This window comes from Tachyglossus aculeatus, chromosome X5 (genome assembly GCF_015852505.1).
Source record: "Tachyglossus aculeatus isolate mTacAcu1 chromosome X5, mTacAcu1.pri, whole genome shotgun sequence".
NCBI classification, from domain to species: domain Eukaryota; kingdom Metazoa; phylum Chordata; class Mammalia; order Monotremata; family Tachyglossidae; genus Tachyglossus; species Tachyglossus aculeatus.
The window spans coordinates 15,040,782-15,112,870 of NC_052097.1; the positions used below are offsets into that span (position 1 = coordinate 15,040,782).

At 45.0% G+C, this 72,089-nt stretch overlaps 2 protein-coding genes, 3 non-coding genes and 2 pseudogenes across 5 annotated transcripts; 3 read left to right on the forward strand and 4 right to left on the reverse strand.

Moving 5' to 3' along the window:
* Nucleotides 1-23,567: 23,567 nt before the first annotated feature.
* LOC119947623 lies at nucleotides 23,568-24,436 on the forward strand (annotated as a pseudogene).
* A 2,879-nt stretch (nucleotides 24,437-27,315) lies between these two features.
* LOC119947624 (olfactory receptor 6J1-like) lies at nucleotides 27,316-28,203 on the reverse strand. Its single transcript, XM_038769204.1, has one exon. It carries the CDS (start codon nucleotides 28,201-28,203, stop codon nucleotides 27,316-27,318), a length of 888 nt encoding a protein of 295 aa, XP_038625132.1.
* Nucleotides 28,204-28,429: 226 nt separating this feature from the next.
* LOC119947784 lies at nucleotides 28,430-28,567 on the forward strand. Its single transcript, XR_005456580.1, has one exon. It is a non-coding gene; the product is annotated as a small nucleolar RNA SNORA7 (small nucleolar RNA).
* Nucleotides 28,568-28,743: 176 nt separating this feature from the next.
* TRNAS-UGA lies at nucleotides 28,744-28,825 on the forward strand. The gene has a single exon. It is a non-coding gene; the product is annotated as a tRNA-Ser (tRNA).
* Nucleotides 28,826-34,134: 5,309 nt separating this feature from the next.
* On the reverse strand, nucleotides 34,135-34,272 carry LOC119947755. Its single transcript, XR_005456552.1, has one exon. It is a non-coding gene; the product is annotated as a small nucleolar RNA SNORA7 (small nucleolar RNA).
* Nucleotides 34,273-38,990: 4,718 nt separating this feature from the next.
* LOC119947625 (olfactory receptor 5V1-like) lies at nucleotides 38,991-39,849 on the reverse strand. The gene is made up of 2 exons (XM_038769205.1): nucleotides 39,672-39,849; nucleotides 38,991-39,562 (listed from the first exon to the last, which is right to left on the reverse strand). The coding sequence occupies exons 1-2, from the start codon at nucleotides 39,847-39,849 to the stop codon at nucleotides 38,991-38,993; spliced, it is 750 nt and encodes a 249-aa protein (XP_038625133.1).
* A 4,550-nt stretch (nucleotides 39,850-44,399) lies between these two features.
* Nucleotides 44,400-49,996, reverse strand: LOC119947626 (annotated as a pseudogene).
* Between the last annotated feature and the right edge of the window lie 22,093 nt (nucleotides 49,997-72,089).

The following is a 72,089-nucleotide window of genomic DNA, read 5'->3' on the forward strand; positions in this document are numbered from 1 at the left end:
CTCTCGGTAATAAGGAAATAAATGAAAAATGAAAATTTAAGGTTAGAATTTGCTGATAGGAAATGTGGTCTATCCATCGGTGGCCTCACACGATCAGTCAATCCATCAAATTTATTGGATGCTTACTATGTGCAGAGCAGAGTACTATGTGTTTAAGAGAGCACCATACAACAAAATTAGCAGAAACATTCCCTGCCCCACACAAGAGGGGGAAACGGACATTAATAGGAACAAATAAGTAATTTATGAAATAAAATTTAAATCTATATGCATAAGTGCTGTGGGGTTGGGGGTATGACTAGATGGATTGTGGACGCTACCTGGAAGAAACCACCTGGATAAGATGAACACCTAAGCTGATCAATAAATACCATTGGTTGAGTGATGATGTCACTGATGATATCACCCCAAATTTCTTCTACCATTCCTTGCAACACTCCTTGAGCCAGTTGTCTACACCCACTTCTCAAATTCCTCTTCTGCAATTCTCTCCTTTACCTCCTCTAATCTGGCTTCCATCCCCTTAACTCCATAGAACCCGCACTCTCATAGGTCACTGATGATCTCCTTCTTGACAAATCCAATGGCCTCTACTCTATCCTAATCCTCCTCAACCACTCAACTGTTTTGACACTGAGGACGACCCCCTTTTCCTGGAAACGTCATCGAAACCTGCTTCACTAATACTGTCCTTTTCTGGTTCTCCTCATCGCTCTGGCCGTTCATTCTCAGTCTGTTCTGCAGGCTCCTCCTCTTCCTCCCACCCCCTAATAGTGGGGGTCCCTCGAGGTTCAGTTCTGGGTCCCCTCTGTTCTCCATCTACAGCCACTCCCCTTGGAGTACTCATTCACTCCATGGCTTCAACTATCACCTCTAATTTGGATGATATTCAAATCTACATCTCTAGGCATGATCTTTCTCCCTTTTTGCAGCCTCATATTTCCTCTTGCCTTCAAAACATCTCTACTTGGTTGTCCTCCCATCCCCTTAAACTTAAAATGTCCAAAACAGAACTCCTTATCTTCCCACCCAAATCCTGTCCTCCCTGTTATTTTCCCATCACTGTAGATGGCACCACCATCCTTCCTGTCTCACGAGTCCATAACCTTGGCATTATCCTTGACTCTTCTCTCTCATTCGACCCACATATTCAATCCATCACTAAATCCTGTCAGTCACTCCTTCACAGCATCATTAAAAACTGCCCGTTCCAATCCCATCTCTGCCACATATCTGCTGTGTGACCTTGGGCAAGTCCCTTCACTTCTCTGTACCTCAGTGACCTCATCTGTAAAATGTGGATTAAGACTGTGGGCCCCATGTAGGACAGGGACTTTATCCGACTTGATTAGCTTGTATCTACCCAAGTGCTTAGAACAGTTCTTGGCACATAGTGTTTAACAAGTATCATGATTATCATTTAAGAGAGATGTTGGTATTGGGGGCACCAAGATAGAGATGAAGTTGCTGTCTCCCCCCTTCAAGACTGTGAGCCCATTGTGGGCAGGGATTGTCTCTCTTTGTTGCTGAATTGTACTTTTCAAGTGCTTAGTACAGTGCTCTGCACAATGTAAGCTCTTATTAAATATGATTGAATGAATTAATGAATTAATGAAATGGGTGTGTTCTCCTCAGAAGCTTCTCAGCACTCAGGCAACTGAGGCTACTCTGCTCTCAATCAATCAATCAATCAATGGCATTTGTTGAGTGCTTACTATGTACAGAGCACTTTAGTAAGTGCTTGGGAGAGAACAATACAATAAAGCTGGGTCTGTTAATTACTTTCCCAAGTATGATTGAATGAATGAACAAATAAAGTTGGTAGACACATTCCCTGCCCATAGAGAACTTACAGTCTAGAGGAATTAGTCAGTCAATCCATGGTCTGAATTGAGCACTTGTCGTTTGTTCAATCGTATTTCCTTCAATCATATTTATTGAACATTTATTGTGTGCAAAGCGCTGTAGTAAGTGCTCGAGAGAGTACAATATAACATTAAACAGACACATTCCCTGCTCACAGCAAACTTACAGTCTAGGGATTGTGTGCAGTATAGACAGTGTAGACTGTCTGGAGACTACAGCCTGCATGCAGAGCACTGTACCAAATGCTTAGGAGAACCAACACACCAGAGCGGGCCGACATCTTTGCTGCCCACAAGGAGCTCACGCTCCAGAAACAGAGTGGCCTAGTGGACAGAGCCTGGGCCTGGGAGTCAGAAGGACCTGGGTTCTAATCCTGGCTCCACCACTTGTCTGCTGGATGACATTGACCAAGTCACTTCACTTCTCTCTACTTTAGTTCCCTCATCTGGAAAATGGGATTAAGACTGTGAGCCCTATGTGGGACAGGGTCTGTGTCCAATCCAACCACCTTGTATCTACGGTGCATAGAACAGTGCCTGGCACATAGTAAGTGCATAACAAATAAGATCATTATTATTCATTAATATCTAGAGCGTTCCCAAGCTGGGATCAGTTCTTGCTCGAGCCTCATTCCAAGCTGAGGTGGTTCCTCTTTGTACTTCAGGGTGCAGATGAGGGAGTTGAGGAGAAGAGTCACGATGTTGTAGAAGACCGTCAGGAACTTGTTCTGGTCCTGAAACCCACCACGGCTGGGCTGCATGTAGATGTAGATGACTTTCCAGAAAAGAGGGACACCATTGTCAGGTGGGACCCACAGGTGTGGGCTGCCTTTTGCTGCTCGGTGATCGATCAGATGCCCACACAGTGGTGGGCGATGGTGCCATAGGAGATGAGGATGAAGACAAAGAGAGTGAGCACTTCTCCTACGGCTAGGAGGAAGATGATCCCCTCAATAGCGGAAGTGTCCATGCAGGCCAGATGGTTCAGCGGGGGCAGCTTACACAGGAAATGGTCCACTTCGTGGCACCCATACCTTGTGGCGCCCTCTAGGAGTTGGTCAATCCACCAACCCATGCCATGGACACTAGGCCCAGGCAAAGGCACGGGTACATGATGGTCAGGTAGTACGAGGTGGCACATTGTGGCAAAGTGATCGTATGCCATGATGGCCAAGAGGAATCAGTCCACCCCGCAATTAATAAGGACCAGGAAGACCTGAAGGGCACAGTCCCAGTAGCTGATGGTCTTGTCCGGATCCCGCAGGTTGAAGAGCAGCTGAGGAATGGAACTGGTGTTGAAGCAGAGGTCCAGGAAGGAAAGGTTGGTCAGGAAGAAGTCCATGGTGGGGTGGAGCAGGGGGTCCATCCAGGACAGCAGGATAATGGCCGTATTGCCCACCAGGGTCAGGATATAAGCCACCAGTATGACAACGAAGAGGACCCTCTTGAGCCGGGGCTGGTCAGAGGAGCCCAGCTACTGCTATTAGGGGTGACCATCACCTTCGCATCATCCGGAGAGCTAGGGAACCGGCAACCAAGAGTAAGTTTTCCCTTCTTTGGATGCTCCTGGGTTTGGGTCCTGGAAGTAGGTGGGGGGTAGAACAGAGAAAATGTGCATGTTGGAACTTACTATTAGCCCCACGTGGGACAGGGACTGTGTCCAACCCAATTAACCTGTAACCACCCCAACACTTAAGACTATGTTGGATGAATAATAATAATAATAATAAGAGTAATAATAATGATAATAATAATAGCATTTGTTAAGCACTTACTATGTGCCCAACACTGTTCTAAGCGCTGGGGTAGATACAAGGTAATTAGGTTGTCCCACGTGGGACTCACAGTCGTAATCCCCATTTTACAGATGAGGTAACTGAGGCACAGAGAAGTGAACTGACTTGTTCTAAGTCACACAGCTGATAGCGAGCCCTTAACCAATACCATGAAAATAATGATATTAGTACCAATCAAACTCCAGGGGTACATCTCAGTCTAGTAATAACAATAATTGTAATTGTGGTACTTGTTAAGTGCTCAGTATTTGCCAAGCATTGTTCTAGGCACTGGGGTAGATACAAGTTAATCAGGGTGGACATAGTCCCTATCCCACACAGGGCTCACACTCTTAATCCCCATTTTACAGATGAGTTAACTGAGGCACAGCGAAGTGAAGTGACTTACCCAAGGTCACACAGCAGATATGTGGCAGAGCCAGGTTTAGAACCCAGGTCCTTCTGACTCCCAGGCTCATGCTCTTATCCACTAAGCCACGCTGCTGCATTTGCACCCGACGCATAGTGAATGCTTAATATATGCATAAAAGTAATGATAAAAATGCCAATCAAACTCCAGGGGTGCATATCTGCACATCCCTATAGGGGAAAGAGGGAGGGGATTATGCCTACTAGCTCTGTTAGACTCTCCCAAGTGCTTAGTATATTGCTCTGCATACAGTAGTCTGTTAGTTCCTTGAGGGTAGGGATTGTGTCTATTATCAGACCCCCCCATGTGCTTAGCTTGGTACTCATTATTCTTCTAAGCATGATTATGTGTGTGTGTGTGTGTGTGTGTGTGTGTGTGTGTAGTTGCATTAATGGTTGATATTTCTCTATTTGTCCCCCCCAGTTAAAGTGTAAGCTCCATATGAGCAGTGAATACATCACACCTATGTGTTGTAGGTTTTCAAAAGCGTGATATGGAAGTTCAGAGAAATTAAGGAATTTGTCCAAGGTGGCACTCCAGACAAGTGGCAGAGCTGGGATTAGAAATCAGATCGACTGACTCGCAGTTCCTGGGCTCTTTCTACTAGGTCACGGTACTTCTCAAACATATTTTGTCTTGTCTCATTCAGTAGAGTTGTTTCTGACCCATAGTGACACCATGGACTCTCCCACAACGCCTCACTCTCCATCTGCAATTGTTCTGGTAGTGTATCCAAGAAATATAAGAGATAAATCATGTTCCAAGTAATTCCTTCAATCGTATTTATTGAGTGCTTACTGTGTGCAGAGCTCTGTACTAAGCACTTGGGAAGTACAAGTCGGCAACATATAGAAACAGTCCCTACCCAACATTGGGTTCACGGTCTAGAAGGGGGAATAAAGTAATAAAGTAGTAAAAAATGATGTCTGGATAGTAGCATTTTCAGTAATAAAATGATCATATGTCAGTCAGATGACCTGGGTCAGCAAAAAACTGGTTCTTTCAAAGGTAAAATGGTAATCCCTCTGCTTAATCACAGGCCATAGAACATGGTCGTTTTCTCCTCTTTAAACTCTCCCATGGTGTATCAATTTTGCCAGCTAAACAGAGAGCCTGGTCAATACTGAACAAATTCATTTTAACAAAATTTTGATTATTTGACATTTCCAATCAATGTTTATTTGAGACACGAGGCAGGGATTAGATGTTAGCAATCTAATTCTCAATTGTTTCTCAAATAGGCAATCAAAAATTATTTGTTGTAAACAAATTTTTAGAGAAGGTCATAAGGCCTTCTTGCTCAGGGGTAATTACCTTTAAATTGCCGGTTGAGTTTTAGGTATATATGTTGGAGAACAACTGCATCTGTTTATTGTTGTTTTGTTGTTACTTTGTTTTAGTGAAGTTTTGAATTGTTTTTTAAGTCACCAGCACACTTAAATGAGTCTCTATGTCACCATTGCATATGCCTCCTTCATCACGTAATAGAACATATGTCTGTTGGCCACATCACCTTTAAGTTAACTGGACAATATTGAAGTGTAAGACTTGCACTTTAATGAAAGTCTTACACTTCAATATTGTCCAGTTAAATTAAAGGTGATGTTGCCAACAGACATATGTTCAGTTACATACGTAATGAAGGTAGCATATGTAATAGTGACATAGGGACCCACCGAAATATTAAATCCACAGGACCTAGAGCATCTTAGTGGGAAGAGCACAGGTTTGGGAGTCAGGGAACGTGGGTTCTAATCCCACCTCCAGCTCATGTCTACTGTGTGACCTTGGGCAGGTCACTTCAGTCACCTTATCTGCAAAATGGGGATTAATACTTTGAGCCCCACGTGGGACAACTTGATTATCTGGTATCTATCACAGCGCTTAGAAAAGTGCTTAGCATATAGGAAGTGCTTAACAGATACCATCATCATCATCATCATCACAGAGTTTTCTTGGTAAAAATCTGCAAGTGGTTTACCATTGCCTCCTTCCACGCACTCAACTTGAGTCTCTGCCCTCGACTGTCTCCCATGCTGCTGCTGCCCAGCACGGGTGAATTTTGACTTGTATCTATTGCCTTTCACTCGCTAGCTACTGCCCAAGCTAGGAATGGAATCGATATGCCTCTGCTTGTCTCTCCCTCCCATAGCCGGGACAGGTAGAGTACTGGAAAACTCTTTAGGTGCAACCCTGAGAGGGTTCTCAAACACATAGTAAACGCTTAAGATATTCCATGAATAAATATACATTATCAAAACAAAAATAAAAAAGGGGGAAGCAGCATGGCTTAGTGGATACAGCATGGGCCTGGGAGTCAGAAGATCCTGGTTTCTAATGCCAGCCCTGCCATTTGTCTGTTCTGAGACCTCGGGCAAGTCACTTCACTTCTCTGTAACTCAGTTACCTCAACTGTAAAACGGGGATTAAGCCTGTAAATCACATGTGAGATGTGGACTGTTTCAAGTGCTTAGTACAGTGTTCTGCGCATACTAACAGCTCAATAAATACAACTGAATGAACCTATCTTAGATCTCCTACAGTGCCTGGCACATAGTAGGTGCTTAACAAATACCATAAAAAGGAAATTATGTTATAAATTATTTATTTCTATTCATGTATGTCTCCCCCTCTAGATTGTAAGGTCCCTCTGGGCAGCGACATGGCTACCAACACAATTATATTATCCTCTGCCAAGTGCTTTTACAGTGTTCTGCATGCAGTAAGTGCTCAATAAATACCACGGATGATGATGATCTTTTCTAAATGGTATTTGTTAAGTGCTTATTGTATGCCAGATACTGTACTAAGACTGGGGATGACACAAGATAATCAGGTTGGACACAATCCATGTCCGACATGGAAGCTCACAGAATTAACCTCCATTTCACAGATGAGGTAACTGAAGCACAGAGAAGTGAAGTGATTACCCAAGGTCACTCAGGAGACAAGTGGCAGAACTGAGATAAGAGCCCCAGTCCTTTCAACTCCCAGGCCCAGGCTCTATCCACTAGGCCACACTGCTTCTCCTTTTGATTTTCTAATCAAAAGGAAAGCACATGGCTAATGGCTCAGTTTAATAGTGGTGCATAAAAATAATTATGGCATTTGCTAAGCGCTTAGTATGTGCCAAGCACTGCTCTAAGCACTGGGATAGATACAAGGGAATTAAGTTGTCCCACATGGGGCTCACAGGCTTCATCCCAATTTTGCAGATGAGGTAACTGAGACGCAGAGAAGCTAAGTGATTTCCCCAAGGACACATAGCAGACAAGTGGCGGGGTCAGGATTAGAACCCATGACCTTCTGACTTCCAGGTCCGTGCTCTATCCCCTACACCATGCTCCTTCTCAATCCCACCGCTCCCAAGCCCCTCCAGGAGCTGAAGTAATTATTTTCTTTATCACACCTTATTTGAAAATTTATGAAAGAAGCTTGCCCTTCCTCTATCATGCATGCATAGGGAGCAGCTGATCTTGGGAGGTGGAAATGCAGCAGGAGGGATTTAAGAAAAAGAAGCCATGTGACCTAGTCGATGGAGTCTGGACCTGGGAGTCAGTGGATCTGGGTTCTCATCCCAGTCCTGCCACTTGCCTCCTGTGTGGATCGATGATATATATTGAGAGCCTACTGTTTGCAGAGCACTGTATCAATCAATCATTGGTATTTATTGAGTGCTTACTGTGAACACAGCAGTGTACTAAGCACTTGAGAAAGTACAATAGAGTTAGAAGCTATGTTCCCTGGCCATAGTGAGGACCTTTAGATTCTTGGGAAAACTAATTGGGAACAGCAAAGAAGAGATCACTACATCATCCCTTCCCCCCATGCCTCCCAAACACACACACACACATACACACATCTTCCCCTGTGCCACGCAGCGTGGCCTAGTGGAACATCCAGAAGCCTGGAAGTCAATCACCCTGGGTTCCAATCCCCACTGTGCTCTTTGTCAGCTGTGTGACCTTGGACAAGTCACTTAACTTCGCTATGGCTCACTTTCCTTATCTATATAATGAGGATTTAATAACGGTTCTCCATCATCCCTGTGAGCCCCAGGTGGGAAAGGGATTGAGTCTGACATTTACCTTGTATTTACCTCAGCACTTGGCACACAGGAAGTGTGTAACAAATACTATAATCATTATTAATTATAATAAAATACCAATGAGTGACAAGGCTATAAAGCATTCTGCTAATGGTAGAAATATCAGCAACAGTCAGGTTGGTTCCTTTAAACCTCTTATCAACTAATCAATCAATCAATCCTATTTAGTGAGCTCGTAATGTGTACTAAGCCCTTGAGTTAGGGCTGGGGTTAGGGTTAGGGTTTGGATTAGGGTTAGAGTGTACAGCTCTCACTGTTGCAAGTACTTGGGAGAGTCCAATGCAACAGAGTTTGTAGAGATGTTCCCTGCCCACAACAAGCTCACAGTCGCTTTCTTACAACAAATCAATCAATTCATCAATCAATGATACTTATTGAATGCTTCTGTGTGCAGAACACTGTACTGAGCACTGGGGAGAGTATAATACAATAGAGTTGCTACATGTCTTCCCTGCCCACATCAAGCTTATAGTCTAAGTTCTTTCTGACAACATGAGAAAGAAATCTTGAAACTTCAGAATCTAGTGTAGGAATGAGGTGGAATCATATTGTTTCATTTTTTTCTTCAGCTCCATTCCTCTGAACTCTCCACCACAACCTTAAAGGAAAAAGGGAATCAGGGACCTAGAGGAGAACTCTCTTGGGAACCCTTAAATGCTGGAGAATTATCCCAGTGGGAACCCCCTTATCCCTCTTCTCCTGGTTCCTAAGGAAGAATCTCCACCTCACCCCACCTGGTGGAATCCCTGGAATTAGTCAATCAATGGTATCTATTCAGCACTTATTGTGTGCATAACACTGAACTAAGAACCTGAAAGAATAATAAGCCGGATAAGTCTTTATTAAGCACCTATGAGGTGAATAATACCATTAAAGGTCATGTAAAAAATCCATCAAGCTTAGTATTAGCATGGTGTTTGTTGAGTGCTTACTTCGTGTCAAGCACCACTATAAGCACTGGAATGAGTTCATCAGGTTGGACACAGTCCCTGTCCCACATGGGGCTCATAATTTAAGTAGGAGGGAGAACGGGTATAGAATCCCTGTTTTACAGATGGGGAAGCTGAGGCACAGAAAGGTTCACTTACTTTCCCAAGGCCACACAACAGACTAATGATGGAACTGAATTGGAACCCAGGTCCTCTGACTATCAGAACTGTGTACTTTCCACCAGGCCTCGCTGCTCCTCTAGGCCTACCCTCAGGGATCTTACAATGCAATAGAGGAAACCAATTAGCCACACATTCAGTTTACAAAGAACTATGCACGTCTAGGTGTACAGGTGTGTTTGTATGTAAATACTACTACAAATATGAATCTAGGAGTGAAGCACATACTGGGCTAGTGGGTGGGATGAATCAGTAGAGCGTCCTGGAAAAAATGATCTGTCAAGAATGATTTGTCAGGAATGATGTAAAGGCAGAGAGGAAGACTGGTTCATTGGAGAAGAGAAACTGTCGCATAAAATTCAAAATGGAGACCAGGATTTCCTGACTTGATGCCTTTGTACCATTCAGGTGTTAAGAAACCCTCTGGCCCTCGAGCAAGAGAAACAGGAGATAAAGCCTAGGGGAGGAGAAGGGGCTTATGCCCCCTGGGTAATTTTTTCAGGGAAGTATGGTCTTTTGCTAAGCAGCATGACTTAGTGGAAAGCACAGGCTTGGGAGTAGAAGGTCATGGGTTCTAATCCCACCTCTACCATTTATCGGCTGTGTGACTTTGGGCAAGTCACTTAACTTCTCTGCGCCTCAATTGCCTAATCTGTAAAGTAGAGATTACAATTGTGAGACCTACGTGGGACTACCTGATTACCCTGTAGCTACCCCAGCGCTTAGAACAGTGCTAGGCACATAGTAAGCACTTAACAAATGCTATCATTATCATCATTATTATTATTAAGTTTGAGGAGGACCTGAATTGCTGAGGAGAAACAGAATTGTTTTGCAGAGGAGTTTGAGGAGAAACTAAATTTCTCTTCTGGGCAGGAGAAAGACTGCCTCATAGGGATAAGCCCACAGGTTGAACGTACGGAAGAGGGGCAGATATTCCCCCAGCTTCACTCGCTAATAAACTGATGCCAGCAGGCAATCCTGAGCAGCAATTGAGGACCCCTGCTGCAACCCCCCCCCTCGAAACAACTGATGAAAGGGGGAAAGAACTGGTCCCCTGGGCCGTGGCACAAATCACCTAAGCCACGCACTGCGATGTCTGCCTCAGCCTCGGTTAGAGCACCTAAGACTTGAACGAGGAGTTGTGCTGCGGGAGGCCGAATTCCTTGAACTCCTCTGACATGGGACCATCTTCAAGAAATTTGGGGAAAACCATTTGGATTGGTAGCTATACTGTGTCTGTGCGTTTGTGTATATATGTGTGCATGTATGTTTCTACCCCCCCCCCCTTTAGTTAGATTAAGCATGGAATAAAGTTTTCTGCTGTTTGCAGTGATATTTTGGTTTCACTTTGAACTTGTCAGTGAGTGCCCGACCCAGTAAGAGCTCCCGTTTAATTAGGGCTGCCCAGTGCAGGGAGGTGAATCTATGGATCTCCCCCCAGGGTATCAGGAATTTGAGGGAGGAGTGTCCAAGGATCTCATCCCAGGGGAGCAGAAATTTGGGGTATATGAATCTATAGCAACCTGGGGAAGACCAGGCAGGGCAAAGATCTCAGGTGGGGCTCAGGATAATAGCAATAAACAAATTCCCTTGCCACAGTGAGCTTACAGGCTAGAGAGGGCACATGGCAACCACTTAACAAATGTCATTATTATTACTATCATTATTAATATTATTATCATTATTATTTATGGCCATCAAAAAACCCCAGTTCAATCCTGCACTGACCAGCTAAGGACATAGAATCCTCCTTTTTCCTCTGCTCCTCCTTCCCTCCCCATCACCCTGACTCCCTCCCTCTGCTCTACCCCACTCCCCTCCCCACAGCACTTGTGTATATATGTGCATATTTAATATTCTATTTATTTCATTAATGATGTGCATATATATATATAATTCCATTTATTTATATTGATGCTATTGATGTCTGTCTACTTGTTTTGTTTCATTTTGTTGTCTGTCTCCCTACTTCTAGTCTGTGAGCCCATTGTTGGGTAGAGATTGTCTCTGTTACTGAATTGTACTTTCTAGGCACTTAGTACAGTGCTCTGCACACAGTTAGTGCTCAATAAATACAACTGAATGAATGAAGGAAGAAACATAATAATAATAATAATAATAATAATAACAACAATAATAATAAAACAACTGCGGTATTAGCTAAGCACTTACTGTGTGCCAGGTAGTGTTCTAAGCACTGGGATAGTTGCGAGGTAATCACGTTGGACTCAGTCCCTGTCCCACATAGGGCTCCCAGGCACAATCCCCATTTTACAGATGAAGTAACTGAGGTATAGAGAAGTGAAGTGACTTGTCCAAGGTCACACAGCTGACAAGTGGTAGAGCCGGAATTAGAAGTCAGTTCCTTCTGACTCCCTGGCCCATACCCTATCCACTAATCCATGCTGCTTCTCTATCAGACATTAGGAGAAAGGGCTGAGCTGCCAGTCTCCATCACCATGGGTGACAGAGCTGCAGTGGAAGACCTTTCTATTTGACCTCAATCCCTTCCAAGCAGGGGTGGCCTAATTATCTCCAGAAACCGCCAGGGGAAGGGTCAGGATAGCTGGGTCACGCACAGAGAAGTAAGGTCTGAGGGGACCAGAGAAGTATTGGGTGAAGGCGTAGACGTGGGATCCGGTGGTGACGTTGTAGAAGGAGATCTCTCCAGCTTTGTCGTCGAGGAAAAATGCCCATCCTTTTGGGATGCTGTTCTGGGATGATGGGTACCGAGGAAGAGGACAGAACCATATATTCATTCCCCTTCAACAGCCACACGGCTCAGACACCATTTTCAGAAGAAGGGGATGTCTCCCCGTTCCAGGGGGCTGATTCCTGGCAGACCCCAAACCCCACTCGGTCTTGCCTCCCTTCCCCACCTCCCAGTAGTGTCTCCCAGAATTGAAGCCTCCTATTCCCAGGACGCAGGGCCAGGAATCGAATCTTTCAGCCGTGTCTGGCACTTCTTTACACAGGTTTCCATACCTCACACTCCTCAGGTCGTCTGTCAGGATGAGGGTGGAGCGCACCATGGCTGGGTCCAAGGTCACGTCCACTGAAGAGAGAAAGTGAGACCGGAATGGAGAGTCAAAGGTTATTCCCAGACCCTTAGCCTGGGGAGAGAAAAGTCCTCAATTAATCAATCAGTCAGTCGACCAGTGGTCTCATAGCCCAGGGTTGTAGCATGTGGATTGTCAAATCCATGGGGATGGCTTTGGGGGGGTACACTCCACTTCTAGAGGAAGTGGAAGCCCAGGGCGTCTGCTCTGCCTCCCCACAAGTCAGCCCGGATCTCTCCACCTTCTACTACTCTGCTTTTCTCTATCTCTAGTTTATTTTCATGCCTGTCTTCCCCACTGCATTGTAAGACCTCGAGGACAGAGATGGTGTCTATTGTATTGTACTTTGCTAAGTGCTCAGTTTAGTGGCTCTGTATACAGTGAAACCTCATCCAATACCATTGATTGGCTGATTGGTTGATAGGGACTAGATCAGAACAGCAGTAGTATGATCGTTGTGGGTAGGGAGCATATCTACCAACTCTGCTATAGTGGACTCTCCCAAGTGCTTAGTATAGAGTTCTCTATGTTACAGAGAAAACTGAGGCACAGAGAAATTAAGTGACTTGCCCTTAGTCACACAGCAGGCAAGTGGTGGAGTCAGGTTTGGAACTCGGGTCTGCAGCCTCGTGCTCTTGCCACTGGGTCTCACTGCTCTGCTAACCGAGGCCATAGAGAGGGATGAACCCAAAGAGAATCTAAATCACTTCCTTTCCGAAATGGTAATTTGACCTGATGCTGATTTTGAACTGTAGCCCTGTATTTCTGACATGGCCTGTTGGAGGGAAAAGTAGAATTCTAGTAAAACAATACAGTGAGTAATGTCATCCTCTAGCAGAGGGTTCCAGATGTCAGTAACACACATACACACACGTATCCTCAATATATATATTTGTTCTTCTCAAGAAGATGCCATTAGCCATAAGTTAATAATAATAGTAATTGTGTGTATTTGTTAAGCACTTATTATGTACTAGACACTGTTCCAAGTGCTGGAGTAGATAGAAGATAATCAGGTTGAACACAGGCCCTGTCCCACATAGGGATCGCAGTCTTAAACCCCATTTTATAGATTAGGGAACTGAGGCCCAGAGAAGTGAAGGAACCTGCCCAAGGTCACACAGCAGACAAGTGGCAGAGTTGAGATTAGAACCCAGGTCCTTCTGACTCCCAGGCCCAGGCACTGTCCACTAGGCCAAACTGCGGCTTGATGAGTTCACTTATAAATGTGTGTGTGTGTGTGTGTGTGTGTGTGTGTGTGTGTGTGTGTGAAAAGGCAGATGTGGGGTCCACAATCCCTGCCACGTTGGACACACAAAAATATTGTCCCTTACTGTGTTGACAGGCTTAATGTTTGCAGGACCTGACTCTGTTTTCTGCCTCCTTATCTCTCATTCCTTAGTCAGTCAACAGTATTTATTGAGTGCTTACTGTGTGCAGAGTACTGTAGTAAGCGCTGGCAATTAATTTTTCTGACTTCTACTCCTCTCCGATGTGCAACTTACTTGAAAGTTTGTGAAAGTGAACTCCTTTCCTTTAATTACCCTCCCAGGGACTTATTAAAATGCTCACTATTTAACATGAGTGCCTCCATTTAGATTTCTAGGAAATGAGTTTTTTCACGTTGGTATTATTTTGTGGCCTCGTGGAATGAGCACTGGGCTCAGAATCACTATTGTCATAACTTCTTCCTTGATAACAGTGGGTAATAATAATAGCAGTAGTATTCATTAAGCATTTAATAAGTTCCAAGTGCTGAGGTAGATACATGATAATCAGGCCCCACATGGGACTCACAGGCTACGTAGGAGGGAGAACAATTACTGGAGCCCCATTTTTCAGACGTGGGAACTGAGCATAGAGAAGTGAGATGGCTTGCCCAAGGTCACACAGCAGACAAGTGTTAGGGCCAAGATTAGAACTCGGGTCCTCTGACTTCCAGGTTGGTGCTCTTTCTCTTAGGCCATGCTGCTTCTTGATTTTCACTGTAGATATTTTGCTTAGCCATGGGACCCTAGTTTCTCTTTCTGTGAAATGGGGAGAACAAAGCCCAACCACTAGCACCTAACAGTCAGGGATAGAGGATATTAGATCATGGATGTGGGAGTGCTTGGAGAACCTAGAAAGACTGAAATCATTGATTCCCTAGGGATAATTATTACTATGATAATATATTATATATTATTGTATACTATTATTTCCCCAATTAAGTCCTATTTCCTCAGCTACATCTCCCTTCTTCATCATCTATGTACTTGGATCTGTTACCACTGGACATCTGATATTTGTTCCACCCTAACCCCCATGGCACTTATGTCGATATCTACAGATTATATATTATAAATTATTAACTTATATTAATGTCTGTTCCCCTATCTAGACTGTATGCTCATTGTGGGCAGGGAATATGTTTACCAATTCTGCTGTATTGGAGTCTCCCAAGAACTTAGTACAGTGCTCTGCACATGGTAAGCACTCAATGAATACCATTGATTGATTGATTGATTGATGAATGTGTGTCTCCCCCTCTAGACTTTGACCTTGTTGTGAGCAGGGAACTTGTCTACCAACTCTGTTGTATGTACTCAACGAAGTGGTTAGTACAGTGCTCTGTGCAGTGTGGTGTAGTGGATAGAGCATGAATCTGGGTCCTAATCCTGTCTCCGCCACTTGTCTGCTGTATAACCTTGGTCAAGTCTGTGTGCCTCATCTGTAACATGGGGATCAAGACTGCGAGGTCCATGTGGGACATGGACTGTATCCAACCTTATTTCTTTGTATCTACCTGAGTGCTTAGAACAGTGCCTGTCACTTAACAAATGCCATGAAAAAGCAGTCAATAAATACCCACTGATGATGACTGTAACAGGTAGATGATTATATTTCTGTTAGTCTAAAAGAAGGAGTAAACCTCTGGAAATCAGGAGATCAAAGTTCCATTTGGAACTTTGGAGAATTTCCAGGAGGCCCGGGACAATTCTGGCAAAACAGCTGGCTAACGACGATGGGGAAGACCCAAGTGCCTATGAAAACAACAGCCTGCTGGGATACAATGCAAGAGCACAACATCCATCAGCACTATGTTGTGGTCACTTGGACCAAAAATGTGCAGAACACTGTACTACGCGCTGGGGAGAGTACAATTCAACATAATTCGCTGGCCCGTTTCCATTCCATAACAAGCTTACAGTCTAAAGTCATTGTGCTCTGCATGTAAACGTTGGCTTGTACTTGGGGATAATAAGTAATGATGATATTTGCTAAACGCTTATTGTGTGTCTAGCACTGTTCTAAGCATTGGGGTAGAATCAGGTTGGATACGATCACTGTCCCACATGGGGCTTACAGTCTTAATCCTCCTTTTATGGATGAGGTAACTGAGGCCCAGAGAAGTGAAGTGACTTGCCCAAGTTAATCTAGCAAGGTCTGTTCCCCTATCTAGAGGCTAAGCTCATTGTGGGCAGGGAATATGTTTACCAACTCTGCTGTATTGGAGTCTCCCAAGAACTTAGTACAGTGCACATGGTAAGCACTCAATGAATACCACTGATTGATTGACTGATGAATGTGTCGCCCTCTCTAGACTGTAACTTTGTGAGCAGGGAATTTGTGGTGGAGCCAGAATTAGTACCCAGGTCCTTCTGACTCCCAGGCCCGTGTTCTACCCACTAGGCCATGCTGCCTCTCATATGTGCTTCATCCATGCCTGCTTACTGATTAGTTGCAACCAGTATCTCAGCAGAAACCCAACAGGCAGAGAAGAGAGAGGGTGAGGGTACTGGGAAAACCAATCAATGGCTAGGCGAAATACCCACAGAGAAACAGGAGGCACTGTGGCCTAGTGGAAAGCGTAGAGGCCTGGGAGCCAGAAGACCTGGGTTCTAATAATGCTCCACCATTTGCCTGCATGTTTAATCTCGGGCAAGTCACTTTAATAATAATAATAATAATAATAATAATAATAATAATAATAATAATAATAATAATAATAATATTGGTTAAGCACTTGCTGTGTGCCAAGCACTGTTCTAAGCGCCGGGGTAGATACAATCAATCAATCAATCAATCAATCGTATTTATTGAGCGCTTACTATGTGCAGAGCACTGTACTAAGCGCTTGGGAAGTACAAATTGGCATCACATAGAGACAGTCCCTACCCAACAGTGGGCTCACAGTCTACAAGGCAATCAGGTTGTCCCACATGGGACTCACAATCTTAATGCCCATTTTACAGATGAGGCAACTGAGGCACAGAGAGGTTAAGTGACTTTCCCAAGGTCACACAGCAAACAGGTGGTGGAGCTGCTATTAGAACCCATGACCTCTGACCCCCAAGCCCAGGCTCGTTCCACTAAGCCATGCTGCTTCTACAATAATAATAATGGCATTTGTTAAGCTTTTACCATGTGTCAAGCACTGTTCTAAGTGCTGAGGGGGATACAAGGGAATCAGATTGTCCCATAAGTGGCTCACACTCTTAATCCTCATTTGACAGATGAGGTAACTGAGGCCAAGAGAAGTTAGGTGACTTGCCCAAAGTTACAAAGATAACAAGTGGTGGAGCCAGGATTAGAACCCATGACCTCTGACTCCCAAGCCCGTGCTCTTTCCACTGAGCCACGTTGCTTCTCTTCATTCTGTCTGTTCCTCAACTACAAAATGGGGATTCAATGCCTTTTCTCCTTTCTACTTAACTGAGCCACATGTAAGACAGGGCTGAATAATTCGCATCTACTCCAGCGCTTTAAACATTGCTTGATACACACTAAGCTTTTAACGAATATGATTTTTAAAAAACCCAGATCCTGACATCTAACATGAGACTTCCCCTCCTTCTGGCAGAATAATAAACCATCCTTGGGCTACCACAAATGTTTTCTTCATGATCTTGTGATATAGGATTGCCTAGTTATTGGAGAATAGGGATATTAACCAGGAGCCAGGACACCAGAGACATATTATATCATTGCAAGGTTGACTCCCAACCCATGATCAGCATCATGGGATGGTTATATCAGCTTTCTCTTTCCCTAAAGGCATTCGAGTCGTGGCTGGAACATTTGAAATAGAGGTCTCTCCCTATGACTTTCCAAATCAGACTCCACTATTCTGTGAATCTCCAGGACGGGAGCCATGTTCAGAGTAGGAAACTGTAGGGGAGGACAGAAACCGACAGTTAAGAGGTCTGAGGTCCAATGGGCGTGGGTGTGGTTGAGGGGATGGAGAGATCGTGGTTTAAGGGGGGATTAGCAGTGTTTCTCAGTGTTTGAAGATAATCTTGGGCCCTACATGTCTCTCCCAGGAGATCAATCAATCAATTGTATTTATTAAGGGTTTACTGTGAGCAAAGCACTGTACTAAGGGTTTGGGAGAGTACACTATACCAGAGTTGGTAGCCACACACCACTTGCCAGCTGTGGGTGAACATGGACAAGTCGCTTCACTTCTCTGTGCCTCAGTTCCTTCATCTGTAAAATGGGGATAAAATACCCATTTCCTCCACATTTTAGACCATGAGCGCTGCAAATCTACCTCGGTGGCAAAATAATTTGCCAGATGTGTGAACTTGGACAAGTCACATTAATTATCTGTGTCTCACCTGTAAAATGGGGATAAAGTACCTGTTTTTCTCACGCCGTTGACTGTGAGTTCCATGTGGAGCAGCGGCGGTATCTGATCTGCTTCTCTTATAATAAAAATAATAATGGCATTTATTGAGCGCTTACTATGTGCAAAGCACTGTTCTAAGCGCTGGGGAGGTTACAAAGTGACCAGGTTGTTCTACGGGGGGCTCACAGTCTTCAGCCCCATTTTACAGATGAGGTAACTGAGGCCCATACAAGTTAAGTGACTTGCCCAAAGTCAAACAGCTGACAAGTGGCGGAGCCGGGATTTGAAACCATGACCTCTGACTCCAAAGCCCGTGCTCCCACGCTGCTTCGCTACCACCACACTGAGCACAGTGCTTGGCTCATAAGCATTTAATAAACACCCTTTTTATTATAATCATTAGTAATAAGACCCTAAAATGTTAATGGTAGAGAGGTCATCTAATCTATCCTCCTGTCACCAGCAAGAATCCATTCCAGATGCTATTTTCAACTGGCACACCTTCTTATGTGACTAGAATTTTCTCTTTGAAGAACGTTTTTATCGTTTGGGCGGAGGGGCTCATGGTATTTGTTAAGTGCTTACTGTGTCAAAAACCATTCTAAGAGCTAGGATAGGTACAAGTTAACTGGGTTGGGCACAGTCCCTGATATGCATGGGGCTCACAGTCTAGGAGGGAGAATAGGAGAACTGGGACACAGAGAAGTGAAGTGACTTGCCCAAGATCACATGACAAGCTAATCGCAGAGCTGGAATTAGAATCCAGGTCCTCTGACTCCCAGACGCGGACTCTTTCCTGTAGGCCATGCTGCTTATTATTTCATTTTGTTTGTTTTGAACATACCATCTAGAAACTTCATTGGGTTTCTAATAACCAATACTCATTCTGGCTTTGTAATAATAAATGTGGTGTGGTTACAGAACAGTCAGAACAGACACAATTTCTAGCCTACAAGAGGCTCATGTGTAAGGGAGAGGAAGAACGGATCCCCTGAATGCCTGTTTTTACAGATGAGGAAACTGAGGTATAGAGAAGTTGTGACTTGCCCAAGGTCACAGAACAGGCAAGTGGCAGAGCTGGTATTTGAACTCAAGTCTTCTGACTCCCAGTACTGCTTCCTTTCCACCAGGCCATACACCTTATTTTTTATGGGATTTGTTAAGCACTTACTATGTGTCAAACAATGTTCTAATCACTGGGGTAGAGACAAGTTAATTATGTCGACACATTCCCCATCCCACATGGGGATCACAGTTTAAGTAGGAGGGAGAATGGGTATTTATTCCCCATTATACAGTCGAGGAAATTGACGCACAGAGGAGCTAAGTGACTTGTCCAAGGTCACACAGCAAGCAATTGGCAGAGGCAGGAATAGAACCCAGGTCCTTCTGACTCCCAGGCCCATGCTCTATCCACTAGGCTATGCTCCTTATCTGATGTGTTGTGGGATTAGCAAGTCACTTCAGTTCTCTGTGCCTCAGGTGCTTTATCTGTAAAATGGAGATTGAGACTGGGAGCCCCACGTGAAACAACCTGATTACCTTGTATCTACCACAGCGCTTAGAACAGTGCTTGCCACATAGTAAGCGCTTAGCAAATACCATCATTATTGTTGTTGGTGAGCATCAATTCCTTGTGGTTCCGCCCTTCCCTTGTGATTCCATCAACTTCAATCACATCACAACTCAGACTTCTTTCCAGGACGAAGAGTCTTATCCTTGTCAATCCTTTCCCATAGGGATGCCTACTCTCATTCCTTTAATCTGATAAATTACTCTCCTCTGTACCTTCTCCAACTCTATCTCATCCTTCCTTAGTTAATAATTAATAATTATGGTATTTGCTAAGTTCCAGGCACGCACTAAAAGCTGGGGTGGATACAAGCAAATCATGTTGGACACAGTCCCTGTACTGCCTACGGCTCACAGTCTTAATCCCCATTTTACAGATGACATAACTGAGGCACAGGGAAATGATGTGTCTTGCCCAAAGGCCACACAGCAGAAGAGTGGCAGAGCCGGGATTCTTTCATTCATTCAATTGTATTTATTGAGCGCTTACTGTGTGCAGAGTACTGTTCTTAGCACTTGGAAAGTACAATTTGGCAACAGATAGAGACAATCCCTACCCAACAATGGGCTCACAGTCTAGAAGGGGGAGACAGACAACAAAACAAAAAAGTAGACAGGCATCAATACCATCAAAATGGATAAATAGAATTCAAGATAGATACACAATTAAATATGTATGTATATGTAAAAATATACACAAGTGCTGTGGGGCAGGGAAGGGGTAGAGCAGAGGGAGGGAGTAGGGGTGATGGGGAGGGGAGGAGGAGCAGAGGAAAAGGGGGGCTCAGTCTGGGAAGGTCTCCTGGAGGAGGCGAGCTCTCAGAAGGGCTTTGAAGGGTTAGGGATTAGAATCCATGACCTTCTGACACTCAGGTCCATGCTTTAGCCACTACGCCATGCTGCTTCCCAGTTAATTAGTCAGTTAGATGCCCTGGCTAGCACAGGATCCAGAATTCCAAGTTGCTGGTCATCATCATCAATAATGATATTTTTTGAGTTCTTACCGTGTGCCAAGCATTGAATTAAGCACTCGGGAGAGTACAAAAAAGCAGTTTTGTTGTGGGGGGGATTTTGGGGTTTGGGGTTGGTTTTATGGTATTGAGTTGATAGACATACTTCCTGCCCATACCAAGGTTGCAGTGTAGAAGGAGCTTCCGGTTTAGAGAGGCTAGGTGTGCCACAATTTTATGTCATAATAAAGTGTAATAGTTCCTCATCCCTATTCCACTGAATTCCTGAGTTTGGTTGTACTTTATGATTACTGCCCTTCATATTAGACAGATAGTTTCTGGTGAGGAAACCTCTTTGGGTTTTTTTTTTAATTAGATTTGTTAAGCATTTACTATGCACCAGGCAGTGTACTAACTGTCGAGGTAGGTAGCAGATACAGTCCTTGTCCCACGTGTCCCACATGTTACAGATGAGGTAAATGAAGTTCAAAGAAGTGACTCGCCCAAGGACACACAGCACAAAAATGGCAGAGTCAAGATTAGAACTCAGGTCCTCTGACTCCCAGGGCCGTGCTCTATCCACTAGGCTTTCTCATCCTCCTATCCTGATTAATTTGCGTTCACCCCAACATTTGGTACAGTGCCTGGCACACAGTACGTGCTTAGCAAATACCGTTATTATTTGGTAGTAATAATAATGTCCTTCATATTATATTCTGATACTCTGATACTCCTCCTAATAGACAGATAATTGCTCTCCCCTACTTCAAAGCCGCACTGAAGGTACATCTCCTCTAAGTAGCCTTCCCTGACTAAGCCCTCCTCTCCTCTTCTCCCACTGCCTTCTGTGTCGCCCTGACTTGCTCCCTTCATTCATCTGCCCTCCCATCCCCACAGCACATACGTACATACCTGTAATTTATTTATTCTTATATATTAATGTCTGTCTCCCCCTCCAGACTGTGAGCTCATTGTGGGAAGGGAATGTGTCTGTTGTTGTATTATACTTTCCCAAGCACTTAGTACAGTGCTTTGCACAGAGTAAGTGCTCAATAAATATGATTGAATGAATGAAGGAGTTTTTCTCCTGAGATTTCAGGACTGAGAACCTGCCCAAAGGACTTGATTATACTCTCCCCCTCATTCAACCATATTTAATAAGCATTTACTGTGTGTGATACACTGTACTAAGTGCTTGTATTATTGTCTGCTTTACAATACAACAATAAACAGACACATTCCTTTCTCAAAATGAGCTTAGAGTCTAGAGGTGTGTTTACTGTGTGCAGAGCACTGTACTAAATGCTTAGGAGAGTACAAAACAACAGAGTTGGCTGCCATAGTCCCTGCCCACAAGGAGCACATTATGAAGTTACCTTGTATCTACCCTAGCGCTTAGAACAGTGCTTGTAATATGGTAAGTGCTTAACAAGTACCATAATTATTATTATTATTATTAAGTTCTCACAAAGTCTCAATTATGGCTGACGTGATCACAACACTCTCTCTCAGGGTCGCACTTGGGGAGTTTCCAGTACTATGGGAAGGAGAGTCAAGCAGAGGCATAACCATTCCATTCCTAGCTTGGCCAGTGGCTGGCAAGTGGAAGGCAAATCTGCTACAAGTCAAAACTCACCCATGCTGGGCAGCAGCAGCATGAGGGAGAGTCGATGGCGGAGACTCAGGTTCACTGCGCTGAAGAAGGCAATGGTAAGCCACGTCCGTATTTTTGCTAAGAAAATTGTATGGATACACTACCCCAGCACTTAACACAGTTCTTGGCACTCAATAAACACCATCACTGTTATTGTTATTAGGTGGATTTTTGCAACTTCCAGCTTGCCTCCTCATTTGGCAATCAATGGTATTTACTGAGCACTTACTATGTGCAGAGCACTGAACTAAGAAATTGGGAGCTTACAGTAAAACAGAGTTGGTAGAAACATTCCCTGCCCATAAAGAATCAGGGTGGTCTGATAGAGAGAGCATGGGCCTGGGAGTCAAAAATTCTGGGTTCTAATCCAGGCTCCACCACTTGTCTGCTGTTTGACCTTGGGCAAGTCACTTCACTTCTCTGTGCTCATCCCTCATCCGTTAAATGGGGATTATGACTGTGAACCCCATGTGGGACACGGGCTGTTTCCAATCTGATCATCTAGCACTTAGTTCAGTGCCTGACACATAGTAAACGTTTAGCAAATACCATTAAAAAAAGGATTTACCTAATGTCCTCCACTTCAAACTCTGACCTTCCTTCCCAATCCCCCCTTTAGGTGACAGAGCCCAGGAGCAAATACTACTACTACTACTAATAATAATAATAATAATAATGATATAGTATTTGTTAAGTGGTTACTATATGTCAAGAACTTTTCTAAGCTCTGTGGTAGATACAAGCTAATCGGGTTAAAAACGATCCTTGCCCAACAGGGGCTTAAAGTTTTAATCCCCATTTTACAGATGAGGTAACTGAGACACGGAGAAGTGAAGTGACTTGCCCAAGGACACATAGCAGACAAGTGCAGAGTCAGGAATAGAACCCAGATCCTTCTGACTCCCAGGCCCACTAGGCCATGCTGTTTACCTAGGCGATGCTGACTCACATAACCCTCTGGCAGAAGATCTTGGAAAGCTTGAGGACAAGATTGAGACTGTGAGCCCCATGTGGGACATGGACTGTGTCCAACCTGATGATCTTGTATCTACCCCAGTGCTTAGTACAGTGTCTAGCACATAGTAAGATCTTAACAAATTCCATTTTAAAAAACAATGGAATTACCTGCTTTCCTCCACGTCTTCCTTTCCTGATGGAGCATGGGCCTGAGACTCAGAAGACCATGGGTTCTAATCCCACCTCTGCCACTTCTCTGTTGTGTGACCTTGGCCAAGTCACGTCACTTCTCTGTGCCTCACTTACCTCATCTGCAAAATAGAAATTGAGGCTGAGACCCCCACGTGGGACAGGGACTATGCACAATCCTATTTGTTTGTACCCACCCCAGTGCTCAATACTGTGCCTGGCACATAGTAAGCACTCAACAAGTGCCTCAATTATTATTATTGCTGTTAGTTCCACACTTAGGTGATGGAACCCAGGAACTCATCCACTCTAGGAGAGTTCCACCTTCTGGGTTTTCAGAATCTCTCAGCCCTACAGGCCCTAATGTTCCCTGGTTTCCTCCTCATGTACCTCCTGACCGTCAGAATCCTTGGCTCAACACCCCAATGTACACCTTCCTCAAGCATCTCTCTTTCCTGGAGATCTGGTACACAATGACTATCTCCTCCATGCTCCTGACCAGCCTGCTGTATTGGAGATGGGCCATCTCCTCCCTGGCCTGCATGACACAACTCTACTTCTTTGTCTTCTTTGGGGCCAAGCAATGCTTCCTACTGACCACGATGACCTAGGACCATTACTTGGCTATTTGTAACCTTCTCCACTATACCGTCTTGATGAGCCTGGGAGCCTGCACGAAATTGGTGGTGGGGTCTTGGGTGGCCAGAACCTGGACCACCCTCATTCCCTCCTTGATGATCTCCAAGTTGAGGTTCTGTGGGACCAACCAGATCGATCACTTCTTCTGTGACCTCCTTCATCTAATGCAGCTCTCATGCTCCAGCACGGTTGCTACAGAGGTGGTCAACTTCGTCCTGTTCGTTTTGGTGTTGTGTATCTGCTTCCTCCTGACTTTGTTCTCCTAAGTCTTCATTGTGTCCACCATCTTGAAGATCCCCTCTGCATCGGGCCTTTTCCACCTGCAGTTCCCACTCGGTTGCGGTCACTATCTATTATGGGACCAAGATCTCCATGTATTTCTGGCCAAGTGCCTTCCCAACAAGGTCATCTCTATGTTCTACATGGTGGTGACCTCGCTGCTCATCTATAGCCTGAGGAACAGGGACTTCAGAGAGATCCTGAGGAAGGTCTTCAAGAGGAATAATAGCAACTAAAGTAAATAGGAGGAAGAAAGGGTCTCATTGGTCTCACTCCATCACCCTGCTGGTTTTATGCAATGGGGCTACTTATGAATGGGGTGATGGGGACCATTGATCATACTCTTCAATCGGGGTCACATAAACCACTGATAGTACCCCCGAGACTGTGCACTTGTTGTGGGCAGATAATGCATCTGTTATATTGTAGTATCCCTAGTGCTTAGTACAGTGCTCTGTACACAGTAAGTGCTGCTCAATAAATATAACTGACTGACTGAGTGACTGATTGACTCTTCAATGGGGGTTACATGAACCACTGGTGATACTCATCAATGAGGGTCACATGAACTACTCTTTCTACAATACAGATCACATGGGGGGGTCACATAAAATACTAGTGGTACTCTACAACTAGCGGATCATATGAACCACTGATGGTACTTTTCAATGGGTGCGGCGGGGTTACGTAAACCACTGTAGTATTTGAAAGCACATATCAAGCCAGAACAGTGTTCTTAGGGGGAAAGGGAAAGGGAAGCAATTGAATGACTGTCTGTCACCTCCTTATGTCTCCCTCACGAAGAGTTCCCATTGATTTCAAGAAGTCTGAGAGATGGGGGTAAGTGGAATGAAAGCAGTTTGGAAATTCATGCCATGGGAGTAGTTTGTCTGGCTTTTGTGATATCTTCCCACTGTCCACTTCTGGAGAACATCTTAGTGGCTTCATTGTGATCTTAAAATATTTCTATTTGCTCTATCCTTTCAGTGGTTACCCTACTTCAGCTCACCATAGGACAGTTGTTTGGGTATTCTGCTGTTGTCCATACCCATCACACCCATTTCTGCTCACCATAGAACCGTATTTGGGGATCCTGCTGTCATCCATTCTTCTCAACATCCCGTCCAGCAAAGGTTTCATGTGATACATATTGATTGCCTTAATGCTTTGTCTAATTATATTCCAGAATATCACTGATAATGATCCTGTCTTGCTATGTGTTGTTACGAATTGCATGTAAATGGTTAAATCATATGTTAAATCTCATAACGTATGAGAAGGCTATGAAAAGGGGTAGAGAAGTTTATACTTCGGGGCATGTGCTTCACAAGTCGTGAAGTGTAAGGTATTGATGCTTTTGATGTTATTTAAGGGAAAGAGATCATCATTATCATCAATAATATTTATTAAGCAAATTCTACGTGCAGTGCAAAGTACTAAGTGCTTTGGAGAGTTCAAAACTATAAAATTGGCAGTCACATTCCCTACCCACAACGGGCTTACAGTCTAGAGATCTGGGTGAATACAAAATATTATAATGAATGAGTCATGGAGTACCAGGCGAATAACCAAAGAATATGCTTAATAATCCCAAATTCTTCTCATCACCTCCATTAAGTTAATAGTGTACTTCCCCATTCAGTCTTATGGCTTTCTCCTTCTTTCCCTCCCCCCATGACCTCTCTGCTAGATGTTCTCACATGGTCTGCTGCTCTCAATCTCCACCACTCCTGACAGATTGGGTACAACAGGGAGACCTCAGCCTTGGACAATCCATGAGCCTTGTCAACCCACCTTTCATTTTCATCATCTAATCAATCAATCAATCAATCAATCGTATTTATTGAGCGCTTACCGTGTGCAGGGCACTGTACTAAGCGCTTGGGAAGTACAAGCTGGCAACACATAGAGACAGTCCCTACCCAAAAGCGGGCTCACAGCCTAGAAGGGGGAGACGGAGAACAAAACTAAACATACTAACAAAATAAAATAAATAGAATAGATATGTACAAGTAAGATAAATAAGTAAATAAATAGAGTAATAAATATGTACAAACATATATACATATATACAGGTGCTGTGGGGAAGGGAAGGAGGTAAGATGCGGGGGATGGCGAGGGGGACGAGGGGGAGAGGAAGGGGCTCAGTCTGGGAAGGCCTCCTGGAGGAGATGAGCTCTCAGTAGGGCCTTGAAGGGAGGAAGAGAGCTAGCTTGGCGGATGGGCAGAGGGAGGGCATTCCAGGCCCGGGGGGGGACATGGGCCGGGGGTCGATGGCGGGACAGGAAGGCTGAAATACATCATCTATGGCGGGGTTGGAGAGGTGAGTTGAGAGGCTCCTGTCCTTCCTCTCCATCCTCCTGGGCACCTTTCAAAAATGTGTAGAGTACCCATGGTATCCGGGATGGCATGGTAATAGCAATAATAATAATAATAATACCTTTGGTAATCATAATGGTGAGTGTGGAATTTCTCAAGTGCATATTTATAAGCTTATATGTAAGCGTGTGAGGCTGTAAACTCACTGTGAGCAGAGAAAATGTCTACCAACTCTGTTGTATTGAACTCTCTCAAGCATTTAGTTCAATCCTCTGCACACGGTAAGCACTCAACAAATACCACTGACTGATTGATAGATTGTGCCAAGTTCCTGACCTGCATGGGGCTCACAACCTAAGAGGGAGAGTGGGTAATTAAACCATGTTTTCCTACTGAGGAAACTGAGGCACTGAGAAGTCAAGTGGTTTGTACAAAGTCACACAGCGGCCAAGTGGTGGAGCCAGGATTTGAAGTCTGGTCTCTCGGTTCACACTAGTATTTCCACCAGCCCACGAGATTTGGAAGTTCTTTAAAAATATTTAAAACTCTGGACTTCCAAATCTCTCAATCAATGCTATTTATTGACTGCTTACTGTGTTCAGAGCTCTGGATTCAGCGCTTTGGAGAGTACAGTGAAAAAGAGTTGGTAAGTGATATTAGCAGGGAGTGCTGACCTGATTTGGATGCATTTACCCCAGTGCTTAGTACAGTGCCTGGAACATTGTAAGCGCCTAACAAATATCATTTTAAAAAAACGAGAGGCCAGCCCTTCCGCCAAATGCAGGCACACTTCCAGTCAGGACTGAAACCTGCAGGGATTTGAATTCTTCACAGGGATCACCCTCAGGTCCTTTGTGAAGGCCTGGACTCTTCCCAGAGCCTCGCTCAATGCTTTCTTCATTGTTTCGTTGCGCAGGCTGAATATGAAGGGGTTCAGGAGAGGGGTGACCATGCTAGAGAGGACAAAAAGGATCTTGTTTAGATGCAGGGATTGCTTCTGAGAGGGCCGGACATAGACAAAAATGTAAATCCCGTAGCCCATGGAGACTACGGTAAAATGAGAGGCACAGGTGGAGAAAGCCTTCTGTCGGCCCTCACCAGAGGGGATCTTGAGGATGGTGAAGATGACATAGACGTAGGAGATAATGGTCATTGCCAGAGAGCCGATCAGCAGCACCAGGGAGACGACGAAGTCAAGAAGCTCAATGAAGGTGACGTCAGCACAGGCGAGGTTTAGGAAGGGGGCGCTGTCACAGAAGAAATGGTCGATGATGTTGGGCCCGCAAAAGGGCAGGCGGGACCTCAAGAGGATGGATGGGAGGATGAGGAGGAAGGACCCAACCCATGCTAGGGTGACGAGTCGAGCGCAGAGTGGGCGAGTCAAGGTGGCGGGATATCGCAGGGGATGGCAGATAGCCACGTAACCGTCATATGATATGATGGTAAAGAAGATGAACTCGGTGCTGCCAAAGAGGAAGTAGAAGTAAAACTGAGTGAACCACTCATGAAAAGGCATGGACTTCCTCTTTGACAGGAAGTCGGCCAGCATCCTGGGCACGACGCATGTCGTGGTTAGGATTTCGCTAAAGGAGAAGTGGCTGAGGAAGAAATACATGGGTGAGTGGAGACGGTAATCCAGACTGATCAGCATGATGATGAGGAGATTGCCCAGGACTGTCACCATGTAGGCAGAAAGACGAGGAAGAGGAAAACGCCAAGTTCTTGAGTAGTGGGGATGCCCACTAAAATGATTTCAGTTACTGCTGTCCAATTCTTTGTTCCCATCCTGTCTCAGCACTTTCTCTGGGGAGAGTCACAGGGGAGAAAACAGCCACAATATCACAGAGCCTTTAGTCTGGAAAGGGCCAATCAATCAATCAAATTTATTTAGTACTTACTATTTGCTGAACCCCCTCTCAGGATCGCACCTGGAGAGTTTCCAGTACTCTACCAGTCCCGGATATGGGAGGTAGAGTCACGAAGAGGCATACCCATTTTATTCCCAGTTTGGGAAGTGGCTAGGGAGTGGAAGGCAATCTGCTACAAGTCCAAATTCACCTGTGCTAGGGCAGCAGCGGCATGGGAGAGAATCGAGGGCAGAGACACATGTTTACTGCATGGAAGAAGGCGGTGGTCAGCCATTTATGTATTTTTACCAAGAAAACTCTATGGGTACACTACCAGAACGATTGAAGACGGAGGTGAGGTGTTGTGGGAGAGATGTGCTGTGATGGCAGAGGGGTTAAGACGTTGGACCTGAAATCCAATGGGATTTCCCCTCGCAGGTTCGAATCCTGCTCACAGCGACTTTCTTGGAGAGGCAGCGTGGCTTAATGGAAAGAGCATGCTCTTGGAAGTCAGAGGTCGTGGGTTCTAATCCCGTATATGCCACTTATCAGCTGTATGACTTTGGGAAGGCCACCTCACTTCTCTGGGCCTCACATCATCTGTAAAATGGGGATTAAGACTGTGGACGTCACGTGGGACAATTTGATTACCATGTATCTACCCCAGCGCTTAGAACAGTGTTTGGCACATTGTACACGCTTAAAAAATACCATTATTATTTTTATTATTATTATGTATCCATGAAGACACTACGGGTCGTAGATGACTCGACAGCAAAAGACAAGGTAATGTGCAGAACACTGTACTAAGTACTTGGGAGAGTAAAATACAACAGAATTAGCAGGCACATTCCCTTCCCTTAATGAGCTAGGTAGGCTATCTTGTCTATTCTCTAGACTTTAAGCTCAGTGTAGACAGGGAATGTGTCTGTTACATTGTTATACTATACTATCGCAAGAGCTTATTAGTGCTCTGCAAACCGTAAGAGATCAATACAATAGACTGACATCCCTCTACCTCCGATCAGGTTGACTAATTTCCAGTCTCAAAACTTTAAAAATAATTAAGGTAGTTATTTTAAAATGATAATAGTTAAGAACTTTCTATGTGCCTGACACTGTACTAAGCAATGAGGTAGCTAGAAGAGAATCGGGTTGGACAGAGTCCATGCCCCACATGAGGATCACAGTCTTAATACCCGTTTAACAGATGAGACAATTGAGACACAGAGAAGTGAAGTGATTTGCCCAAAGTCACCGAGAAGACAAGAGGCAGAGCCAGGATTAGAACCCAGTTTCTTCTAACTCTCAGGACCATACTTTGTTAAGTGCTTACTATGTGCAAGCACTATGTCAAGCACTGGCACTGGGGTGGATAAAGGATATTCAGATCCTACATAGGGATCCACCTCTCAGTGTAGCACCTGGAGAGTTTCCAGAGCTCTACCAGTCTCGACTACGGGAGGGAGAGTCAAGCAGAGGCATACCCACTCCATTCTTACCTTACAGAGACCTCTGCTCTCTCGACCCAATCCATCTTTCTCAGCGCATCACATCCCACCTCGCATCCCTTTCCTCTCTACCCAAATTTGATGACCAGATTACTGCTCTCAACTCTACCCTCTCTACTCAACAACTCACTCACTCCCCTTTCCCTTCGCCACTCTCGTACCACTAACCCACAGCCTTGGATCACTGCCACTGTCCGCCTCCTTTGCTCTTATGCTCGAGCTGCTGAAAGCTGCTGGCGAAAGTCTAAACACCAAGCCAAACTTGTTCACTTCAAGTTTATCCTTTCCTGCCTTAACTCTGCCCTCTCCTCTGCCAGGCAAAACTATTTATCCTCCCTTATTGACACCCATGCCCATCATCCCCGTAAGCTGTTCCATACATTTAACTCCCTTCTCAGGCCCCCCGTTCCTCCTCCTCCTCCATCCCTCACCCACCACGATCTGGCCTCCTACTTTATTAGCAAAATTAACTCCATCAAGTCTGAGCTCCCCAAAGTCACACCTCCCCCTTCTTCATCCCCTGCGTTCTCAACCCTCTCTGCTACTCTCCCATCCTTCTCAGCAGTATCTTCAGATGAGATCTCCTACCTCCTTTCAAGTGCTACTCTATCCACCTATGCTTCAGGACCATTCCCTCTCATCTTTTCATATCTCTCGCTCCTTCTCTCCTCCCCTCCTTAACTTCCATCTTCAACCGCTCAATGTCCACTTGTTCTGCTCCCTGTGCTTTCAAACATGGCCAGATCACCCCCATTCTAAAAACACCCCTCTCTTGACCCCACCTCCCCTTCTAGTTATCGCCCTATCTCCCTCCTACAATTCCTATCCAAACTCCTAGAACGAATCGCCTAAACCCGATGCCTCGAATTCCTCAAAGTCAACTATCTCCTTGACCCCCTCCAATCTGGCTTCCGTCCCCTCTCTCCACCGAAACTGCCCTCTCAAAGGTCTCCATTGACCTCCTTCTTGCCAAATCCAACGGCTCCTACTCTATCCTAATCCTCCTCGACCTCACAGCTGCCTTCGACACTGTGGACCACCCTCTTCTCCTCAACATGCTATCCAACCTTGGCTTCACAGATTCCATCCTCTCCTGGTTCTCCTCTTATCTCTCCAGCCGTTCATTCTCAGTCTCCTTTGTGGGATCCTCCTCCCCCTCCCATCCCCTTACTGTAGGGGTTCCTCAAGGGTCAGTTCTTGGTCCCCTTCTGTTCTCTATCGACACGTACTGCCTTGGTGAACTCAATCGCTCCCACGGCTTCAACTATCATCTCTTCGTTGATGACACCCAAATCTACATCTCTGACCCTGCTCTCTCCCTCCCTCCAGGCTCGTATCTCCTCCTGCCTTCAGGACATCTCCACCTGGATGTCTGCCGCCATATAAAACTCAATATGTCCAAAACTGAACTCCTTATCTTCCCTCCCAAACCCTGTCCTCTCCCTGACTTTCTCGTCACTGTAGACGGCACTACCATCCTTCCCATCTTACAGGCCCGCAACCCTGGTGTCATCCTCGACTCCACTCTCTTCTTCACTCTTCACATCCAATCTGTCACCAAAACCTGCCGGTCTCACCTCCACAACATCGCCAAGATCCGCCCTTTCCACTCCATGCAAATCGCTACTTTGCTGTTTCAATCTGTCATTTAATCCCGACTGGATTACTGCATCAGCCTCCTCTATGATCTCCCATCCTCCTGCCTCTCCCCACTTCAGTCTATACTTCACGCTGCTGCCCAGATAATCTTTGTGCAGAAATGCTCTAGACATGTTACTCCCCTCCTCAATAATCTCCAGTGGCTGCCTGTCAACCTACACATCAAGCAAAAACTTCTCACTCTCGGCTTCAAGGCTCTCCATCACCTCCTCCCCTCCTACTTCACCACCCTTCTCCCTTTCTACAGCCCAGCCCACACCCTCTGCCCCTCTGCCGCTAGCCTCCTCACTGTATGTCGTTCTCACCTGTCGCGCCATCGACCCCCAGCCCACGTCCTCCCCCTGGCTTGGAATGCCCTCCCTCCACATATCCGCCAAGCTAGCCTCCTCCTCCCTTCAAAGCCCTACTGAGAGCTTGCCTCCTCCAAGAGGCCTTCTCTGAGTGATCCCCCTTTTTCCTCTCCTCCTCCCCAGCCCCCCGCCCTACCTCTTACCCGTCCCTACAGCACCTATATCTGTTTGTACAGATTTATTATTCTATTTATTTTACTTGTACATATTTACTATGCTATTTATTTTGTTAATGATGTGCATTTAGCATTAATTCTATTTGTTCTGACGACTTGACACCTGTCTACATTATTTGTTTTGTTGTCTGTCTGCCCCTTCTAGAATGTGAGCCCATTGTTGGGTAGGGACCGTTTCTATATGTTGCCAACTTGTACTTCCCAAGCGATTAGTACAATTCTCTGCACATTGTAAGCGCTAAGTAAACACGATTGAATGAAAGAATTCTTAGCTTGGGCTGTGGCTAATTAGTGGAAGGCAATCTGCTACAAGTCAAAGCTCCTCTGTGTTGGGCAGCAGCGGTAAGGAGAATGTCGAGGTTGGAGACTCAGGTTTAACGTGTGAAAGGAGGCAATTGTAAACCACTTCCATATTTTTACTAAGAAAACTTTGGATACGCTACCAGAATGATTGTGGATCGAGGTGGGGGAATTCTGGGAGAGATGTGTCCATGGCATCGCTATGAGTCGGACAAGACTCGACAGCATAAGACAACAACAACATAAGGATTACAGTCTAAGTAGGAGGGAGAACATGCCTTGAATGCCCAATTTGCCAATGCTGGAACTAAGGCACCGAGATAGGGTTAAGTGACTTGTCCAAGGTCACAGAGCAGAAAAGTAGGATTAGAACCCAAGTTCTCTGACTCCCAGGTCCATGTACTCTCCATTAGGTCATGCTACTCTTCAATGTCTCAATCACTTTGCCCCCTCCTACTTCACCTCACTAGTCTCCTACTATAACCCACACACACACTTCGCTCCTCGAATGCTAACCTTCTTACTGTACTTCGACTTCATTTATCTCACTGCCTACCCTTCCTCCACGTCCTCCCTCTGGCCTGGAATGCCCTCCCTCTCAAATCCAACAGACGACTACTCTACCCCACTTCAAAGTCTTATTGAAGGCACATCTCCAACAAGAATCCTTCCTTGACTAAACCCTTTTGTCTTCTACCACTCCCTTCTGCATCACTCTGATTTGTTCCCTTTATTCATTCTCACTCCCTCCTCCGCAGCACTCATGTACATATATGTAATTTATGTATTTATATTAAAGTCTGTTTCCCCCTCTAAACCGTAAACTCATCGTGGGAGGGTAATGTGTCTGTTTATTGTTATATTGTACCCTGCCCTCTGCACACAGTAAGTGCTCAATAAATATGATTGAATGAATGGATGGATGTCTAGCCTTAATGTCTAACCCAAATCCCTTCCGCTGAAATTCCTGTTGATTAAGGTCTCTCAGATTGTCAGCGTTTCCCCAGACTACACTGCTCACCTGAAGCAGAGCTGAAACTGTGTCTCGGTTTCTTTATCTGTAAAATGGGATGGCATGCCTGTATTCCCCTCCCTCTTAGAATGTGTGCCTCAGGTGGAGCAAGGACAATATCTAATCTGATTATCGTATATCTACCTGGACACTTGGTAGTGTAAGGATTTATCAAACTTCAATCTCATGTGATGCAGTGAACTAGGTGTTTGGGCAATGTAGAATAGTGAAGTGAAAAAATTCCCAGCCCACTAAGAGCTTGCACCCAAAATAAATATGCTTATCAGAAACTGAGAAGACACTGGGATATGATTGCCTTGGGTATACCCACGTGCTTGGAACATAAGTAAGCACTTAAGAGCTAAAGGTTATAATAATAATTATTATTATTGTTATATGCATAAATGCTTTTCCTTGTGCTCAGAAAAGTGCTCTGCACACCCACCATAAGTGTTTTATGAATACTATTACTACTACTACTACATAAGTTTGTAAGATTTGTCTGAGAGGATGATACAGTACATAGTAAGTGCTTGTTGTTGTCATTTGCTGTCGAGTCGTGTCCAACCAATAGCAACGCCATGGACACATCTCTCCCAGCTTGTCCCACCTCCGTCTGCATTCATTGGGGTAGCATATTCATAGTTTTCTTGGTAAAAACACGGAAGCAGTTTTCCATTGCCTCCTTCCGTGCTGTAAAGCTGAGTCTCCACCCTCGACTCTTTCTCATGCCGCTGCTGCCCAGCGCAGGTGAGTTTTTACTTGTAGCAGATTGCCTTCCACTCGTTAGCCACTGCCCAAGCTAAGAATGGAATGGATATGCCTTTGATTTACTCTTCCTCTCATAGTCGAGACTGGTAGAGTACTGGAAACTCTCCAGGTGCAACCCTGAGAGGCCAGTAAGTGCTTAATAAATGCTTAATAAATGCCAAAGACACTAATGTTAGGGAAAGTCCAGGGAAAAAATGGAAGAGTCAATCCAGCAGTTAGATGGATTGGGACCATAACAACGATAACAGAAGAACTGTTAAGGTTATGGATTCTGGCAGAAGATAGGACGTTCTGGAGAAAATATATCCATAAAGTCACTATGAAACGGAAATGACTCGACAGCACTTGATAGTATTGTTGTTGGTTTTAAGAAGACTTGACCTGACCCGTAGGTTTTTCAGTCACGGATCAAAGTTGGGAAGTCATCCTCTATAAGAAGCAGATGTTGCCTAATGGGAAGAACCCGGGACTGGGAGTCAGAGAACCTGAGTTCTAATTCCTGCTCTCCCACTTGTCTGCTTTATGACCTTGGACAAGTCACTTCACTTCTTTTCTCTGTGCCTCAGTTCCCTCATCTGACAAATGGGGATTTAGTCTTTGAGCCCCAGATGGGACATGGACATGTGTCCAACTTGATTAGCTTGTATCTACTCCAGCATTTATTACAGAGCCTGGCACATAGTAGGTACTTAACAAATACAATTATTTTTTATGGAGAGGCGTAGATATGACCCTCTCCATGACCAGGAATTAGAGGTCTCTGCATAAGTAGATCCCCTCTCCAGGTCACACCTGGAGCGTTTCCAGTACACTACCAGTCTTGACTACGGGAGGGAGAGTCAAGCAGATACCCCTTCCATTCCTAGCTTGGGCCATGGCTAGCAAGTGGAAAGCAATCTGCTCAAGTCAAAATTCACCTGTCCTGTACAGGAACAGCATGGAAGAGAGTCAAGGGTGGAGACTCAAGTTTACTGCGCAAAAGGAGACAATGGCAAACCACTTTCTTTTTACCAAGAAAACTCTGCGGATCCACTACCAGAAAGATTGCAGATGGAGGTGGGTCATTCTGGGAGAGATATGTTCATGGAGTCACTATGGGTCGGAGGCGACGCTACAGCATAAACGAGACAAGCTTAAGTAGAGTCTCTTTTCTCATTCATTCAGTCCCAGAGAGTCAGTCAATTAGTCAGCAATTAGAGAAGCAACTATTCTCTCTCCTCTCTTCTTCCTACCAGCTCTCCTCTCCCACTCTCTCACTCCAACAGTCTCTTCCAGCTGAGCGGGAGGTGGTACGAAGTCTTCCTGTGGGGCAGTGGGAGGGAGGGGGACAGGAGAAAGGAGGAATTGGAGAAACCTGGAGATCTCAAGAATTGCCACTCAGCATCCCTCCCTCTCCCTGTCTTGAACTCAAGAGACTGGAACGGAGGATTAGACCCCCCAGCAGACTGGGGTGGGGGGAGGGAGCCACTCTAGGTGTGTATGGATGGGAGGACGATGACGGGCAATAGAAGCCCTTTTCCGGAGACAGATGGGAAACAGCGAAACACTCCATCAGTGGCATTCATCGGGACCTTAATTTGTGAAGAGCACTCTACTAAGCACTGGGGCACCCAGATTCCACCTGCTATGTCTCACCTTTTCATTTTTGCCAAGAGCTAATCCCATCCAGACTGTCACGTTCAGGGGTACCTTGTGTGACATTATGGGGGTATAGGAGAGGAGCAGTCTTAGGCCATGGTAGGAGTGAGGGCAGATAGATCCACTGCACTGATTGATTTAAATCAATCAACTTTATTTGTAGAGCGTTTAAAATGTGCAGAGCCCTGTACTAAGTGCTTGGCAGTGTACAATACAACAGAGTTGATCGACACATTCCCTGAACCCTCTGGGCCAAAGGCCTCGCCTGGGCTCAATGGATATGGGTCCCCTGCTCCCATTTACGGGGCAGGACATTTCCACCTTTTCCCCAAATCCTTTCCTAGACATGACACTAGAAAACCAAAGAAAATTGCTGCCATTTATCCGTACTCACATGCGACATGGCCCAGGAATAGCACTCTTCAAATTCTTTCCCTGTCAAGGCTTCCAGACATGTGGTCGATCCCAAACATTCAAGAGAGCCAGAAAAAAATCTCTAACCAGTCCCCAAGCTTTCCAGGAAGCAACGTGAAATCTGCGTTCTGGGATTTTGTACCTGAGTGATGCAGCAGTTGACCTTCAGCCTCCTGTGTCTAGTTCTGTCCAAAGTGCGTTCAAGTCAGACCACTTTGGTGCCACTTGGATCTCCACCCCTAGGCCTCCTTCCCTGGATCTTATTCTCCGAGATGACTGCCCCTCGTTAGCAAAGTCACCGAAGAAGATGGCAAGACTTTGTTCACCAAAAGGTGATGCAGACAGTTCAACTCTGGTTAGGATGTGGTTGTATAGGAGAGCCTGGATTTAGTCATTGGTAGAGAGAAGAGCTGGACTCCTGGGATGATGGGAGTTGAAGGGACATCCTTCCTGAGGACAGACACTGTCCACTGCTAACGTCAAAAATTCTGCATGCATCCCAGACAGACATCAGGACCGGTTTTACATGTAACCCAACTTAAACCTCTCGGGGAGAACCAAGACCTGAATAGACACTAAAGTCTTCTCTTGCTCAGCAGAAAGATGATTGGAAAACTCATTAAAACTTTCATTCCTTGGAGACCCTAAGATCTACCCTCGTAAGGGGAGCTTTGGAACACAGCAGCCAAAGATCAAAACTAGGAGTCGGGAAAATTTCTGACTCGGTAATAATAATAATAGTAGTTATTTGTGTTTGTTAAGGGCTTGCTATGTGTCAACCACTGTGTTAACTGCTGTGATCGATATAATACAATCAGATCAGGCACAGTTCTTATACCACATAGGGCTCACAAATTATAGGGGAGAAAGAACAGGTATTTAATCCCCCATTTTACAGATGAGGAAGCTAAAGTACAGAAAAGTTAAATGATTTGCCCAAGGTCACACAGCAAGCAATAATAATAATAATGGCATTTATTAAACGCTTACTATGTGCAAATCACTGTTCTAAGCACTGGGGAGGTTACCAGGTGATCAGGTTGTCCCAGGTGGGGATCACAGTCTTAACCCCCATTTTACAGATGAGTAAATTGAGGTACAGAGAAGTTAAGTAACTTGCCCAAAGTCACACAGCTGACAATTGGCAGAGCCGGGATTTGAACCCATGACCTCTGGCTCCAAAGCCTGTGCTCTTTCAACTGAGTCACGCTGCTCAGTGGAAAGACAGGGTTAGTCTTGAGTCTAACATAGGTAGCATGGCCTGGAAGGGCATGGAATAGGAAGCCAGAAAAGCCGGGTTTAAAACTCAATTCCACTATATGCCAGCTGTATTACCTTGGGCAAGTCACTGAAGCTCTTTGTGCCTCCATTCCTTCATCTGCAAAAATGGGGAAAAAATACCTGCCCCCTTTCTGCCTTAGACTATGATCCCCCACATAGGAGAGTATCCAAATTGATTGTCTTATATTTACCCCATGCTTGGCACATTGTAATCATTGAATAAATGCAATAGTTATTATAAGTTGTACACAGTTACTACTTGCCAGAAAACAAATCCCACTCAGTTTTTGTGTTACTCATACATGGGCAGGAAGAGATGAATCAGCTTGGGATAATGAACAGAAATGAGGAAGAAAACAGAAGCAAGGAGGGAGATACGGAATCCATTGTGTGACCTTGGACAAGTAACTTAATTTCGCTGTGCCTCCGTCTCTACCTGAGGCACAGAGAAGCTAAGTGACTTGCCCAAGGTCACACCACTGATTCTGTACCTCTGTTTCATAAAGAAGAAGGAGGAGGGGGAGGAAGAGGAAGAGAAAGATGTGGAGGAGGAAGAGAAGGAGAAAATGAAGGAAAAGGAGAAGAAGAAGGAGGAGAAGAAAGATATTAGTGGAAAGATCATGGGCATGAGAATCAGAGCACTTGGGTTCTAATTCCAGCTCCACCTCTTGTCTGTTGTGTAACCTGGGAAATGTCACTTAACGTTTCTGTATTTCCTTTCCTTCATCTGTAAAATGAGGATTAAGACACTGAGTCCTATGTGAGGTAGGGACTGTGTCCAAATTGAATAACTTGTATCTACCCAAGTGGTTAGTACAGTGTATGGCACATAGTAAATACTTAACAAATACCATTAAAAATGGCATATAAAACGCTTACTACGTGTCAAGCACTGGGGAAGATACAATACAATCAGATCAGAAACAGCCTCTACTCCACACTGTACTCACAGTCCAAGAGGGATGGAGAACAGATAGTTAATATATACTTTACAGATAAGAAAACCGCAAAACAAAGAAATTAAGTGACTTACCCAAGATCACACAGCGGATAAGTGACAGAGGCAGGATTAGAACCGTGGTCTCCTGACTCTGAATCCCATGCCCTTTCTATTAGCCCAGGCTGCCTTTCTATCCCCCTTATCTTAGAATCATTTGGTCGACAACCCAAGCTCTTTACTGACCCAAATTGCCCCCCACCCGCATTAATGATACCAAGATGCCAATTCGGGGGGTTGGATTTGTACACTTCTCAAGACCCCTTCCAGTTCTATTCCTGAGGAGTCCTCTAGCCAGCAATGACCAGCCCCTTGGGGATGAGAGATCATGCGTACACTGAAGCATGTATTTCATTCCTAGCTCTTAGAATAGTGATTTGCACACTAACTTTTGCATGCTAAATAAGTGTTATCACCAGCTACTATTACTACCTCTTTCTCAGAACAGCAGCTGGACCCCAGAACATTCTTAACAGTTTCTCCAGGCCTCTAATCACGTCCCAATTCTTCAGGCTTTAAATTATGGCATTCAACATAGGCGTGAGGATACTGTACTGAACGGAGACCACCCAGTCCAGAGCCATGGGGGTGGGTGCCGAGGGGGTCCTCAGGTACTGGAAGAACGCAGTCCTGTAGAACAGAAGGATGACAGTCAGTTGGGAGAAGCAGGTGGAAATGGTTTTGCCATGGCCACAGGAGGAGCGGATCTGGAAGAGGGCGGAGATGAGGCGAATGTAGGAGATGAGGGTGAGCAGGAAGGAGACGAGTCCCAGCGAAACCCCCAGGGAGAGGCTATCCATTTCACTGGCAAAGGTATTGGAGCACGAGATCTGTAACAGTGGGGGCAATTCCAACTCACAGTTGAAGTGGGGATTCTGATTGGGCCCGCAGAAGTCTAAACACAACACTGGGAGGGTGTTGACCACCACATTGACGACCCCACTAGCCAAGCTCCACGAACCAGCTAGAGTTATAAGGCCAAGCTTCCAGTGTAGCATAATGGCTGGCAGCTCGCCCAGTAACAGTAATACGCCATGGCGGTCAACAGGTAGATCTTGACGGAGGTCAACAGGAAGAGGAAGAAAATCTGGGTTTCACACCCGGGGAAGGTGATGGACCTCTGGTCCGACAGGAAGTTCTCCAGCGTTCTGGGGACTGTGGAGGAAGCAAAGCCAACATCTAAGAAGACGGGTTACTCAGGAAAATGTAAATGGAGGTGGGGAGGTGAGGGCCAATCTGGATCACCAACATAGTCAGCAGGTTCCCCATTAGGTTGATCCCATAAATCAGGAAGAAGACCAGGAAGAGGAAAGGTTGGCTATGGGGGTCATCAGTCAGGAGGATGAACTCATTCACAGTGGTTTGGTTGTCCATTGCCTTCGACTCATAACTTCGTCCTCACACTAGGATGAGAGATTGACAAGCCATTAAGGAAGAAGTGTGCAATAGAGCCAATTACATACCGTATTATTATTATTATTATTATTATTATTATTATTATTATTATTTACTAACCTCTCTGCTAAGCGCCGGGGAAAATACAATACAATCGGTTCAGACACAGTCCCTGTCCCTCATGGGGTTCTAAGTCTGAGTTAAAGAGAGAATGGGCATTTATTCCCCATTGTCTGAATGAACATACTGAGACACAGTTTCCTAGTGCAATTATAAAGTCACTCAGATGATTTTTCTTTTCCAGACTCCATGGCCCCGACATTAGTAATTCAGTAAGTCCTATTTTCCAACTTCCACCATAAAAAGGAAAATGACAATGATGATGGTAATGAAGTCTTCCAATTAAATAAAGAAGCATCATGGCCTGGTGAATAGAGCATAGGCATGGGAGACAGGTGGACCTGGGGTCTAACCCCAGCTCCACCACTTCTCTGTTGTGTGACCTTGGGCAAATCACTCAACTTCTCTGTGCCTCAGTTACCTTTTCCATAAAAGGTAAGAGTGTGAGCCCCCATGTGGAATAGAGACTGTGTCCAACCCAATTCCTTGTATCTACCCCAGCACTTAGTACAGTGTCTGGCACATAGTAAGTGCTTAAAATACCACCGTTATATTATTATCACGTGCATATCTTTATAATCAATTTCTTCCCCTTCCTTTTATTCACTTTAATGTCTGTCTTCTCATTGAATGTTCTTTGAGGACAGGGAGAGTGTCTTCTGACTCTATCTTACTCTCCCAGTACTTAATACAGTGCTCTGCCCCAGAGTAAATGCTCAATAAATACTATTAATTGGATTGACTGGTGTCTCATTCAACTCTTCCACTCTATGATTTCCATTCCTTTCATCTAGACAGTGAACAACTGGATTTTCCTCTCTGTTTAAGGCACATGTGTTCTGCAAAGCTAGACCATAAGTTAATTGTGGACAGAGGGGGAGTCTGAGAACTCTGTTGTGTGGTTCTGAGAACTCTGTTGTGTGGTACGCCCCCAATCACTTAGTACAGTGTTCCTCATACAGCAGGCAATAAATGCTATTGACTCGTGCGTTTGCAAACCCATTGGAATCACCATTCTTTCCAGAAAGTTGCTGGAGAATTTCCCCACCTTCCGTACAGATTTGGCCTTACATGATAAAGGAGAATCAGCAGGATTACAATGAAACAGAAACAATAACCCACCTGGTTAAGGCATGTACACAGATCTCAGACTTCATAAAAGTCTGCTGTTTGATCTCTCTGTAGTCAGGAACACAGACTTAAGACTGGAAAAGCTGTGCATGTCTGATCTTGAAGATCGATTTTTCCCTTAACTTTCTAGGAGTATTGAAAGGGAGTCTTGTCTGTTGTGACTGCTGCTATATGTGCTGTGACCTTGAGCAAGCCCCTTAACTTCTCTGTGCCTCAAATACCTCATCTGTAAAATGGGAATTAAGACTAGGAGCCCCATGAAGGACAGGGACTGTGACCATGTCTAACCTGATAAGCAAATAAGGTTGTATACTGTCCAGTAAATGTTAATCACATACTTTCTTCTTCTTTTTATGGTATTTACTAAGAACTTACTATGTGCCAAGTACTGTACTAAGTACTGGGATAGATACAATATAATCAGGTCAGACATAGTCTGGCACATAGTGAACGCTTAACAAATACCATAAATAAGAAAGGGAAGGGATGGGTCGTTTTGAAATGCCCCTCCTTCTTCCTTCACTCTAAACTAATATCTGGCTGGGAAGAAGAATATTTTGAAGGCAAATGGGATAATATGGGAAACAGGGTGGCACTTCCGTAAACATGAGAATGGATGTCAGGAAGGGAAAACCTCCCGAAGTATTCTACTGAGATGGATGGTCTGATCCAGTCGTTGGTCATTGTTGTTGGTCTTATATTTCATGTTAGGGTTGGCAGGAGGATTGTGGGTACAATCCTAGCCTATCAGACCTCTGGGATTTCTTTGACCCTTGTACTATTGTTTTGACAGGAATTTCCCAGAGGTTCTTGCCTTTTTAATGAGAATCAGGTCCTGGGGCAGAAGCCCTGCGAGCAAGACTCAGTGGGAGCTGGGAAAGGGTACTAAGGTCTGCTCCCAAGGAGGGGAGAGGGGGCGATTGAGGTAAGAACCACTAGGGAGGATCAGAAGAGTTCTCTGATGGGAATTGGAAGACCTAGATTTTCGACTCCATTCTGCCGCCCCTCTGTGTCACTTTAATAACAATAATAATAATAATAATAATAATAACAATAATAGTATTTGCTAAGTGCTTACTATATGCCAGGCACTGTACTAAGCACTGGGGTGAATACAAGTAAATCAGGTTGGACTCAGTCCCTGTCCCACGTAGGGTCCACAGTCTTGATACACATTTTACAGATGAGGTAACTGAGACCCAGAGAATTGCAGAGACTTATCCAAGTTCACATAGCAGACAAGTGGTGAAGCCGAGATCAGAACCCACGTCTACATGTTTTGCTTTGTTTTGTTGTCTGTCTCTCGCTTCTAGATTGTGACCCCGCGTTGTTGGATAGGGACTGTCTCTACATGTTGCCGACTTGTACTCCCCAAGTGCTTAGTACAGTGCTCTGCACACAGTAAGAACTCAATAGATACGATTGAATGAATGAATGAATGACCTTCTGACTCTCAGGCCCATGCTCTATCCGCTACGTCATGCTGGCTTACTTTTGCTGTAGGTAAACCATTGAATAACATGAATCTGCAGAGAGGATAAGATGTCAGCTAGTACCTTCGACAAGTCTTCATCAGGATGCCTCAAAAAAATCTGACTCACCTCATTCGTGTACCACCCACTGATTTCCATACCAGTCGTTTGCTAAGCCTTCTGGGTGACAAGATTTGAGGTTCTCAGATTTACCATATCTCTGCCAAAGAATAATTCTCCATGATTTGCTCTGACAACAGGATACCAGTTTTTAAAGAGACATAAACTGGCAGGCCAGCTTAAGTTATACAAAGGCAGTCAGATGCTTTGCCTTGAGACAGAGATAACCACTATTTCACCCATCAGTTCTGAAGTTAGAGAAGCAGTGTGAATTAACAGAGAAAATATGGGCCTGGGAGTCAGAAGAACCCGTGTTCTGATCCCGGCTCTGCCATATGTCTGCTGTGGGACCTTGCACAAATCACTTCACTTCTCTGTGCCTCAGTCACCTCATCTGTAAAGTGGGGGTTAAGGCTGTGAGCCTCATGAGGGACATAGACTGTGTCTGACCTGATTAGATTGTATCTATTCCAGTACTTAGTACAGTACTTGGCACATAGTAAATGCTTAACAAATACCATAAAAAAGAAGAAAAAAATATGTGATTAACATTTACCGGACAGTATACAACCCCATTTGCTCTTCAGAGGAGTTAATGCCTGGAGATGTTCTGATCTCTGATATAATCTATATTTCCTGAGCGATGGAAGATTTTTATACTATTGTATTTGAGGCCAGTTCACCCACTATTGAGAAAGATATTATTAGTCAATCATCAGGAGGCGGCATGGCCTAGTGGGTAAAGCATGTGCCTAGGAGCCTGAGGCCTGGGTTCTAATCCCAGCTCTGGCACTTGCTTGCTGCATGGGGCTGTAAATCAGGAGACCTAGATTTTAATACCAACTCTGAATTGGACAGCTCACACCAACTTGTACTTCCCAAGCGCTTAGTACAGTGCTCTGCACAGAGTAAGTGCTCAATAAATATGATTGAATGAATGAATGAAATCATCTGTGAAATGAGTATGTCACTGTATCTCACCTGGCCGTTGTGAGGATAATCATTACCAATGGCATTTGTTGAGCACTTACTGTGTGCAAAACACTGTACTAAGCGCCTGGGACAGCACAATACAACAGAGTTGGGAGACACATTCCCTGCCCACGATGAGTTTACAATCCAGAGGGGGAGATGGATATTAATCAATCAATCATATTTATTAAACACTTACTGTGTGGTGAACACTGTACTAACCACTTGGGAGAGTACAATATGACAAAGTTGTTAGACACGTTCCCTGCTCACAAGCTTCTAGACTGGCCCTTTTCAAGCCAGTATTGTTTAACAATACAATCACACTAACATTTTGCATCAAATGTTTCATCATTTGAAGCAAATGATGCATCAAATGAAGAAATGAAGAAATGGAGAAGCAGCGTGTCTCAGTGTAAAGAGCCCGAGTTTGGGAGTCAGAGGTCGTGGGTTCTAATCCTGACTCCACCACATGTCTGCTGTGTGACCTTGGGCAAGTCACTTAACTTCTCTGAGCCTCAGTTCCCTCATCTGTAAAATGGGGATTAAGACTATGAGCCCCGCATAAGACAACCTGATCACCTTGTATCCCCCCAGCACTTAGAACAGTGCTTTGCACATAGTAAGCACTTAACAAATGCCATTATTATTATTATTATTATTATTATTGTTATTATTATTATTATTATTTCCAATTTGGAACTCAGCATCAGCTCATGGGAAAAAGTGTAATCCTTGAAAGATCCAGAAGAACTTTCTTATTACGTTCTTCATTCTTGGGGGACATGCCTGAAGTGAGAAATCCCAAGAGGTTAATTACTGAAACTTTCTCCACCAACTCCAACTTAAACAATGTCACAGTTCAAATTACTTTGCAGACACCCAGAGTAGATTTGAAAACCCACTGCCCCAGTGTTTAGTGGTAGTTTACTAGTAGCAGTAATAGTAGTAGTGATTGATTATTTATTGAATGTACACTCGGTGAAATGCACTGTACTAAGCACCTGGGAAATTCCATATTTTTGTCACCAACCACCTCCCAGCCTTATTCTTCACTCGGTCATCTGTACTTCCAGTGTTTAGTCTAGTGCTTTGCACATAATATTAATGAATGTGGTTGTTGGGCAGCAGATTGGCCTAGTAGAATACAGCATGGGCCTGGGAGTCAGAGAGACCTGGGTTCTCATCCCGGCTCTGTCACCTGTCTGCTATGTGACCTTGGGCAAGTCGCTTCACTGCTCTGTGCTGCAGTTACCTCATCTGTAAAATGGGGATTAAGACTGTGACCAACCTGATTATTTTGTATCTAGCCCAGCGCTTAGAATAGTGCCTGGCACATAGCAAATACCATAAACAAACAAATACCATAAAAAACCACTCACTGTGTGTCAAACACTGTACACGAGATCATCAGTTTGGGCCCAGTCCCGGTCCCTTATGGATCTCACAGTCTAAAAGGGAGAGAGAACAAGTATTGAATGCCCATTTTACACATGATGAAACTGAGGCACAGAGAAGTAAAGTGCCTTGCCCAAGATTACACTAAAGACAACTGGCAGAGTTGGGATTAGAACCCAGTTTCTCTGGCTCCCAGCCCCAGGGTCTTTCCATTAGACCATGCTGGCTTCAGGCAGAGGAAAGCAACAGAATATCATAATGGTTTTGTATTTGTTGAGCACTTACTCTGTGTCAAGCACTGTCCTAAACACAGGGGAATTTACAAGATAATCATGTCAGATACACTCTTTTTCCCACACAGGCTTCACAGTGTAAAAAGGAAGGAGAAGGGGCAAGTAGGAAGCAGAACAGAGAAGCAGCGTGGCTTAGTGGAAAGAGGCCGGGCTAGGGAGCCAGAGGTCATGGGTTCTTATCCCGCCTCTGCCACTTGTCAGCTGTGTGACTTTGGGCAAGTCACTTAACTTCTCTGTGCCTCAGTTACCTCATCTATAAAATGGGGATTAAGACTGTAAGCCCCACGTGGTTCAAGCTGATTACCTTGTATCTACCCTAGCTCTTAGTACAGTGTTTGGCACATAGTAAGCTTTAAAAAATACCACCCTTATTATTGACAGATACCAAATCCCCCTTTTACAGATGAGGTAATTGAGGCAGAGAGAAGTGACTTGCCCAAGGTCACACAGGAGGCATGTGGCAGAGCTGGGATTAGAAGCCAGGTCCTCTGACTCCCAGCCCTGTTCTCTTTCTACTTGTAATGCTGCTCCTCTGAGGGACAATCAATCCATCATATTTATAGAGCACTTCCTGTGTGCAGAGCAATGAACTGAGCACTTGGGAAAGTACAGTGTAACAATATAACAGACACAGTTCCTGCCCACAATGAGCTTACAGTCTAGAGTGGGAGATAGACATTAACATAAATAAATTGTGGATATGATAATAATAATATTAATATATTATTATTATGGCATTTCTTAAGCACTTACTATGTGACAGGCACTGTTCTAAGTGCTGAGTAAATATAAGGTAATCAGGTTGGACACAGTCCCTGTCCCACATGGGGCTTACAGTCGTCATCTCTGTTTTCCAGATGAGGGAAATGAGGCCCAGAGAAGTGAAGAGACTGACCCAAGGTCACACAGGAGACAATTGATGGAGCTGGGATTAGAACCCATGACCTTCTGACTCCCAGACCCGTGATCAGTCCACTATGCCATGCTGCTTCTCTGTGTACATAAAATATGTACATAGGAGGGGCTGGGAGGGGGGATGAATAAAGGAAGCAAATTAGGGCAACGTAGAGGGGAGTGAAATTAGAGGAAATGAGGATTTAGTCGGGAAAGGCGTCTTGAAGGAGATGTGCCTTCAGTAAGGCTTTGAAAGAAAGGAGAGTAATTGTCTAACGGTTGTGAAAAGGGAGGGAGTTCCAGGACAGACATGACATGGGCGAGACTGAACCAGACAAGTGGTAGAGGCAGAATTTGAACCCAGGTCCTTCTGACTCCCGGGCCCATGCTCTATCCCCTAGGCCACATGACTTATCAAGACTGATGAACTAAACAGACATTTGAACAATGCAGACTTTCTCTTTCCCTTCAACTGTACTTGGCCTTGCCTTTAAGGATATAGTGCTGGGTCCTTAAGATTTAGAAATCTTCAGATGTTTTTGAGCGCAACTCTCAGGGAATCCTTGACCTTCTCGTTCCAGAGGCTGTAGATGAAGGGATTCAGCATGGGGTCACAATGGTGTTGTGTACAGTGGTGACCTTCTTGAACTCCAGGATGTGTCCCTTCCTGGGCCGAACGTAGATGAAAATTGAGCTACCATCGTAGAGGGAGACCACGGTGAAGGCCTTCTGCCTCCCCTGGGCTAACGGGATACCAAGGATAGTGGCGAGAATGAGGGTGTAGGACATCACAGTCCACAGCAAAGAACCCAACAGCAAGATCACGGAGGTGCCAAAGTCCACGAGCTGGGCCAGGGTTATGTCCACACAGGCCAGCTTCAGCACATGAGCGCTGTCACAGAAGAAGTGGTCAATGACATTGGGACCACAGAAGGGCAGCCTGGTGCTCACGACGGTGGGCATAAGGATGACCAAGAAGATGTCAACTTAGCTACCGAGCAGTATTTCCAGGCAGACCTGCCCGCTCATGATGGTGAAGTATCTAAGCGTGCTACAGATGGCCACATAGCAGTCAAAGGACATGATGGCCAGGATGAAGAACTCTGTGGACCCGAGAAGGAAATAGAAGGACAGCCCACCAAAGAGATGGTTTTGGTTGGTGAGAAGATATTGGACAGCATCTTGGGGACAACTGTGAAAGTGATGGTAATTTCCAGAAAGGACAGATTAGCCCCGAGGAAGTACATGGGAGAATTCAGGTGACAGTCCGTCCACACCAAGATTGTGATTAGGGAATTGCCGATCAGAGACGTCCCATACATCAGCAGGAATGCAACATTGGAGAATGGAGATGGAGAATGACCTCCATCTCCTTCCTGGTCTGAAAGCCCAGCAGGATATATTTAATGACCATACATCTGTTTCTACCATCCATACCTCATAGCCACATTAGCTGCCAGAAACAGAAAGTAGATCTTGAGGTGAATGCTAGGGTTCAAAGAAAGATTAGAAGTAAGAGGAACTGCAAAAGTGTTTCCTAATACAGCTTCCTGACTTTTATTTTATTATTTTTTGTATTGTCAAGCTCTTGTAATGGTCTAGACATTGAACTAGGATCTGGGGTAGAATCAAAGCTAATCAGGTTGGACACAACCCCTGTCCCACATAGGGCCTACAGTCTTAATCCCCATCTTACCTTTGAGGGAACTGAAGCAGAGAGAAACTAAGTGACTCTGCCAAGGTCACAAAACAGACAAGTGGCAGAGAAGGGATTAGAGCCCAGGCCCTTCTGACTCTGAGGCACCTGCTCTATTCACTAGGCCACACTGCTTCTCTGACGTCCAATGAATCAATCGATCAATGGTATTTATTGAGCATTTACTCTGTGCAGAGCATTGTATTAAGTGCTTGGGAGAATATGATCCTAAGATCCTGCGCCCACAGACTTGTGCTTCCCAAGATCTATCATAATAACAATAATGGTACTTGTTAAGCACTTACCAAGCACTGTTCTAAGCGTTGGGGTAGAAACAGGTTAATCAAGCTGGACACAGTCCCTGTCCCACATTGGGCTCACAGCTTTAATTCCCACTTTACAGATGAGGGAATTTAGGCCTAGAGAAGTTAAGTGACTTGCTCAAGATCACACAGTAGACAAGTGGTGGAGGCGGGATGAGAACTCGTGACTGTCTGACTTCCAGACCCATGCTCTATCCACTATGCCACGCTGCTTCTCATGATCTCACTGATTTTTTATTCATCCTTCCTATAGAGAGTCCCTCTTCCCTCCAACCCCATACCAGTATATGGTTTGTAAGGAAGACAGAGGAGCTACTAGCTTCCTGCTCACAGCTATATGAAAGACTATCAGATGGAGGATACTGACCTGCTGATCTCTCTCTCTGCCAAGGCTAAGGTTTGAATTACAGCAAGAGGATTTAGGTTCAGTTTTAGAAATCATTTCCTGAGAGGGAAAAATATCAAACATTGGAAGGTTCATAAATGTGCCTTCCCTAGAGTCTTTTAAAAATGGGGTAGATTCTCATCTATTAGTAATAATAAGGCTCTTGTTAAGAGCCAAACGCTGTGCTAAAGCATTGGCTAGAAATAAGATAATATGTCTGGAATAAGGAAAGTTGAATAAGGAATAAGGAATCTTGCCTAGATTTGACAGAATAAATCTGCTGAATTCCAGAAGGAAGAGGATGAGAAGGAGAATGGAGAAGAAGGGGAGGAGAAGCAGGAGGAGAAAAGAAGAGAAACAGGAAGAAAGTGAAGATGAGGAAAAGGAAGAGAAAGTAATAACAAGAAAGGCATTTGTTAAGCGCTTATTATATACCAAACACTGTAAGAAGTGCTGGAGTAGATATAGTCTAATTAGCTCTCCCTTGGAGCTCACAGTCTAAGAAGGAGGGAGAACAGGTACTGAAACCCCATTTTGAGGTGAGGGAACTGAGACACATATAAGTGAAATGATTTGCCCAAGGTCACACAGAAGGGAAATGGCAAGGCTGGATTAGACCCCAGGTCCACTGACTCCCTGGTTCATGCTCTTTCCACAAGATCACAATGCTTCAGATGCATCAGAATTGGTCAGAAACATTCAGGAAAGTTGATGTGTAGAGCATATCCTAGTTAGTGCTTAATACTACAGTGGCACCTAGTTAGTGTTTAACAAATACCATGAAAAACAAAGCATTATGCATGGAGATGGGATTCTATAAGTGGTAAGGATGACTGGAGTGATTAGCGGTCTGCAGTCAAGTGGAATAAATCTGGGAAAGCCTCATAGAATGGGTCAGTTTTTGTTGGAGATGAAAAGGAGGAAAAGGGCACAATTTGGCAAATCCATCAATTGGTAAATGGCATTGATTAAGCGCTTACTGTGTTGTCCTATAAATAGACAACTTATCGTGGCAGGAGAGTTTGTATACGCTGATGAAGTTTAGAGCTATGCCATGTAGGGTTACCCAGATGGAAAGGTCTAAGTCGAAGCATCGAAGTCAATTCACCTGTTCTGGGCAGCAGAGGCATGGGAAAGAGTCAAAGACAGACGATCAAGTGATCAGAACCTTGAGAAAGACAATGGAAGAGCTCAACGTCTTACTGAGTGAAAGAAGGCAGTGATAAACCACTGCCATATCTTTACCAAGAAAACTCTATGGATACACATACCAAAATGACTTTATGGCAGCAGATGGAAAGTTTTGGAGATGGTGTGTCCATGGAGTCGCTATGGGTCAGAAACAACTCTATGGTATTTAAAGAAGAAGTACAGTGTGTAGAGCACTGTACTAAACACTTGGGAGAGTACAATATAACAGATTTGGTAGACATGTTCACTTCCCGCAGAGAGCGTAAAGTCTAGAGGGAGAGACAAATGTATATGATATATATATATATATATATATATATATATATGATATAAATGAATAAATTATGGATCGGGACATAAATACCAAAAGATTATAGATCAAAAGGGTGGAGAAGACATTCCAGGGTGGGGAAATAGAGCCCATAAAGTCATTAAGGTAGGGATGTCAAGGAGGAGGAGGATATTGAAGAGGAAAAGTAGCAGGAGAAGAAAAGGGAGGGGGATGAGGGAGAGAAGAAAGTAGAAGGAAGAATAGGGAGAGGAGAAGGAGGAAGAACTCGAAGAAGAGAAGGAGAAAGTGAAGGAAGAAAAGAATGAAGATGAGGGAGGGAACAGGAAGGTGACCAGGAAAAACTTTACATGCTCTCTTCTCACCTTTCAATCATTGGTATTTATTAAGCTCTTGAGAGAGCTTAACAGAGGTGGTAGAATTGGTAGACACATTCCCGTTTGAAGGAAGGCCAATCCTACTGTGTCCCTTCGATCCCTTCTGTCTTTGCTCTTCTTTTCATGGATATGGTTTCCTTCAGAGTTAATTTGGAAAGCCTGTGAGGCCGATTTTTCAGACTGGCTTTGAGCCTTGGGAAAATCCTCAGACAAATCTCTGTCTTGGAGCGTCTGTCATTCCTGAGCTTTCTCGCTTCGGGGTGGCTATGGTTGGGAAACGCTTTCTTGGAAAAAAACACCAAGTTCCTGTTCCAGCTTGGGACATCTGAGTGGAAGAGATGTGAGCAGAATGGCACTAGGTGGATCCTATCTCTCCATCGCCAGCTGAACAATGGGATATCCTTTCTCCCACCGAAATTAAGAATCTGAGCTCTCTCTCTCTCTCTCTCTCTCTCTCTCTCTCTTTCTCTCACTCTCTCTCTCCCCCTGCACTGGAGAATCCAATTTTACAGGACTTCACTAGTGTCCCCAGTGGCTGCTAAGAGTGGGGAGCCATCCCTTGAGGACAAATTAAAAGAAGGAAAGTCACAAACTACAAAATCATTGCCATCCTTCCTTCCGGAGAGCAAGGATACGCTTCATTCATTTATTCATTCAGTCAGTCGTATTTAGTGAGCATTTACTGTGTGCAAAGCACAGCACTAAGCCCTTGGGAGAATACAGTAAAACAATACACAGAAACATTCCCTACCCACAACGAGTTCACAGTCTAAAGGGGGAGACAGCCATTAATATAAATGAATGAATACCAAAAATAAATGTTACAGATATTTACATATTGTCTTGGGGCTGAGAGGTGGGGAGATGAATGAAGGGAGCAGGTCAGGGAGATGCAGAAGGGAGTGGGAGAAGAGGAAAGTAAGGCTTACTCAGTAAAGACTTCTTGAAGGATCTATGCCTTCAATAAGGCTTTGAAGGGGGAAGAAAAATTGTCTGTCTGATATGAGGATGGAGGGGACTCCAGGCCAAAGTCAGGATGTGAGCAATAGGTCGTTGGCGAGGTAGATTGATCAATCAATCAGTCATATTTATTGAGTGCCCACAGTTGGCAGAGCGCTCAGGAGAGTAGAGAATACAACAGTATAACAGAGTTGGTAGACACATTCGAGGCAAGGTAGGAGTAGCTAAGGTGACTGAGTGTTTTAAAGCCAATGGCGAGGAGCTTTTGTTGGGTACACAAAACCCAATCATCTGTAAGTTGGATGCGAAACCAGAACGTCCACTTTACTAATTGTGGTATTTTTCAAGCGCTTACTATGTGCCAGGTACTGGGGTAATTACTAGGTAATTACAAGATCATCAGGTCCCACAGTCTTGGAAGGAAGGGAAATAGATATTGACCCCCATTTTGTAGATGAGGGAACTGAGGCACAGCGAAGTTAAGTAACTTCCTTAGGCACTTCTGGGCACTGCAGAATAGTATTTTGAAATGTACATGTGTTCTATCACCGTGATATTTTTGGTGGCTTGGGCAGATTTGATTAAACTGATATAGATCACCACGTTGAGGATCCAGAAGATGACGAAAGAAGGGAGGATATACTGGGGGGCTCTGGGCTTGACCCGGGACCACTAGGAGGTGCTGGGACTGATGGTGACAGCCTGGAACACACTCAGGAGAAAGGTGGTGCAGATAGATAGGTCTCGGGCCACTCTCCTGATGTACAATACAAGCTTGCACCCAACATCACCCAAGATAGTCTTCATCCCCAAGGCCACCATTGCATCTGGAACGCCCATGTGAGAAGGGTAATGGTGTTGGCCATTGGTAACACCATTGGTGTTGGTAACGGTAAGGTGGATGAGGATCAGGTACATGGGCTTCTTCAGCTGGGGTTGAACCACGAAGATATGGACGTACAAAAAGGACATAGCATAATTCCCCAGCACGCCAACCACAGTCTGAGAAAGGAAGGAAATTTCCAATATCTGGTCAATCAAAAAACATTGCCTTGATGGTTTCAGAATGGTAGAATCCTGAGAATCCTATATAAAACCAGATGACTTCATCAATGAAGAATCCTCAAAATTCAGAACTTGAGAAGCACAGAACAAGCGTCAATCTAGAGATTTTGCATGATGCCAAGTCTCCCATTAAACTCTCATTGGCCCTTGCTCCATCCCAGGAAGGACTCAAAACAGCAGCATCACTGTGAACCATCTACCACTCTCCCCTTTTAACAATAATTCGCACCTACTCAGCCCACCCATGCTATTTGGCTGTTTAGTCCTCTTCCCTAGTGTTTCCTCTCCCTTGAACCCCGATAACAGTTCCACCCTACTCCAGAACTTCAATCCATAGGACACCATCCTCCACCACCTACCTCAGAGATATTTCTGCAAAGAGCCCCTGGACTCTCCTTGCCATTAGCCTTTTCGATTTGATTTGACTGACCCATGGAAAATTCATCCTTCTGCTGTGGGCATCATCTGCCTATCTTATGGTTGCTTCTTCATGTTAATTGTTAACTGCTCTCTACGATATCATCTGCTTATTTGATTATTGCTATCGCACGCTAATTGTTAACTGCTCTCTGTGATGTCATCATCTACTTATTTTATTATTACTACTGCATGTAAATTGTCAGTGGCTCGCTGTGCTGTCATTTACCTTGCTGACCTCACCATGAACTATCAATTTCCCTACTCCCATCTGCCCCCAGTACTCACTTTCCCCTTCCCCTCTCACACCAAGCTCTTTCCCACCCTTTCCCCCACTCCCACCCCTCCCGCCTAACCCCTCCCCAGAATCCCTCTGTACCAGCGCCAACACTCAACCCTCAACCGTCAACCCCTCAACCCCTCCCTTCCAACATCCTCCCTCCCCTCCTCCTCGCCCCCACCCCATCCCAGTTCTCCTTTCTCATCGCAACCCCTCTTCCCCCTCTCCACGACCAGGCCCCCGACAACTCATTCCAATCCAAAACCTCATGCACACACACCCTTACCCTCACACCCTCACCCTCTTACCCCTCCTTCCCCTCCCTCCATAGCTGCTGCGAAGTATGGCCTATGGAACCCCCGCTCCATTACAGGTAAGCTCTCTTTCATCCTTAACCTGTTCCTTTCCCGCTCTCTCCTCCTCTTCCTCCTCGCCCTTATCGAAACATGTCTCAACCCGGATGACATGGTCTCCTGCTACTCTCTCCAGCGGAGGCTTCTTTTTTCCTACTCCCCCAGACTCACCAGAAAAGGAGGAAGTATCGGCTTCCTTCTCGCACCCCATTGTCGCTTTCGCACCATCCCTCTTCCCCCTTCCCTTTCCTTCCACTCCTTTGAAGCCCATAGGATTAGCCTCTATGACTCCCTCCAGATTCTTGTAGCTGTCATCTACCGCCCCCCTGGCCCCACCTCCAACTTTTTTGAATGATTTCTACCCCTTTCTCACCTTCCTTCTCTCCTTTTCCATGCCCACTCTGATCCTCGGAGACATCAACATCCACATGGATGTCCCTGGTGACTCCGCCCGCCTTTTATCGCTCCTTGACTCTGCAAACCTCCTGCTCCACCCCACCTCGCCCACTCACCAACTTGGTCACACCCTCGACCTCATCATCTCCTACCACTGCACTATTTCCACCCTCACCAACTCTGAAATCCCTCTCTCCAGTAATAACCTTCTCACCTGCCAACTCACTCACACCCCTCCCCCCGTAAATCTATATTACTACCCCATAGAGGCCTCTGCTCTCTCAACCCCATCCATCTCTCTCAGAGCCTCACACTCCACCTCTCCTCCCTATCTTCTCTACCCAATTTTGATGACCAGATTACTGCTCTCAACTCCACCCTCTCTACTCAACTCGCTCGCTCCCCTTTCCCTTCGCCGCTCTTGCACCACTAACCCACAGCCTTGGACCACTGCCACTCTCCATCTCCTTCACTCTTATACTCGAGCTGCTGAACGCTGCTGGCGAAAGTCTAAACACCAAGCCAACCTTGCTCACTTTAAGTTTATCCTTTCCTGCCCTTAACTCTGCCCTCTCCTCTGCCAGGCAAAACTATTTCTCCTCCCTTATTGACACCCATGCCCATCATCCCCGTCAACTGTTCCGTACGTTTAACTCCCACCTCAGCCCCCTGGTACTCCTCCTCCTCCATCCCTCACCCCTAATGACCTGGCCTCCTACTTCATTAGTAAAATTAACACCATCAGGTCTGATCTCCCCCAAGTCACTCCTCCCCCTTCTCCATCCCCTCCACTCTCAACCCCCCCACCGCTACTCTCCCATCCTTCTCAGCAGAATCTTCAGATGAGAGCTCCTCCCTCCTCTCAAGTGCTACCACATCCACCTGTGCTTCGGACCCCATTCCCTGTCACTTAATGAAAACTCTCGCCCCTTTCCTCCTCCCCTCCTTAACTTCCACCTCCAACCGCTCACTCTCCACTGGTTCCTACCCCTTTGACTCCAAACAGGCCCACGCCTCACCATCCTAAAAAATCCCACCCTTGACTCCACCTCCCCTCACTACCCTTCCTTTCCAAACTCCTGAACGAGTCGTCTACACTCACTGCCTCGAATTCCTCAATGCCAATTCTCTCCTTGACCCCCTCCAATCTGGCTTCCGTCCCCTACGTTCCACCGAAACTGCCCTCTCTAAGGTCACCAATGCCATCTTCTTGCCAAATCCAATGGCTCCTACTCTATTCTAATCCTCCTCGACCTCTCAGCTGCCCTCGACACTGCGGATCACCCCCTTCTCCTCAACATGCTATCCAACCGTGGCTTCACAGACTCTGTCCTCTCCTGGTTCTCCTTTTATCTCTATGGCCGTTCATTCGAAGTCTCCTTCGTGGGCTCCTCCTCACCCTCCCATCCCCTTACTGTAGGGGTTCCTCAAGGGTCAGTTCTTGGTCCCCTTCTGTTCTCTGTCCACACTCACTCCCTTGGTGAACTCAATCGTTCCCATGGCTTCAACTATCATCTCTTCGCTGATGACACCCAAATATACATCTCTGACCCTGCTCTCTCCCTCCCTCCAGGCTCGTATCTCCTCCTGCCTTCAGGACATCTCCATCCGATGTCTGCCCGTCATCTAGAACTCGATTTGTCCAAGACTGAACCTCTTATCTTCCCTCCCAAACCCTGCCCTCTCCCTGACTTTCCCGTCAGTGTAGATGGCACTACCATCCTTCCTGTCTCACAAGCCCGTGTCATCCTCGACTCCGCTCTCTCATTCACCCCACACATCCAATCCATCCCCAAACCTGCCTGTCTCACCTCCATAACATCGCCAAGATCTGCCCTTTCCTCTCCATCCAAACCGCTATCTTGCTGGTTCAATCTCTCAACATATCCCGACTGGTTTACTGCATTAGCCTCCTCTCTGATCTCCCATCTTCCTGTCTCTCTCTGCTTCAGTCTATACTTCACTCTGCTGCCCGGATTATCTTTGTACAGAAACCCTCTGGACATGTCACTCTCCTCCTCTAAAATCTCCAGTGGTTGCCTGTCAACCTACGAATCAATCGAAGACTTGATTCAGCACTCTCGGCTTCAAGGCTCTCCACCACCTCGCCTCCTCCAACCTCACCTCCCTTTTCTCCTTCTACAACCCAGCCCGCATCATCCGCTCCTCTGCCGCTAACCTCCTCCCAGTGCCTCGTTCTCACCTGTCCAGCTGTCGACGCCACGTCCACGCCCTTCCCCTGGCCTGGAATGCCCTCCCTCCACACATCCGCCGAACTAGCTCTCTTTCTACCTTCAGAGCCCTACTGAGAGCTCACCTTCTCAAAGAAGCCTTCCCAGACTGAGCCCCCTTTTTCCTCTCCTCCTCCCCACGCCTCCTCTGCCCTACCTCCTTCCCCTCCCCACAGAACTTGCATATATTTGTACGGATTTATTACTCTATTTCTTTTACTTGTACATATTTATTATTCTGAGATATAGAATTAGCTATAATTCTATTTATTCTGACAGTTTTGACACCTGTCTACATGTTTTGTTTTATTGTCTGTCTCCCCCTGCTAGATTGTGAGCCTGTTGTTGGGCAGGGACCTTCTCTATATTTTGCCGACTTGTACTTCCTAAGTGCTTAGTACAGTTCTCGTCGCACAGTAAGTGCTCAATACATACAATTGAATGAATGATTGAATAATAATATTAGTATTCATTAAGTGCATACCGTATGCCAAGAGCTATTGTAAGCATTTGGGTCTATATCATTTTTGCTGCAGTCCCTGACCAACATGGGCTCACACTCTAAACAGAAGGGAGAACAGGTATCGTATCCCCATTTTGAAGATGAGGAAATTGAAACGCAGAGAAGCTAAGTGACTGAGCCAAGGTCACACAGCAGGAAAGAGAGAAGTTAGGATTAGAACTCAGAGTCTCTGAGTCTCAAGCCAGTGCTCTATTCACTTAACCTCCAGGGCCCAACTGGACAGGAGAGAGGCCACCCCATTACCATGCCAGTGCCACCTAAACCCCTTCAGGAAAACTCAAACAGTGTCAGCACCCCCTCTCCACTTATAGAACTGCCATAGTCACGACTCTAACTTCTAGGACTTTCATTGAGAAGCAGTGTGCCTTACTGGATAGATCATGGGCTTGCAAGTCAGAAGGACCTGGATCCTAACCTCGGCTCTGCCACCTGTCTACTATGTGACCTTAGGCAAGTCACTGTAACTTCTCTGGGCTTCCTCATCTATATAATGGGGATTAAGAATGTGAGCCCCATGTGGGACAGGGACTGTGTCCCCCCTGTTTAATTTACACCTACCTCTGTGCTTGGCACATAGTGAACACTTAACAAGTATCATGATTATCATTGTTATTAGAACACGGACCTGAGAGTCAGAAGGACCTGGGATCTAATTTCAGCTCTGCCACTTGTCTGCTGTGTAACCTTCGGCAAGTCACTCCACTTCTGTAGACCTCAATTACCTCATCTGTAAAATGGGGGTTAAGACTGTGAGTCCCATGTGGGTCAGGGACTGTGTCCAACCTTATTAACTTGTATCTACCACAGTGCTTAGAATAATGCCTGGTACATAGTAAACACTTAATAAACATCATAAAAAAAACTTGAGGAGCCTGAAATATTGCTGCTCCTTCTGTGTTCATAATCATCTCTTACATTTTTATTCATATTTCTGTATGTCTGTCATCAATCCCCTTATTCTTAGATTGTGAACTCCTCAGGGGACAGGGATTGGGCCTATATCTCATCAGTACATTTCTTTCCCAACCCTTAGTACAGTACTTGCTCATAGTAAGTGCTTAAATAAGTATTATTGTGACTTTTGTGTGACACATCTATTGCCAGTGGCTTTGGGGGATTGCAACACCCCACGTTAGGTCACTGGGGTTACACTGTACTCAACATTTCCCAAGCCTCTGTGTTGGACCGTTTTTTTTTTCCAACAGGCTCAGCAAATTATTATGACTGGAGGCAACTGGGCAGAACTTGTAGTGATAGAGTTTGAAACACTATCTATATGCAGAGCACTGTATTCCTGGGAGGGTACAACACAACACGGCCTGGGAGTCAGAAGGTCATGGGTTCTAATTCCAGTTCCACCGCTTGTCTGATGTGTAACCTTGGGCACGTCACTTCATTTCTCTTGCCTCAGTTACCTCATCTGTAAAATGGGGGTTGAGACTGTGAGCTCCACATGGGACAGGGACTATGTCCAACTTGATATGCTTGTATCCACCCCAGGGCGTAGTACTGGGGAGAAGCAGCGTGGCTCTGTGGAAAGAGAATGGGCTTGGGAGTCAGAGGTCATGGGTTCTAATCCCGGCTCTGCCACCTGTCAGCTGTGTGACCTTGGGCAAGTCACTTAACTCCTCTGTGCCTCAGTTCCCTCATCTTTAAAATGGGGATTAAGACTGTGAGCCCCACGTGGGACAACCTGATCCCCAGCGCTTAGAACAGTGCTTTGCACATAGCAAGTGCTTGACAAATACCTTTATTATTATTATTATTATTATTGTGCGTGGCACATAGTAAGTAATTAACAAATACCACCATTATCATTATTATTATTATTAACAGAGTTCATGCCAGTAATAAACTGCAGACTGTAGGGGTGGGGGGGTTGTTGGTATTTGTTAAGCATATATTATGTGTCAAGCACTAATATATAGTAATACTAATATATTTGGGAGATAGACATGAAAATAAATTGAAGATAGGGAAATTGTAAGAATATAACAGTGTGGTTGGGGTCGGATGGGTTTTAAATTCTTAAGGGATACAGACCCAAGCATTACAAAAGCGAGAGTGGTTATGATGGGGGAGTGAAAGTCTACTCAGGTGTTGTGGCTGAGGGACCTAATTGCAAAAACAGAGAAGAAGCGTGATCTAGTGTATAGAGCATGGTACTGGAAGTCGGAAGGATCTGGTGTCTAATCCTGGCTCCTCCACTTATCTGTTGTGTAACCTTGGGTAAGCCACTCACCTTCTCTGTGCCTCAGTTACCTCATCTGTAAAATGAGGTTGAAGACTTTGAGCCCCATGTGGCTAGGGATTGTGTCCAACCTGATTTGCCTGTAATAATAATAATGGTATTTGTTAAGCACTTACTGTATGCCAAGTACTGTATTTTGTATTCGCCCCAGTGCTTAGTGCAGCACCAGGCACATAGTAAGCACTTAACAACTGCCACAATTACTATTGTTGCAATTGGTATTTGTGACCAGCTACAATCTGAGAAACAGGAAGAGCTACTACTGAGGAAAAAAACCAGGTCGGACATAGCTCCTGTCCCATATGGGGACCCCCAAGCCGAGTAGGAGTGAGGACAGGTATTCAACCTCTATTTTATGAATGAGGAAACTGAGGCAATAAGAAGTTAAATGACCTTCCCATGGTCACACAGCAGACAAGGGGCTGAGCTGGGATGAGACCTCAGATCCTCTGACTCCCACCCCAGGTTCTTTCCACTAGGCCGTGCCTCTTCTAGTTGTGGGCAGAGAAGATATCTGCCAACTCTGTTGTATTGTACTCTCCCAAGCATTCAGTATAGTGCTCTGCACAAAGTAAGCACTCAATAAATACAACTGACTGCAGTAATAGTACTTATTAAGCACATTCTTCCTGCAGAACACAGTGTCTGACCTGTTTAGCAAAAAAAAGAAGAAAAAGTGAGAGAAGGACAAAAGTAGAACAGAGAGAGAAGGGAACTAGAGGAGATTGAAGGAAAAGAGACAGGAGTAATAGAGAAAGGAAATGATGTCAAAGGAAGAGAGAGAAAGAAGGAAATCAGAGATAAAAATTGTGGGCATATTAAAGGGAGAGAGGTGGGATGAGAGATTGGATTCAAGAGTATTTATTGAGTCCAAAATGTGTAGAGTGTTCTGTCTTAAGTACTTGAAGATCACATAGGAAAACATACAGTCCATTGTCTTTTCGTAGAAAATTTAAAATACAGATGCAAAGCAGCATGGCCTAGTGGTTAGTGCATGGGTCTGGGTCCTCTGGGTATCAGAGGACCTATGTTCTCATCCCGGCTCTGCCACCTGTCTGCTGTGTGATTTTGAGCAAGTCACTTCACTTGTCTGTGCCTCAGTAACCTCATCTGTGAAATGGGGGTTAAGACTGTGAGCCCCCCGTGAGAAAGGGATTGTGTCCAACCTTGTACCTACCCCAGTGCTTAATACAGTGCCTGGCAACATAGTAAATGCTTAACAAATACTATTAAAAGAATTAAAAAATGAAAAGATGAAGAAAAGCTGGAGAAGACGTGAAGTAGGGAAGATTAGTACAGTGGAGACAATGTGCAAAATTTGGGCACATAAGAATTACATTTATAAAAACAGAAAAGAAGAATGTATGAAGTTTTAACTGCAAGGAAACTGATAAAGGAAGGGGAAGAGGCAAACTGAGTAACAGAATCAAAGAGAAAAAGAGAGGAATGGAGAAACAGGGTGTCCTAGTGGAAAGAGATTGGTCTGGAGGACCTAGGTTATAATTCTGCCTCTGCCACCTGTCTGCTGTGTGACCTTGGGCAAGTCACTTCACTTCTCTGAGCTTCAGTGACCTTCTCGGTAAAACGGAAATTCAATATTTGATCTCCTGCCTACTTAGACTGAGATACGGACTGTGTCCAACCTGATAAACTTGTATCTATCCCAGTACTTAGAACAGTGCTTGACACATAGTAAGCACTTAACAATTACTGTAAAAAATATTGAGGGGTAAAAGGAATAGAAAAAGAAGAAAATAAATAGAGATTGACCATCGAGAAGAGATAGAGTGAAACTGATAGAATGGGAGGAACTAAGATAAAATAAAGGTGCGGGTGGAGGAAAAGAGAGAGTGTGCAGAGAAGAACAATGAAAGAAGGCCATAAAGGGACTTGAAAGAGTCACAGAGGACAGTAGGGTCTATGAAATTCTAATGAAGCAGACAATAAGATAAAAAAGAGATGCTAGAAGCCTAGGACAGAGGGAAGGGACATGAAGAATAAGGAACAGAGATGAGACCCAAAGAAAGGAGAAAGGATAGAGAGAAACAGAGGAGAGAAAAGATAGTGGGAGAAAGTTGTATGAGAAATGAGGGAAAGATAAAGGTGATGGAGAAATACCCTTTACTCCCCAGTGCTGAATCTGTTGGAAAAACCCCACATCCTAAGGTCTTGATTGAGACTACCAAAATTGCAACCTCGTCCAGTAAAAGAATCTCTGACCAGGAGGCCTTCCCCAACTGAGCCCCCTTTTTCCTCTCCCCTCCCCATCCCCCCTGTCCTACCTCCTTCCCCTCCCCACAGCACCTGTATATATGTTTGTACAGATTTATTACTCTATTTATTTTACTTTTACATATTTACTATTCTATTTATTTTGTTAATGATGTGCACCTAGCTTTACTTCTATTTATTCTGATGACTTGACACCTGTCCACATATTTTGTTTTGTTGTCCGTCTTCCCCTTCTAGACTGTGAGCCCGTTGTTGGATAGGGACAGTCTCTATATGTTGCCAACTTGTACTTCCTAAGCGCTTAGTAGAATGTTCTACACAGTAAGCGCTCAATATAAACGATTGAATGAATGAATGACCAACACCCAACAGATTTAAATATACAACTCAGCTCAGTTTTCCTGGGTAAGTGACTAAACTTCTCTGTCAGCTGAGAAAATCACTGCTCCTCCTTTATATACAGAGGAAAAATCAGATTTTGTATGTGAAACCCCTTTGAGTTCCTAAGATTAAAGTGGTCCAGTACTGTTACCTGATTAAACATTTCAGCCTTGATATAGAAATAGTCATGTTACTTAGAGTGTGAGTCCTCTGTGGAGAAATAGTCAGTCAATCAATAGTATTTGTCAGTCAATCATATTTATTGAATACTTACTGTGTGCAGAACACTGTACTAAGCACTTGGGAGAGTACAATATAACAATATAATAGACAAATTCACTGCCCACAATAAGCTCACAGTCTAGAAGGGGAGCCAGACGTTAATATAAACAAATAAATTGCAGTCATATTATTTAGACTGTGAGTCTCATGTGGGACAGGAACGGTGTCCAACCTAACTTAACTTGCACCTACCCCAGTGCTTAGGACAGTGTTTGGCACATAGTAAGCTACTTAAGTACAATAAGTATTATTATTGAGCTTCTGTTGTCATTTCAATGTCACACACCAACAATCAGTGACTTGGTGGGAGGAGGAGAAGGGGATGTACTTGATCAGGAGGAGAGGAGAGATACTTCGGTTGTATGTCAATGGGCAATTCTAGCCAATGGATCAAAGTCGAGAAGTCTGTGAAAACATTCCATTTTTTAGACTTCTCCCTCTGCATGGTTCCTCAGGGAAAGCCTCAGAGAAATTGGAGAGAGCGGTGCCGGGATAGCAAGTCCTCTTGGAATTTTATCACCCCGGCCCCAGGACTCGGAGTCCATGAGCCCAGACTCTGTCCCACAACCATCCAGCTGTAAACCTCGAGACCTAAGAAGGCACTCACTACCTATTGAAGTGGTATGGCCGGGTGCAAAGAGTACGTGTCTGGCAGTCAGAGGACCTGAGGTCTAATCCTGGCTCTGCTAACTGCTTGCTGTGTGCCCTTGGACAAGGTGCTTAACTTCTCTGAGCCTCAATTTACTCAACTGTAAAATGAAGATTAAATCCTACTCCCTCCTACTTAAACAGTGAGCCCCATGTGGGACAAGAACTGTGTCTAACCTGATAAAACTTGTATCTAACCCAGCACCTTAGAACGGTTCTTGACACACAGTAACCTCAACAAATTCCAGGAGAAAACAAAAAACTCACCTGGGCTGATCTGTACCACTGCTGGGCTGCAGAGTGAAGCGATTGATCTTTCTGAATCTGGAGGAGCTGATGGGGAAGAAGTTTTAGGGAGGAGGGAATGTGACTTCATCTTCCCTGGGACTGTGATTACTGTGTCACTTGTTGTGGCCATGACACGTCAGAAAAGGAAGTCTGAGATGTCCCCATTGGAGAAGCCACCTGGCTTCCTCACTGCCAATCCACTTCCACATCAGGAACCAGCGATGATTTAATGAATCAAATGAGCAATCAATGAATGAAATCTGATTGATATTGCTGCCAAATTATTGCATGGGGAAGAAATTGTTTCATCTCTTCCCTTGACATTCTAACCTTCCACTGAGCAGACATTTCTGGGAAATCCCACATTGTAACACAAATAAGGAAATGCTGAAACCCAATTATTGTATTCGTTAAGCACTCTCTGTGTGCTGGGAAAAATAAAAGATTAGGAGATGGGACACATTCCCTGTCCCTAATGGGACTCATAATCTATCCTGCATTTTATCTATCCTGAGAAACAGCGTGGCTCAGTGAAAAGAGCACAGGCTATGGAGTCAGAGGTCATAGGTTCGAATCCCAACTCCACCACATGTCTGCTGTGTGACCTTGGGCAAGTCACTTAATTTCTCTGAGCCTCAGTCACCATATCTGTAAAATGGGGATTAAGACTGTGAACCCCACGTGGGACAACTTGATCACCTTGTATCCCCACAGCGCTTAGACCAGTGCTCTGCACAGAGTAATCACTTAACAAATGCCATCATCATTATTATTATTATTATTCACAGGTGAGGAAACTGAGGCTCAGAGAGGTTGTTTGACTTTTCTACGTATGCCTTTAGTGGGGCTGAGGTTTGAATCCTGGGATTCTGCCTCACAGACTAATGTTTTTCCAGCTATAGAAGCTGTACACCTCAATTTCAGGACCACAAGCCTCTTATTTAAAGCTTGAAATAGAAAGGACACACTGAGAAGCAGCGTGGCTTAGTGGATAGAGCACAGGCATGGGGGGTAGAGGGACCTGGGTTCTAATCCTAGTTCATCCACTCGTTTTCTGTGTGACTTTGAGCAAGTTACTTCACTTCTCTGTGCTTCAGTTTCCTCATTTGTAAAATAGGGATTTAGATGGTGAGTCCCATGTGGGATATGGACTGTGTCCAACCTGATTAGCTCCAGTGCTTAGTACAAGCCAATGAATTTAGGGTGAGGTTAAAGTTCTCCACAACAAATACCACTTCAATTATTCAGTCAATGGTATTTACCTAGTGCTTACTCTGTGCAGACCACTGTACTAAGCACATGGGAAAGTACAATTTAACAGAGACTGTAAACACTTCTCTGCCCACGGTGACCTTACAGTCCAGAGGATGACATGCAAGTTCTCTCTGGAGGCTCCTGCTTCTCACATAGATGAACTAGCCACAGCTAAGGTACCCAGAAAGCTCCTTCCTTAACTCCATTACCTCTCTCTTCCATATGAGGGAAGGACCAAGGATGCCAAGTCTCTAACTTAGGGAGGCACTGTGGCCTAGTGGAATGAGAATGCCTCTGGGAACCATGGGTTATGCCTCTGCCACTTGATGGCTTTGTGATCTTGGCTTTGTGATCTGTTCTCTGTCTCCCCCTTTTAGACTGTGAGCCCACTGTTGGGTAGGGACTGTCTCTATGTGTTGCCAATTTGTACTTCCCAAGCGCTTAGTACAGTGCTCTGCACATAGTAAGCGCTCAATAAATACGATTGATTGATTGATTGATCTTGGCCAAATCACTTATTGTCTCAGAGCCTCAGTTTCCTCATCTGTAAAATGTGGATAAGATACCTCTTCGCCCTCCCCCTTAGAGTGTGAGCTCCATGACAGACATCGAGTGTGTCTGATCTGATTATTTCTACTCCTGAGCTTAATAGTGCTTGAAACATAGTAAATGCTTAACAGATGCCAGCATTTTTATTAACAAATAGCAATATATCATTATTATCAAGGAAAATTACGAGAGAAAAATAAGCATAGGTGAAAAACAGAGGATATGATGGGAGGGGGAGAAACAGTGGACTTTATCAGTTAGAGAAGCAGCGTGGCCTACTGGAAAGAGTAAGGACCTGGGAGGCAGAAGATCTAGGCTCTAACCCCAGCTCTCCCACTTACCTGCTGTGTGATTTAGAGCAAGTCACTTAACTTCTCCGTGCCTCAGTTCTCTTATCTGCAAAATGGAGAGACAAAATCTGCTCTCCTTCCTACTTAGAATGTGAGCCCCATATGGGACCTGATTATCTTGTATTTAACCTAGTGTTTAGTACAGTGTTTGTCAAATATTAAATGTTAAACAAATACTACAATTATAATTATATTCTAGGAGCACTTGCTTCCACGGACCAAGAGTGGAAAATTCCTGGAGGAGATGAAATGTTCCCCAAAGACTTCTAATTCTTTAAACTAGGGCATTTTCAGGAAGAATAATGATGATAATGGTATTTGTTAAGTGCTTACTATGTGCCAAGCACTGTACTAAGCACTGGAGTAGGTACAACAGTGCTTTGCACATAGTAAGCACTTAACGAGTACCATCATTATTACTACAAGATAATCAGGTTATGCACAGTGTCTGTCCCACATGTAGTTCCCAGTCCAAGGGCAAGGGAGAACAGGTATTGATGAGGAAAGGAGAGGGTGGGTTGGTGACAAGACATCCTTTATTCACCCCCACCTTCAGCCCTACAGCACTTATGTCCATATCTGTAATTTATTCATTTATATTATATATTTATATGTCTGTCTCCCCTTTAGACTGCAAGCTTGTTCTGGGCAAAGAATATATCTACCAACTCTACTATATTGCACTCTCTCATGCACTTAGCACAGTTCTCTGCATGCATCATCATCTTTGGTATTTATTGGGTTCTTATTGTGCATAAAGCACTGTATTTAGCACTTGAGAGAGTCCAATGCAACAGAGTTGGTAGACACATTCCCTTCTTGCAGTGAGATCACAGTCTAGCTTACTCTACACACAGCATGCACTCGCTAAATACAATTGATTGATAGATTGATCCAAAGGAAGAAAGGTCCCTTTCTAATTCTCCAGGATAATTTGGGGTCTGTGGATTCAGGGATCTCTGCTTATCAGCACCCACAGACATAAGAAAGAGTAACAAGCTGACAAAATCTGTGGTGCTCTGGAGCTGGGGCTCATATCACTTCACGAAATCCAACAAAAGCAAACATAACAACTGATAAGAAGCAAGATGGTGTGAATGGTTCTAGTCTCCATGAAGGATTTTAGCGGTGACTGGTACTGTGGCCGTGCTGCACTTATCTGTGGTGTTGGTGTAACACTGTCACCATGTAGCCTCCGACCCAGGCCATGATTAATTGATTCATTCGATAGCATTTATTGAGCACTTACTGTGTGCAGAGCACTGTACTGAGTGCTTGGAAAGTAGAATTCAGCAACAGAGACAATCCCTATCCAACAGGCTCACAGTCTAGAAGAGTAAAAATGCTCAGTTGAACAAATTTCAGTGTTTTCCTGTGGACATAACCGCGTTGACTTGAAATATGAATCGATTCCAGAGAGCATACACTGTGGAAAAACAAAAATGAATCAACAAGGCAGACGCTCTAATACCATTTTCCAGGTAGTGGTTCATCTTGTTGTTCTTTCTTTGGGAAAAGATGCATTAATTTTCTACAGGTTGCTTGTTTTTGTCCATGTCACATTTTAGATTGTGGAAAGTAGGGAAAAAGACTCATCTAACTGTAATGGTCATGGTATCTCATCTGGTGAGTTGGCATGAAACAAAAGTATGGGTAGCAAAGTTCACTTCACTATATTACACTTCTTAATAGTATTTAAATCCTTACAATGGGCCAGGAACTATATTAAGCACTGGGGTAGATACAAAATAGCCAGATTGGATGCAGTCCTTGTCCCATATGGAGCTCACAGTATGAATCCCCACTTTACAGAGGAGGTAACTGAGGCAAAGAGAAGTTATGTGACTTGCCCAGGTTCACACAACTGAGCAGGGATTAGAACTCATGTCCTCTGGTCTTTCCATTAGGCCATGCTGCAACACTTATGGTTTAAATATAATTTACGTTAGTGGGAGCAAATGAAAAAAAATCTTTAGGATTTGTAGCTGAAGCAGTCCAGTTGTTAGCCAAATGCTGTTAGCAGCAATTTTGTAAAAAGGAAAATGTTCATGAAATATGTAATAATTGTGGTATATAAATGTATACTATATGCCAAGCACTGTTCTAAGCCTGAGGTAGATACCAGGTAATCAGGTCAGATTCAGATGTTGAGCTCCCATGTACGGCAGGGTCTAGGTTGGAGGGAGAGAAGGTACTCAATCCCCAGTTTGTAGATGAGGCACAAGGAAGTGAAATGACTTGCCCACGATTATACAACAGGTAAATGGTGGAGTTGGGATTGGAACCCAGAGAAGCAGCGTGGCTTAGTGGAAAGAGCCCGGGCTTGGGAGTCAGAGGATGTGAGTTCTAATCCGAGCTCCACCACTTGTCTGCTGTGTGACCTTGGGCAAGTCACTTAACTTCTCTGTGCCTCAGTTACCTCATCTGTAAAATGGGGTTTAAAACATTTGATCCCCACTTGGGAAACCTGATTACCCTGTATCTATGCCAGTGCTTAGAACAGTGCTTGGCACATAGTAAGCATTTAACAAATACCATAATAATTACTATTAACGCAGGTTTTCTGACCTCTGAAGCCCATATGGTCTTTCCACTAGGCCATGCTACTTCCCGCTTTGACAGAAAAGTCTTTTAGACTGTAAGGTCCTGGAAGTCAAGGATCACAGCTCTATAATATTGTACACTCCCAAGTGCTTAGGACAGTGCTTTACACACAGTAAGTACTCAGTAGAAGCTATTGATTGGGAAAAAGGATTAATCACAGGTAAAAATATGAATTCCTTTTTTGGTAACTACTCCCTTATAAGTGCCTTCAGGTATCTTGAATGTTTCAGGTGTAGGAAATGCATTCATGTTTCAAAATTCATCCAAATTGCAGCTCAACACCCAATTGTTCCCTAGGTAATCTGTGCCCATGTGATAAACGTTATCCAGGGGTTGAAATGGTGATGGTTTGAATTGCTTAACATAATTTACTATGCAGGATGTGGAAAACATGTAAATGTCTAGTTCTCACAATTTAACTTTCATATAAGTCCTGTAGATCAATCAATTAATCAATTGTATTTATTGAGCGCTTACTGTGTGCAGAGCACTGTACTAAGCGCTTGGGAAGTACAAGTTGGCAACATATAGAGACAGTCCATACCCAACAGTGGGCTCACAGTCTAAAAGGGGCAGACAGAGAACAAAACCAAACATATTAACAAAATAAAATAAATAGAATACATATGTACAAGTAAAATAAATGAATAAATAGAGTAATAAATATGTACAAACATATATACATATATACAGGTGCTGTGGGGAAGGGAAGGAGGTAAGATGGGGGAAATGAAGAGGGGGACGAGGGGGAGAGGAAGGAAGGGGTTCAGTCTGGGAAGGCCTCCTGGTGGAGGTGAGCTCTCAGTAGGGCCTTGAAGGGAGGAAGAGAGCTAGCTTGGCGGATGGGCAGAGGGAGGGCATTCCAGGCCTGGGGGATGACGTGGGCCGGGGGTCGATGGCGGGACAGGCGAGAACGAGGCACGGTGAGGAGATTAGCGACAGAGGAGCGGAGGGTGCGGGCTGGGCTGTAGAAGGAGAGAAGGGAGGTGAGGTAGGAGGGGGCGAGGTGATGGAGAGCCTTGAAGTCCAGGGTGAGGAGTTTCTGCCTGATGCGCAGATTGATTAGTAGCCACTGGAGATTTTTGAGGAGGGGAGTAACATGCCCAGAGCGTTTCTGGACAAAGACAATCCGGGCAGCAGAATGAAGTGTGGATTGAAGTGGGGAGAGACACGAGGATGGGAGATCAGAGAGAAGGCTGGTGCAGTAGTCCATACGGGCTAGGATGAGAGCTTGAACGAGCAGGGTAGCGGTTTGGATGGAGAGGAAAGGGCGGATCTTGGCAATGTTGCAGAGTTGAGACCGGCAGGTTTTGGTGACGGCTTGGATGTGAGGGGTGAATGAGAGAGCGGAGTTGAGGATGACACCAAGGTTGCGGGCTTGTGAGACGGGAAGGATGGTAGCGCGTCAACAGAGATGGGAAAGTCAGGGAGAGGGCAGGGTTTGGGAGGGAAGACAAAGAGTTCAGTCTTGGACATGTTGAGCTTTAGGTGGTGGGCTGACATCCAGATGGAGATGTCCTGAAGGCAGGAGGAGCTGCGAGCCTGGAGAGAGGGGGAGAGAGCAGGGGCAGAGATGTAGATCTGGGTGTCATCAGCGTAGAGATGATAGTTGAAGCCGTGGGAGCGAATGAGGTCACCAAGGGAATGAGTGTAGATCGAGAACAGAAGGGGACCAAGCACTGAACCTTGGGGAACCCCACAGTAAGGGGATGGGAGGGGGGGGAGGTTCCTGCAAAGAGACTGAGAATGAACGACCGGAGAGATAAGAGGAGAACCAGGAGAGGACGGAGTCTGTGAAGCCAAGGTCGGACAGCGTGTTGAGGATAAGGGGGTGGTCCACTGTGTCGAAGGCAGCTGAGAGGTCGAGGAGGATTAGGATAGATGTTAGATGTTAGATGTTAGAGAATTTTGCACTGTGAGATGCAGCGTGGCCTAATGGAAAGAGCACAGGCCTGAGAGTCAGATGACCTGGATTCTAATCAAGGCTCCACCATATACCTTGGGGAAGACATTTAACTTCTCTGTGCCTCAGTTCCCTCATCTGCCAAATGGAGATTAAATGCGTATTCTCCTGTGCTTCCATGGTTCTCTGGGCACAGTGGGGAGAGTTACCACATTGGGCAGTTTGCCTGAGTTTCTTTTTGTGATTTGTAAATATAACGTGCCCAAAAAGGAAGTTCCATGAATCTCAAATTAAAATTTTACAGAATCTGGTGGATATTGCCAGCAACAAATAGTAATGATAACAATAATGATGATGATATTTGTTAAGTGCTTAATATGTGCCATGCACTGTACTAAGCAATGGGGTAGATAAAAGGTAATCAGGTTATCCCATGTGGGGTTTGCAGTCTTACTCCCCATTTTACAGATGAAGGAACTGAGACACAGAGAAGTTAAGTGACTTGCCCAAAGTCACACAGCTGACAAGTGACAAAGCCGGAATTAGAACCCATGACCTCTGACTCCCAAGCCCTTGCTCTTTCCAATAAGCCACGCTGCTTCTCCAGCAAATGAGCTAGACAAACCGGAGCATAGGCTAAATTCATCCCAGAGCAAAGTCAGCAATGTGGCCACTCCTTGGCCAGGGACACCCACTTCAGCCACTTATGGGGTCAGAAGCCCTGGGGTATCCCTAGTGTCCTAGAGCTCTCTTTGGGTTTTTTGTTCATTCATTCATTCAATTCATTCAATCATATTCATTGAGAGCTTACTGTGTGCACAGTACTGTACTAAGCGCTTGAGAAGTACAAATTGGCCACATATAGAGATGGTCCCTACCTAGCAGCGAGCTTACAGTCTAGAAGGGGGAGAGAGACAACAAACGAAAGCAAGTAGACAGGTGTCAATACCATCAGAATGAATAGAATTATAGCTGTATACACATCACTAGAAAAATGAATAGAGTAATAAATATGTACAAATATACACAAGTGCTGAGAGGAGGGGAAGGGGTAGGGCAGAGGGAGAGCGGGGGAGCGATGGGGAGGGGAGGAGGAGGAGGAGAGGAAAACGGAGGGCTCAGTCTGGGAAGGCTTTCTGGAAGAGATGAGCTCACAGTAGGGCTTTGAAGGGATGAAGAGAGCTGGTTTGGTGGATGTGTGGAGGGAGGACATTCCAGGCCAGAGGTAAGACGTGGGCCAGGGGTCGATGGTGGGACAGGTGAGAACGAGGCACAGAGAGGAGGTTAGCAGCAAAGGAGCGGAGTGTGTGGGCTGGGCTGTAGAAGGAAAGAAGGGAGATGAGGTAGGAGGAGGCGAGGTGATGGAGAGCTTTGAAGCTGAGAGTGAGGCATTTATGCTTGATTCGAAGGTTTATAGGCAACCACTGGAAATTTTTGAGGAGGGGAGTGACATGGCCAGAGCGTTTCTTTACAGAGATAATCCGGGAAGCAGAGTTAAGTATACACCTAAGCGGGGAGAGACAGAAGGATGGGAGATCAGAAAGGAGGCTAATGCAATAATCCAGTCGGGATAGGATGAGCGATTGAACTAGCAAGGTAGCGGTATGGATGGAGAGGAAAGGGCGAATCTTGGCGATGTTGTGGAGGTGAGACCGGAAGGTTTTGGTGACGGATTGCACGTGTGGGGTGAATGAGAGAGCAGAGTCAAGGATGACACCAAGATTGCTGGCTAGTAAGACAGGAAGGATGGTAGTACCGTCTACAGTGAAGTCAAAATCAGGGAGAGGACAGAGTTTTGGAGGGAAGATAAGGAGATCAGTCCTGGACATGTTGAGTTTTAGATGACGGGTAGGCATCCAGATGGAGATGTCCTGAAAGAAGGAGGAGATACGTGCCTGGAGGGAGGGAAGGAGAATAGGGGTGGAAATGCAGATTTAGGTGACATAAGCGTAGAGATGATATTTGAAGCCGTGGGAGAAAATGAGTTCACCAACCGAGTGAGTACAGATGGAGAACAGAAGGGGACCAAGATCTAACCCTTGAGGAACCCCTACAGTAAGGGGATGGGAAGGGGAGGAGGAGCTCTCTAAGGAAACTGAGAATGAATGGCCACAGAGATAAGAGAAGCAGGAGAGGACAGAGTCTGTGAAGCCAAAGTTGGATAGCATTTTGAAGAGAAGGGGATGGTCCACAGTGTCGAAGGCAGCTGAGAGGTCAAGGAGGATTTGGATAGAGTAGGAGCCACTGGATTTGGCAAGAAGGAGGTCATTGGTAACCTTTGAGAGGGCGGTTTTGGTGTTGCATAGGGTACGGATACTCATACTCTATCCTAATCCTCCTCCAACTCTCAGCTGCCTTCGACACTGTGGACCACCCCTTTCTCCTCAACACGCTATCCAACCTTGGCTTCACAGACTCCGTCCTCTCCTGGTTCTCCTCTTATGTTTCCGGTCGTTCATTCTAAGTCTCTTTTGCAGGCTCCTCCTCCCCCTCCCATCCGCTTACTGTGGGGGTTCCCCAAGGTTCAGTTCTTGGTCACCTTCTGTTCTCAATCTACACTCACTCCCTTGGTGACCTCATTCGCTCCCACG

What these genes read in the sequence shown, in the direction of transcription:
- LOC119947624 (XM_038769204.1), bottom strand. Translation starts at nt 28,203, where the DNA reads ATGGTGACAGTCCTGGGCAATCTCCTCATCATCATGCTGATCAGTCTG.
- LOC119947625 (XM_038769205.1), bottom strand. Translation starts at nt 39,849, where the DNA reads ATGGACAACCAAACCACTGTGAATGAGTTCATCCTCCTGACTGATGAC. An exon ending in CTCCATTTACATTTTCCTGA is followed by an intron (nt 39,563 to 39,671) that starts GTAACCCGTCTT and finishes TGTGAAACCCAG; the next exon opens with ATTTTCTTCCTCTTCCTGTT.